The 72,089-nt window shown below is 39.8% G+C and overlaps 4 protein-coding genes and 1 long non-coding RNA gene across 8 annotated transcripts; 4 read left to right on the forward strand and 1 right to left on the reverse strand.

The window, feature by feature from the left end:
* Nucleotides 1–10,573: 10,573 nt before the first annotated feature.
* Nucleotides 10,574–14,936, forward strand: LOC122645159. The gene is made up of 3 exons (XR_006330448.1): nucleotides 10,574–10,658; nucleotides 14,581–14,588; nucleotides 14,925–14,936. It is a non-coding gene; the product is annotated as an uncharacterized LOC122645159 (long non-coding RNA).
* On the reverse strand, nucleotides 12,806–50,429 carry LOC122645122 (mitochondrial carrier protein MTM1-like). Of its 2 annotated transcripts, XM_043838474.1 has the most exons (13): nucleotides 50,305–50,429; nucleotides 49,970–50,219; nucleotides 49,013–49,102; nucleotides 47,769–47,897; nucleotides 46,820–46,879; nucleotides 46,545–46,715; nucleotides 45,462–45,564; nucleotides 42,297–42,388; nucleotides 42,035–42,184; nucleotides 41,098–41,156; nucleotides 39,662–39,798; nucleotides 27,855–27,861; nucleotides 12,806–12,817 (listed from the first exon to the last, which is right to left on the reverse strand). In XM_043838474.1, the coding sequence occupies exons 2-11, from the start codon at nucleotides 50,213–50,215 to the stop codon at nucleotides 39,666–39,668; spliced, it is 1,233 nt and encodes a 410-aa protein (XP_043694409.1). In that variant the 5' UTR covers nucleotides 50,216–50,219; nucleotides 50,305–50,429; the 3' UTR covers nucleotides 12,806–12,817; nucleotides 27,855–27,861; nucleotides 39,662–39,665. The 2 variants fall into 2 exon arrangements, with proteins under 2 accessions (XP_043694409.1, XP_043694402.1); XM_043838467.1 differs by lacking the exons at nucleotides 12,806–12,817; nucleotides 27,855–27,861; nucleotides 50,305–50,429 and having other exon boundaries at nucleotides 39,444–39,798; nucleotides 49,970–50,221.
* On the forward strand, nucleotides 16,245–38,456 carry LOC122645138 (arabinogalactan protein 41-like). Of its 3 annotated transcripts, none has more exons than XM_043838484.1 (3): nucleotides 16,245–16,266; nucleotides 34,331–34,497; nucleotides 34,986–35,128. In XM_043838484.1, the coding sequence occupies exons 2-3, from the start codon at nucleotides 34,380–34,382 to the stop codon at nucleotides 35,087–35,089; spliced, it is 222 nt and encodes a 73-aa protein (XP_043694419.1). In that variant the 5' UTR covers nucleotides 16,245–16,266; nucleotides 34,331–34,379; the 3' UTR covers nucleotides 35,090–35,128. The 3 variants fall into 3 exon arrangements, with proteins under 3 accessions (XP_043694419.1, XP_043694424.1, XP_043694417.1); XM_043838489.1 differs by lacking the exon at nucleotides 16,245–16,266 and adding an exon at nucleotides 38,448–38,456 and having other exon boundaries at nucleotides 34,327–34,497; nucleotides 34,986–35,089; XM_043838482.1 differs by lacking the exon at nucleotides 16,245–16,266 and having other exon boundaries at nucleotides 34,327–34,497.
* An 8,562-nt stretch (nucleotides 50,430–58,991) lies between the features above and the next one.
* Nucleotides 58,992–59,791, forward strand: LOC122655873 (umecyanin-like). The gene is made up of 2 exons (XM_043850250.1): nucleotides 58,992–59,220; nucleotides 59,439–59,791. Exons 1-2 carry the CDS (start codon nucleotides 59,043–59,045, stop codon nucleotides 59,789–59,791), a joined length of 531 nt encoding a protein of 176 aa, XP_043706185.1. The 5' UTR covers nucleotides 58,992–59,042.
* Nucleotides 59,792–64,288: 4,497 nt separating this feature from the next.
* Nucleotides 64,289–66,767, forward strand: LOC122653743 (plastid division protein PDV1-like). Its single transcript, XM_043847683.1, has 2 exons — nucleotides 64,289–64,749; nucleotides 66,113–66,767. The coding sequence occupies exons 1-2, from the start codon at nucleotides 64,435–64,437 to the stop codon at nucleotides 66,623–66,625; spliced, it is 828 nt and encodes a 275-aa protein (XP_043703618.1). The 5' UTR covers nucleotides 64,289–64,434; the 3' UTR covers nucleotides 66,626–66,767.
* Nucleotides 66,768–72,089: the final 5,322 nt, after the last annotated feature.

Consider the following 72,089-nt stretch of genomic DNA (forward strand, 5'->3'; position numbering starts at 1 on the left):
TTTTAGAAGAGATTGAAAAAAAAGGTAGTTTGATCATTTTTTAACATTTAACACCTAGTGTGGATTTAAATGGTTTTAGGGGGTAAAGTAGGAAAAAAGAAACTTTTTCCCCACAAGCTGTTGTGGTTCTACAAAGAATAACAATGTAGATGTTCAACATTTTGATTCTCTAAAGAACAAATGAGAGGCATACCCATAGGTAGGGATGACATTGAGACATGTCAATTGAACAACTCTACTGATGATGCTCTTATTGAGGTGGATATGATGTGGATATGATGTAGTGTTTGACGACAAGTCTGGAGGTGGGCTGTTTGTTTAAATCTGATAGCCTATGAAGGGTTTGTGATGGACTTAGGTTCTATGTATTTAACACAGTGTGCCTCAGGAGAGACTAAAAACCTTCAGGAATTAAGCATTCTTTAATAATTTTCTCAGAGATATAATTAAGAATCTTTTCTGTTGGTGTTGAAAAAAGTGCGAAAATTCTTTTCCACCTGTATGTAAAGAAAATTAGAGAAATACGATAGTACATGAATAGTGTCACATGAATAGTAAACGTAAATAGTAAATATGAATAGTGACCATGTGTGGGATCTACGTTAACACAAAGTGAGAACGTATAAAGAGCGTATAAAAATGATAAAAGCAAACTCACAAATACAAGTATTTACGTGGTTCGATAATGCCTACTTCTACGGACGTAATTGAGACTTCTTCACTATGAGAGAACTTGAGAATAATAGTACAAGATACAATATGTCACACCCCTATCCCGACAAGGGATAAAATACAATATCAGGGTATGATTGGGGTGACACTCGTCATCCCACCTCACCGCCAGGATCTCGATGCAGTGGCCAACTCACAGTCATAAACCAATATTACAATACAATAATATCAGAGTGCGAAAGATAAAGGAATATTACATTTCCAACGATCATAAAATAAGCGGAAGCGTTTACAGTAGTTACCTCATGTTCACACGGCTAAGTGATACATAAATAGTTTGGATGGATATCCCGAATGACCATAGCATAACTACCCCAAAACAAGTATAATAATAAATATTTATACAAGGCACGTGGCCCCAAAAAAAAAAAAGAAGGAACAAGTCCAAGTATCAATACGCCCGTAGGCACAATCATCATGGGCAACCATCGCCATGATCCTCGCCACGTCTCGGCTCCACAAGAATCATCATCGCATCAAAATCTAAAAAGAATGTGTACACGGGAGTTAGCTCCACCGAGCTAGTGAGAGAGAAAAGGGGATGCACAATCACACAATCACAAATAGTCCATGGTGCATGCTATTATTAATTCATTTACCACCTAACACACAATGCTAAGTCAATGGGTATATGCCATCGCAATAACTCGGGAAGACATTGTGGATCCTTCCATTCTCACCACAATGCAACCTCAATTATTACTATGGAGCCCACGCCGGTCGTAGTCATCACCACCGTGAGGCGCACTCGATAACCATTACTACCCCGCCTGGCCTCTCTAAATCTCCACAGCAGCAGTGCTCGGCTACCCAATACCTAAACCCCGTTGGTAAGGGTCGTAGCATAGGAACCGAGCCAACCACGATATACTACATGAATCCTATCGTGTTGAGAGGTACATCCGGTGTGTCAACGTCCCATTCCATCTAACACCCGGTACCAAGACAACACGGCGCATACAGACAAGAATGAGATGCAATATACAATTCCACGTAATTCGGGGTTCCGGTACAGATTTCCAAGACCGTAACCCAACACAAATCCATATCATCCAAATCATCATCATCAAATAAGAATAAATGCAAATATGCAATCATGCTTGAATGATAATGTCACAATATAATTCATAAATGCATGAATAAGCAATAGTAAACAAGCTCAAACAATACCCAAACCCACTCACCAATTACTTCAAATGGAATTTGTATAAGCGCAACGATTCCGTCAAAATCACTCCATTGCACATATGTTGGCGCCTATGGAAGTGAATAAGAGTGTGAGAGAGTGTAGGGGAGGCCTCATAGAGAAACCCCACAGTTTACATAAGTTATAAGCCTTAAAATCGCATCGGAGGCAACGTCGGACTCAAAGGCTTGCCTCGACCTTGCCTCCGACCTTCCCTGCGCAGCTCGGGACACATCGGAGGCAAACATCGGACTCACACAGCCTTGCCTCCGATGCAACCTAAGTGTGATTTCAAGGTCTTTAAAAGCCCAGGGTTGTCCCATTTGGTTCTCTAAGCCTCAAGGGACAAGGGAGGGGTGTCTTGGAGTCTATTTGGGTCTTAGAAACACCCAACATTCAAAGATTTAAGGGGGTTTAAAGGATCAAAAGCTCAAAAATCCAGATTTGGGGTTTTCTTTGGTGGTTGAAGCTTTAGAATCAAATAGATTCAAGAAGAGGTCAAAATAGAGGTCTTTATAGGATTGTAATGAAAATAGGAAAGCATCCTACAAGGGGAAACTACACATGACTCGAGCTAACCCTTTGGGTTTCAAAAAGAAATCCCCATCTTGGGGCTGCAACCAACGAACCACCTAAGCTCAAACGAACAAGGGGGAAGAGAGAAAATGAGGGAAAAGGGCACTTGGCTTACCTAGTTTGAGGTACACACGATGTGCCCTCTTTAAAGCTCCAAACCCAAGAGCTGCTTTCCTTCTTCTTCTTCCCTTCCTTCTCCTTCTTCTCCTCCTTGCCGCCTCCTCTCTTCAAAGCTCTCCTCCTTTTCACGATTAGGTTAGGAAAGAAAAGAAAAGAAAGACTAAGGAATAGTCTTACCCCTCTCTCTCATATAGAAAATCACTTTTAATGGCCTGTTTGGATAAGGCCTCATAAGTGTAACCTAGGGTCTATTTGGGTAGGGTCAAACATGGCAGACACCCATAGCACCTTAGCCATAGGGTCTCACCCACAAGAGTCCTTGTCGCAGCATTGGATGCGGTGGTCGGAGGCCAAGAACCTTGCATCCGATGCGAGTAGGAAGGTGGTTCCCACCATAAGAGGTCGTGGCCTTTGGACCACACTTCGAGGGCTTTGAGAGGGCAGTAAGCACACAATAAAATTTGGTCAACTACTTACCCCGACACGTCAAGGGGCAACCTCCATGGTCCCGACTAGTTTCCACACAGCAACCTCGTACTAGGGTCAATATAGCTGGGTTTGACCACCAAGGAGAACAACTCACCGGCATACGTGGTAGTGATAACTACACGTCACAGGGAAGAATTAATAATTAATTATACTCCCGGGTGCGGGTATAACATTCTCCCCACCTTACAAGAAATTTCGTCCCGAAATTTGAGGACTAGGGTCTCAAGTGATAAGGGTTGTTGGATAACAACATCCCAAGTCACCCACATCTTAAACTAAGTCAAAGGTCGGGTCAAGATGAGGCAAAGGCCACATGTCACAGCAAGTTAGGTTCCACAATTCTCTTTTCCTTACAGGGTCAAATTACCACGGGGTGTGGTTCACAATAACCCTAGGAAAACGGGGTTCCAACTACTAAGTTAAGTCTCAAGGACCAAAGGTTCCCTAGATCTTCCAGATCGTGTGATACCACTCTAGCCTTCACTACTCTGGTCATTCTTGGGTTACAGGATTTAACCTGCCCATGACCCAACATAGGGTTTACATTTCAAGGCTTTCACATCCGGTTGTCTCATTACCTAACCCAACTTTAGAATGATTTAGAATATTGATGGAATCTCCTATTGTTCACTCCCAAGACGGAGGGAACGCATTTGGTGATCCATTACCCCATTCATATCTGTCGTTGGAGAAGGTCTTGTTACATCCTTCGCTTCAACTTTCACAACCTTTAAACCTACTACACGCTTATCCCACAAGGAAGAGTCCACATCAGTCCTCTTTCGAGAACCAATAACCCTTTAATAGTTTTGGTCCAAGTCAACTCTTCAGCAGTGTCTCAATAAATTAACCTACTCGGTCATTAAATTCATTATTCATTACCCTAAGGTTTGGTCAACCAAGGTCGGGCTCCAACTAGTTTCACAAAGAAGGTCGAGGTAAGTCATACTTATAGTACCAGAGAATCACTCTAGTCACACAAGTCCAAGGTTCTAAGGGATAACTATATATATATATATATATCACACCAATATGTAGGCATAGATTCAATAATTACATTCAAATTCCTATGGACATATCTCTCATCTAGGTCAATCCACCAGAACAAGAAGTTCTCAGGTACGGTTCGCTAAGTCCTTTCTTTGGAAAGTCGAATCACGGTGTAGGACTTTCTCTATGAGTCTAAACAAGGTTTGGATGGACCAAGTAAAGTCCAAATAGAGTCATCACTAGCTTGAGGTGTTATGAGTGACTTCCAAATACACGTGACCTTCATGGCTTACTCAAATAAACAGCCCAAACCAGCCTATTACTTTCCTTTCCTAGTACCTACCCACAGGTTTAGATTCTACGCACCCCATTAAGGGTCTCTACCCGCATAGATTTAGGTTTTTCTATCCATAAGGTTTGAGTCCTTACATTCATAGGGTCTATGGATCTTCATCCTCAAGGTAACTTTTATCCTTTCATGTAAGAGAGGAGTCACAGCGATTACCAATGCCTGCTAGTTCTTATTAGCGGGCCCAGTCGGGTACAAGTCGTAACCTCTTTCAATTTAAAGGTATTTACTAGACTTAAGTGGTCCCCACAAATGGGTCACACAACAGGGGTGGTCGATCTAGGGTATAGGCACATGATCATCACATATAGGTGTGGTCAAAAGATCTCCAAAATAGGCTCAAAATCTTAAAAGAAATCGGGTGGACTCACAAGCGACGCAAGATTCCGGGTGCGTTCGTGACTCCTCTGTGAAAATAGGTAGAGCGGATTAACGGGCGGATGTGGAATGCAAACCGCTCATTCGTCGGTCTCGTAAGTCTCAAAGGCGAGAGAGTTGAAGTCAAACGGATCTACGGATGGACGCATGAGTGTGGATCCGTTCGTTGATCCGCTACGCTTTAAAATGATAATTTCAAGTTTTGTGCAGAGCGGATTCACGATAAGTGGATCCGCTCGCTCGCTCTGTTCGTAGAATTTTAACAAAACAGAGCCACGAGTTTTAAAACTCATTTTTTTTTTTTTGCTCCAAAGAAAAGGACATAACCGCAGGAGAAAAAGCTCTACAGGGACTTCCGTTTAAGCTCCCCTTAGGTGGTTTTCTTGTAATCCTAAGCCTCAAGGTTCAACTCTCGCTTGTTCAAGATATGGCTTTCTTCCCATTCCTACTTTCTCTTTCTTGGATTTGGGATGAATCATCTCAAGTTATGATCATGTCTTGATTTTGCTTGTAATCCCATGGCCATGTACACCAAATTCATACCAAACCGATTGGCCGAAACTAGGGTTTTTAGGTGTAAATCAAGTCCTATTTGATCGATGACACTAAGTTGTTGGATCTTTGTTTGATTATTGCATCTTTTATAAATTTTCAAGTCTTTGCAAGCATTTTAGAGATTTGCTATGTTTGTCAAGTCTAGTTGAATTTTACTAGGATTATGTTCGAGTTTTGATTGTGGTAAAGTTATCAATTCACAATATTTTGGAAAACTCTCCAAGTTCAAATCTAATTCTTTTACATGCCATAAAATCTCATAGAAAATTATCACATTGTCTTATCTTCAAACATATTTTCTTGTATACATGATTGTTGATAAAATCCTTAGAATCTTTCCTCTTCTCTTTTGCCATATTTGATTCGGTTTTACTAGATAGGGCTTAGCTTACATTCTCTGAGTTGTCACAAATCATATTTACTTGTTTCCCAAGATTCAAACCTTCAACCACAAAATCTGAAAATTTTCTTTGAAGTTCAAGGCATGCTCCATGATTGAATAAACCCATTTCTTGCTTGAACCCACTATTTTGTATAAAATATTACTTTTTAGGCATATTATGACCATGAATCTTCATTATTTATCATGTCATTCACATAATGGCCATGCCTTTCCTTTTCTCCAACTTCTTAGATCACAAATTGATAAAAAAATCAGAATTTTCTAGCCTAAGCATCCTGCTGTAACTTAATTGCCTTGAAAAAAAGAATCGAAGGCTAGGTTTTAAACCCCATAACCTTACATTGATCATCTACTTAGGCCTTAACATTCAAGGTATTACTTTGCTATCTACTTGGCTTTTGGCTGCAGTGTTAAAACAATCAATGACTCCAAGAACACGACGTACATGCGTAGAACAAATTGCACCAACCTGCCCTAGATCCACTATGGTTCCAAAAGATAGAGGACCAAGAGCTTTACCGAGACTACTTCCGCTTGTAAATATAATGGAAGGGCGGGATGTAGTGTTGGATGATCTCAAGCTTACAAGGTGGGGCAGAGATTTGAGGCATTGGGGTGGACCAACATTCTCAACCTTCCGAACCATACTACTTGAAACTCATTCGCCATTTCTATACAAATCTGGACACCGAGAACCGGCATACAAAATTATCAGTTGTCTCATATGTCAAGGGGGTTCCTATTGCCTTCACCGCGACGCTTGGTCGGCGTTATCAACATGTCCATTGGAGGAGCAAAGACCTATTGTTCACCTAGAAGGAATCCCTATACCTTCATCGGTGGGAGGTATTGACATTCGACGACCATCAAAGCGGCTGAACCTGCGAGTGGTGGAAGGCTTCGATGAGGTCATGAAGCAACTCTTCGACCAGACTCGGCGCCTAGAGGGTATCGAGAGAGGGGTAGATGACATCAACACCTTTCTTGGTCGCGATGGTGGCGGTGGTGGAAATGACTATCCCAACTTTCTCTCAACAAATTGAAGTTATCTCGGATCAGTTCTTCTAGTTCTTGTCTTAGGATGAACAATTGGAAACTTTTAGAAATGGTAGACTTGTATATTTAATCTGAAATGAACCGAATCAAATGTTTTGAGTTGGAACAGATGAGATCTTGCATTTTGAGTTGGGAAAGACACAGTTATGCCGAAGCAGAGAATCTGGAACAATTATGGTGTTTAGATTAGTATCTCTTGATTGAGCAGGATGGAGTCATATGTTTTTGTTGGAAAAGATGAAATCATGAATGTTAAAATGGGAAGGATATGATTGCCTCCCAAGAAGATTTGGAACAATTGGATATTTGTAATTAATCTTATATGTATCTCTATGTATTTGATTAATTCTCTCTTGTTTAAATCATTGCTGATATTTGTGCTTGGTTATGATTGATTCATTAGTGTTTATGAATTATAGCATATAATTGTCCATCTATGACCTACTTAAGACTCAACCAAGCAATTACATAGTTGTAGCTTAACAGCCTAAGGTTCAAGTCCTAAGTTCCATGTCACCTATTATCTTCTAAGTCCTTGTTTCACCACAATCGTCTTCTCCTATGTCCGCACACAATCATTTATGTTTTTGAAGATTTTTAGTTTAGAACCTAATTGTGGAGAGTAAATCAAGAGTCCGCAAGATCGTGGCGGTGCAGAGCATCATTGCTCGATACCATGTTGTCACACCCTATCCCGACAAGGATAAAATACAATATCGTGGTATGATTGGGGTGACACGCGTCATCCCACCTCACCGCCAGATCTCGTGCGATGGCCAACTCACGACCATAAACCAATATTACAATACAATAATATCGAGTGCGAAAGATAAAGGAATATTACATTTCCAACGATCATAAAATAAGCGGAAGCGTTTATGAGTTACCTCATGTTCACACGGCTAAGTGATACATAAATAGTTTGGATGGATATCCCGAATGACCATAGCATAACTACCCCAAAACAAGTATAATAATAAATATTTATACAAGGCACGTGGCCCCAAAAAAAAAAAAAGAAGGAAACAAGTCCCAAGTATCAATACAGCCCGTAGGCACAATCATCATGGGCAACCATCGCCATGATCCTCGCCACGGTCTCGGCTCCACAAGAATCATCCGCATCAAAATCTAAAAAGAATGTGTACACGGAGTTAGCTCCACCGAGCTAGTGAGAGAGAAAAGGGGATGCACAATCACATAATCACAAATAGTCCATGGTGCATGCTATTATTAATTCATTTACCACCTAACACACAATGCTAAGTCAATGGGTATATGCTATCGCAATAACTCGGGAAGACATTGTGGATCCTTCCATTCTCACCACAATGCAACCTCAATTATTACTATGGAGCCCGCGCCGGTCGTAGTCATCACCACCCTGCAGGCGACTCCGATAACCATTACTACCCTGGCCTGGCCTCTCTAAATCTCCACAGCAAAGCAGTGCTCTGCTACCCAATACCTAAACCCTCGTTGGTAAGGGTCGAGCATAGGAACCGAGCCTAACCACGATATACTACATGAATCCTATCGTGTTGAGAGGTACATCCGGTGTGTCAACGCCCCATTCCATCTAACACCCGGTACCAAGACAACACGGCGCATACAGACAAGAATGAGATGCAATATACAATTCCACGATCGGGGTTCGGTGCAGATTTCCCAAGACCGTAACCCAACACAAATCCATATCATCCAAATCATCATCATCAAATAAGAATAAATGCAAATATGCAATCATGCTTGAATGATAATATCACAATATAATTCATAAATGCATGAATAAGCAATAGTAAACAAGCTCAAACAGTCACCCAAACCCACTCACCAATTACTTCAAATGGAATTTGTATAAGCGCAACGATTCCGCTCAAAATCACTCCATTGCACATATGTTGGCGCCTATGGAAGTGAATAAGAGTGTGAGAGAGTGTAGGGGAGGCCTCATAGAGAAACCCCACGTTTACATAAGTTATAAGCCTTAAAATCGCATCGGAGGCAACGTCGGACTCGCAGAGCTTGCCTCGACCTTGCCTCCGACCTTCCCTGCAGGCTCGGGACACATCGGAGGCAAACATCGGACTCACACGCCTTGCCTCCGATGCAACCCAAGTGTGATTTCAAGGTCTTTAAAAGCCCAGTGGTTGTCCCATTTGGTTCTCTAAGCCTCAAGGGACAAGGGAGGGGTGTCTTGGAGTCTATTTGGGTCTTAGAAACACCCAACATTCAAAGATTTAAGGGGGTTTAAAGGATCAAAAGCTCAAAAATCCAGATTTGGGGTTTTCTTTGGTGGTTGAAGCTTTAGAATCAAATAGATTCAAGAAGAGGTCAAAATAGAGGTCTTTATAGGATTGTAATGAAAATAGGAAAGCATCCTACAAGGGGAAACTACACATGACTCGAGCTAACCCTTTGGGTTTCAAAAGAAATCCCCATCTTGGGGCCGCAACCAACGAACCACCTAAGCTCAAACGAACAAGGGGGAAGAGAGAAAAATGAGGGAAAAGGGCACTTGGCTTACCTAGTTTGAGGTACACACGATGTGCCCTCTTTAAAGCTCCAAACCCAGAAGCTTTCCTTCTTCTTCTTCCCTTCCTTCTCCTTCTTCTCCTCCTTGCCGCCTCCTCTCTTCAAAGCTCTCCTCCTTTTCACGATTAGGTTAGGAAAGAAAAGAAAAAGAAAGACTAAGGAATAGTCTTACCCCTCTCTCTCATATAGAAAATCACTTTTAATGGCCTGTTTGGATAAGGCCTCATAAGTGTAACCTAGGGTCTATTTGGGTAGGGTCAAACATGGCAGACACCCATAGCACCTTAGCCATAGGGTCTCACCCACAAGAGTCCTTGTCGGCACATTGGATGCAGTGGTCGGAGGCGCCAGAACCTTGCATCCGATGCGAGTAGGAAGGTGGTTCCCACCATAAGAGGTCGGGCCTTTGGACCACACTCGAGGGCTTTGAGAGGGCAAGAAGCACACAATAAAATTTGGTCAACTACTTACCCCGACATGTCAAGGGGCAACCTCCATGGTCCCGACTAGTTTCCACAGGCAACCTCGTACTAGGGTCAATATAGCTGGGTTTGACCACCAGTGAGAACAACTCACCGGCATACGTGGTAGTGATAACTACACGTCACAGGGAAGAATTAATAATTAATTATACTCCCGGGGTGCGGGTATAACACAATACCTTGGATTTAAGTCAAATCCAACCCTGTATCCAAAACCGGATATCCGTTGTACACTCTCTCTCAACTCACACTCTCAAACCCCTTAAGAGATTGAACTAAACCCAGTAACTCCAAAAAAACATTCACCAATAGTAATTGTGAGTAGTGTCATGTGAATAGTGATATGTGAATAGTAAACATGAATAGTGACCACTTGTGAGACCCATGTTAACACAAAGTGAGAGCGTACAAAAAGCGTATAAAAATGATAAAAGTAAACTCACAGATACAAGTATTTATGTGGTTCGGCAATACCTACATCCACGGTCATAATTAAGACTTCTTCACTATAAGAGAACTTGAGAATAATAGTACAAGATACAATACCTTGGATTTAAGCCAAATCCAACCTTGTATCCAAAATCGGATACCGCTTGTACACTCTCTCTCAACTCACACTCTCAAACCCTTGAAGAGATTGTACTAAACCCAATAACTCCAAAAAAACACTCTCACCTTCACAGTTCTTGAACTTGTGTGTTCAATCTGTTCAAGAGTTTGAGAATGTGAGTTGAGAGAGGGTGTACAAGGGGTATCCAGTTTTGGATACATGGTTAGGTTTGGCTTAAATCCAAAGTATTGTATCTTGTACTATTATTCTCAAGTTCTCTCATAGTGAAGAAGTCCAAATTATACCCGTGGATGTAGATATTATCAAACCACGTAAATACTTGTGTCTGTGAGTTTGTTTATATCATTTTTATACGTTCTTTAGACGCTCTCACTTTGTGTTAACGTGGATCCACACGTTGTCATTATTCATGTTTACTATTTACATATCACTATTCACAATTATTATTCATGTACTGTTGTATTTCTCTAATTTTCTTTACACACAGGTATAAAAAGATTTTCACACATTTCCCAACAGCTGGTGCTCTTTCTAATTTGTGTTAGGCACAGAAATGAAATGTTCTATTCTTTATTGCTTCACCCTATTCCCCCCCGGATAAAACACACCCTACCAGGGTGGAAACAGGTTCTATGTTAAGTAATTTAAGTAAATAGATTTTTTTTTCATCGGTTAACGTTGAGTTCTTAATTGATTGTTAATTTTGTATTTTTTTTTATAAATCGAGAGGTGTAGAAGTTGATTTTTGGAAACCTCGGGTTTATGCTTATTTTAGGCAAAGTACAGGGTTATCTTTTGATTTTTTGAGACAACACCTTCCCTTCTTATTATTGGGGGAATGTTTTTTACGTGGCAGCACAGTCTGTGTCTAAACACATGAAGATGAGTGCAATGACCATCTTACCGCTGCACAGGTTACCCATGCGTCTGAATGCAAGCTGCGCTGCGGCATAAAAAACAGCACCCCATATGTATTATTATCGGTTATAATTGATCCCAATCTTCGAAGACTGCTGGTGAGTTGTGGGCCTCAAATGCTGGTGTGGGTTGGCCTCTGATACTACTGATAGTTGACCAGTCAAACCGCAATGTGTGGCGTATAACATCCTAGATACTTTCATACTTTCCCTCTCTGCCGCCTTCTCTTTGATGGGTAATTACTTGGAGACTATCTCCTGCCCCTAAAGTTAGAAACTGTAGAGAGTAGTATTGGACAGAAATGCAATAATGGCATCCTCCACTGACCCACTCCAATATAATTCATTAGTCCTTTTGATTGTGTGGGTATGCTTATGCCACTTGTCATTCTTAATGTGGAAGAAAGGATTTCCAAGAACTTACTAGAAGGAAGGAGACACATTTATTATCGCATTGAGTAGACATGACCTAGTGGCCCGGTATTCATTTTACCCCCCAAACTAGGTCTTGTGTTGTTGATCACCAAACTTGGTTGCCAATCTTTATCATTCACCAACGCGTTACTTGGCAATTTATTGATATGAGATGTGTACAATTACATATCATTCACTTTATTTCCATACTAACACATACATAAATATTGGTTGCTTGGATTTCATTTTCTTCATAAAATGAAAAAAAAAAAAAAAAAACAGTTTCATGAACGGCCTGCTTAGGAAGACATTGATCACTCGTTAAGTGTCATGGAAAATTTTACCCACAAATCTAAGGTCATCATTACTCTCTTGTCTTACACATTGAAGCTAGGTCTGAAATACCCTTCTTGTTATTCGTTATCAATTCATCCAAGCACAATTATGATCATTGGTGATGAAATTTCTTGTTTAGTGTCCGTGGATCAAGGAGAATTTGGTCCTTTAACAAATAAAAATCTTTGTGTATGAAATAGATTTCCCATATTGCATACCTCCAACTATACTTTGTAACTATCATCTTTGAAGACCCTTTCTCATTTTTTTAGAGGTTATTATAGGTAAGGATTTCAAAACCAAACTAAACCAATTATTGAAATTGAACCAATATGTTTACATTGAAATTGTGAAATTGTTTAATACATGGTTTGGTTTTAATTTTAAAATAATTAAATAGTTCAAAATCGAATTGAACCATTTAAAAACCGATGTTAAATCGTCTAAAACCAATTGATATATACATAGTAAGTTAAGTTATTCATGGTTGAAATAAACACTTATTGTACAAATAAATAAATCCCACTAAAAATTAAGAGACATTCAAACTTTTTGAAAAAAAAAATGAAAATATATAAACAATTATAATTTTACAATTATTAAAAGAAAACTGAAAAACAACAATTCAATGTTAAATTTACATCTATTTCAATAAATAAAAAATCCTTTGAATAAAGAATTAAAAAAAAATCATTTAAAACTATTTAGAACCGTTTAAAATATTGAAACTGAAACAGTTTGAAATTGAAACCGTTGAAACCAATACCGGTTAACACCCTTAATTATAGGTATAGTGTATGAGATTTTTAGTATTAATTCCAATTCCCCTCCCCCCAAGACAACAAATTTTTGGTGCGTTGAATTCATTAACCACCGGAGAATTAGGAAATGTCAAGATCCATATAGCCTTTTTATGGGGGAAAATTTTTTTGCTGCAACACTTGTATTACGAATGTTCCTGATATGCTTACGTGTTAATAGTCAAGAAAATGAGATCTTAAAGAGTATTTTAAAAAATACTAAAACCTATGAAAGTATTTATGAAAAAAAATAATAATAAATTATTCCATTTTCTTGATTCCCGGGAGTGTAGGAGTAAAAATTTCGTCTTACTTGCTATTTTATCCATACTGCAAGATTATTGAAATCAATTTAAATAAAAAAAAAGAGGATAATTTTGAATTTAAGAATTAAGACCGACTCTTGGTTGTGGTAGACAAAGAAATAATAAATACCCATAATCATCGTCCATCCCATCAGTAGTCATTGCACCTCCTCTCTCTTAATCTATAAAAGGCCACCGTTCTATAATCAGAGTACCCATATCATCAGATATCGGTAGGAGGTTGCACAGAGAGAGATAATAAGGAATGGAATCAGTACGACCTGCCCCGACTCCGGCCGGTGTAGGCAGTGGTGGAGTGAACGGAGGAGAGAAGATGAGCGGAGGAGAGCGGTGGTGCGGAGGATACTTTCAGATGCCACTACACTATCCAAGGTACACCAGAGCCGAGTACGAGACCATGCCTGAGTGGAAGCTCGATTGCCTTCTCACACAGTATGGACTCCCTCTTGTTGGTGATGTCGACCAGAAGAGGAAGTTTGCCATGGGAGCTTTCCTCTGGCCTTGCTGATTTTAATTAATGTAGCTGAAAGATGATCCAAGGTCCTTTTAACTTGTAGGGAACATGATTTAATTGCAGAATATGAAAGATCCTTTATTTTTGTGCTTAATTTTACTTCTCATAGTTAATTTATATATGGATTTTGACCTGACCCTCTTTTTCTCTCTTTTCCTCCCTTGTGGGCTTCGTTAGTTTGAGATTCCTGTTGGAAACCATGCCATGGATCAGATAACACTCTAATTATTGCAATTTAAAACTAGGCTGTGTGTCCTACAATCCAATATCATTAATTAATTGTTATTAGTGTCGTCGAAAAACCTCCTGGTGATTTGTGCAACCTGGAAAAGGAGAAAACAGGACAAAAAAGAGGCCCAAAGCAGACTTCGAAAGGGGGAGAGAGATTATCTGATGTCAAAATCAGTCTGCTGCAGAGATAAGTTGATCAGAAGGGTATCACTAAGTAGAAAATTGTCAGAATCCTTTTACTTGGAACTTATCTCTCTGAGTTTTTATACCTAGAATGGTTATCGAGGTGATTGGGAATCTTCTGCCTTCTATCCTCTTATCCTGTTGTGGCGAGAGCTAAAACGTTCAATCTAGCTAAATCACAACAAAAACAGGGATAAGGTGATCTTTTCACAGGTAGGTCTCACTTAAATCCCACACATGAAATGACCACTGCATCCCCTATTTTTAGGTGGTTTTCATGTGTCTCCAGCTCCCGCCGCTATAGGACAAGAGCCGACTCCACGATTAATACCCCCAATGGAGGGTAACTTCTCCTAGTGGAGAGCGGAATCTTCCCCTGTGCTATGTTGATTCCAACTGCCTCCTCAGTGGTCGTGCCTATTGCTTACCACCCAAAGCAAGTCTTGTCGCCACATGTCACTGTGTCTTTGCAAATGTTTGTCTATTTAGATCTTACCACGTGTCCATCGCTCACTAGCTGGTTATTTGGGCCTATCAGTAACAATTAATTAAAAGTTGTGCAAAGGATTAACAAACCGCCAATCTGTATATCTCAGACTACAATCAACCATTGAGGTTGGTTTGTTGGTTAGTGAGTCGTGTCTGGGATATAATTGTCAAAGACACCATTATTCCATGGACAACAACGGAAAATCTTTTGCTCCTAATAGGGTTGGAGGACCTTTCTTGCTATGAAATGTAGTAATTCACTTTTTCTTTGGGTTCACAAGTACCATCTTAGGTTTTTGTATTTTCTAAAATACCTTTTGAGATTTCATTTCTTTGATTGCGAGCTTGGTTGCAAGAAGTAGTAAGATTTTTGCAACCGTTTCATTTCCAAGGACTAAACTATAAGATCATGGCTAGCTAAAGTTCCTTTCCAAAGGATGAACGTTCTAACTTACTAAGTGGGTACACAAGCCGAGGCGGGTCAAGTAGCGGTTGCATCAGATATCGATCCTGGCCAATGTGTGTAGCTAGTGGGTTTGGACCGGCTGAGAAAATTTCCATGCCTAGCCCCTCCATATGGGCTATGTATGCATGCATTATTGAAAGGTTGGGAAATATAGAGTTATGGGAAAAGGTTGTGCATGCCGCCAGGTGTTCAACATATGTCATTTTCTCTCTTCCCCCCCCCCCCCCCCTTCTTTTTTGAAAAAGACCTTATCGTCCTCCTATGTCTAGCCTGTGATTGGTGCAAGCCACTAACTTACCAAAAGATGGCAGCTTGCCCAACCCTTTCTCTAGAATTATGTATATAGTCACCTATTGGTTTGTTCGATCAGGTCCTTATCCTTGGTGCCTTTATATATTTGAAGAGCTCTCTCCATGTAATGTTCTTCGTCTCTCTTTTCCACTTCTTTTGTGTGGAGATCTCGAGGGGGTAAACGAGGGAGGGAGCGAGGGAGAGAGAGAGGGAGGGAGGCTAGAAGTAGGAATTCCGCACAATAAGGCTTTGTGCTTTCTTTCCTCATAGGAGATAACATCTCTAAGACCAAAAAATTAATCAAAGCCAATATCATAACAACCATCATGGTACATAATTACATATAAATTAAGCATGGTAAGTGAAAGCCTAATGGATTAAACCAATAACAGCTGCTACAACTACTTAATTGTGTCTTTGCCATCTATATATCTCCTCATGAAATGAAAATGGATTAGAAGCTCTCTCTCTCTGTATACATGCTCAAAAATATTTATTTCATTCAGTTTCAGAGGGCCAGAGGAAAGCTCCCATGGCAAACGTTCTCTTATAAGCAAGATCTCCTGTCACGACGGGCAGCCCATACTCTGAAAGAAGGCAATCCAGTTGCCACTCGGGCATGGTCTCGTAGTCAGACTTCTTGAACCTTGGATAGTGCAGTGGCATCTTGAAGCACCAGTTCTTGTTGCTCCCTTGTTGCCCTTTTGTTCTGAACACTGTTGCCGGCGGCGGCTTATAATTAGCACAATTACCGTTGAGGTGACCAGCAGCTCCACTCATCTTCTTATTATTCTTCTCAGTTTCTCTCATTCTTTCTCCTTAAAACAAAGTGAATGCTCTAGCCGGCCCCTTTATAGATTTGAGAGAGAGAGAGAGAATATGTACTAGAAAAAGAATTTCATGGAAGAATAGAGCATTAATAACAGAAAGCGAAACCACTTCCAATCTTCTTGGTTCTCATCTTTTCTAGAATGATAGTATTTTTGAAACTTTTAATACAAGGTAGTAGTAAGGAATTTTTATCCTCTCAATTACACTGTCCGTACTTGACGTCAAGGACATCTAATAGAGGAGGTAGAAATGACTATCCTACCCACTCCTCTGTTAGATGTACTTGACGTCAAGTACGGGTAGTGTAATTGCGAGGATAAAGATACCCTTTTTGTTCTTTTTTACATGAAGATATATATAAAAGGGGCGATGTTCTCTATTGGGAGTGCACGGAGCTGCGCTTAAACATGTAGGATAGAATGTGGAGGTCATTTTGCTCATTCAGGAGTACGATGGGGTGGTCATTCTGCCCCCTACCAATGGGAAAAATTTTTGCTGCTACACTTGTAGCAGGAATGTTCCTCATGCTACAAGGCTAGTAGCCAAGGAAATGGAATAATTCACTTCCCCTTTGGGTTCATTAATACCCTCCTAGGGTTTAGTATTTTCTAAAATACCCTTTTAAGAGGATCATTATCAGCTCCATTTCCCCAAGCTCCTCAAATAAAGGGGGGGGGGACCTCCCTATCCCTGTCCGGCTAGGGTCCACCCCCTCCTATTAGAGGCACTTGGGGAAATGGAGCTAGCAGGAAATGGAGCAGATAATTTTCTCCTTTAAGATCCCATTTCCTTGGCTGCCAGACTTGTAGTAGGAACATTCCTGCTACAAGCGTAGCATCAAAATTTTGCCCCTCCCAATGTGTCTGGGCGCATCCTAGGCCCCCAGTGCAATGCAGAGAACATTTCCCCTATATAAAAATATTTTAACCCTTCTCTCTTCGCCAGTGAAGTAAGAGAGTTGATCCTATGACTTCCTTTCTAGGTCTAAGGTATCGGTATTGGTATTCCTATTGGTCTGTGCCGATACTAATACTGATATCGATACAGATCAGTCTTTAATTTCGGGCTAAATTGAGCCGTTTTGCCCTTCAAAAAATCAATACTTTTGATTTTTTAGACCAGTTTACCCTTCACAGTACCGATACTATCACTACGGTATTAATATCGATATCAGATTAGCATTGGGTACTAGCGATACTGATACATATCGACTGATACGGCCAATATGATATCGATGCCAATAGCTTGAACCGTGCTTCCTAGGACTCCTACAACCTTGCTAATACCTACTGGCAAGGGTACCACCAAGTGTGCAATTGTCTTCCTCTTCCCTTCCATTTTGTTTTCCTTCCTTTCTTCGATCTATGCTTCTTCTTTTTTTTGATGAAAGTGTAATCACACAAACCACACACCAATCCCAAAAGGTTAACCGATTTTTAGAACCGTGAAATGGCGGATATACACAACACACACCACACTCACACACCTGATTCTATTTGACGACATAAGGCTGGATACATGTAAATATAAAAGCATCTGCCCTAGCTATCACTTAAGAGAAAAGGAATGATACTTGATACCTTGAGAAAATGACATTCATGTTAATGCATCGATCGCATATTTTTTTTGGTTAATTGGGAGTTTTACATATATAGTTTGATAGAAGGGGGTGGGATCGCATCGATCGCATATTACTTAGCTTTAGTGGGAGAAAGGTAGAGAGGTCTCAATTGTTGGAATCTTTTTGCGGTTGCTTGCCCTTGTAGATATTTGTGGTAAAGCTCACATTAATATCTTAATTTGGTTCTCGGTGGTTGTTCCATTGCTAGATGCTTCCTTAGTTCTTGCCTTGCCTTGCAAATTGTGGGGAATTGTATTGTACCATTACCAACTTCATAGAGGAGAGATCCTTGGGAAGGATATCTCGAGCTTTAATAATAGATTTCCACCCCCAAGATGCAGGGTAATGAAGTTAGGCATGAATGAAGTTTGTCAGGGGTAAAGATTTAGATTTCATGAGTCTACTACTATCCGTTAGTAATATTGATATGCATAAAAATATACATACACAGGTTTCAGTACAACTAAAAAATCTTCTGACATTGTACGACCAAGTGGGTCCCCGTCATTAATACATCTACGACATCTTGCCTTCTTTTCTCTTCCAAGGCGGTTGAGGAAGACTGACCTAGCTCTGACGATTGTTACAGCTCACCATCCACTCAGTCGGATCGTAGGACGAACCGACCCGAACTATATAAGGAACAGTGTCTGACAGAGGTAGATAGAAAACATTTATTATACTGCATTCCCTTCATCTTTACAGTTGCCCGGATCTAACTTAACCATCGGAGTTACCATGAGTTAACCTCTGGATCCTCCGACCATTCTCAATCTTTCCTATAGGACAGTCAACTCAGCTCGGTCAGAATCCAGCGGCAACAAGTATTATCCACCTTTTAATGTAGAGAAAATCTTAATTATTATAATCAAAGTGGTGAATTAAGAAGTTGCAATTTTATTTTTTTTGCCCTTTTAAGGTAACAACACACTTGTTTTTCAATGAGGGTAAATCATGTCATTTCACATAAATATTGCACTTGATAACTTCAACTTTTAAAACCCCTTTTTACCCTTTGCATATCAAATATTGTATTACTACCCCCAAAAAAAAAAAAACAAATATTGCATTAAATAAATTTCATCCTTTTTTTTTATAAATCCTTTAATACTTTTCTCACTCTTTCCCTTTTTATGTCAAAGGGTGCAAGTTTGGCCCGTCGAAACCGAGACCAAGCCCACTCAGCAAAATCAGAGCCTGGGCCGGGCTTTTCAGCATGAGAATTTCAGGACTGAACAAAACGCCCCCTTGGGAGACATGGTGGCAATTGAATGAAAACAAAGCTTCGAAATTGTTTTGCTTAACTGGGTAGATGAGGCCTCTGCTCCCTGGGTAGATACCTAGGCGTGCTCACCCATTGTCCCAAACGCTTGTGTAGAGACCATGTGACCAAGTAGAGATCTCTTGCCCTAAGTATATATAATAAAGTAATATAATTCAGAAATAGTATAATTTGATTAAAATTTATTATTAATGTTTACTTTCTTAAGGTTGTTCTATTATTGTTCACTGCATATTACTGTCATACTCTTTCTAAATGTTTGGTTTTGGTCTCAAAATATATCAGTTAATGTGAAAGTCGGTTTCTTCTTTCTTTTTCTTCTGCTTTATAGAGATTTCAATGATAAGGGTCCATCAGGCTAGCCCGGCCCAACCTCGGGCTTTCAGGAATCAGGACCAGTCTGAAATATCCCAATCCAATATCGGGTTAAGTCAGGGATGGGCTTAGTTGGGTTGGGCTAATGTAACCCAAGATTGGACTGGGTATTAGAAAAGCCAGATGATCCCAAACACCAACCCAACCTCCTTCCCAGTTCCACCATCACCACCACCCAAATAAAAACCTTTTCATAGTTATTTCATACGGTTGAGAATATAGGCAATGTAGATCAACAACAATATACTAGTTTGATGATTACAATGGCTAATTTTAAGCTGTGTTTGGTATGCATTCTTGGAATGCATTTTAGGTCGATAAAAATATTATTTATTTTTATTGGTCAAGAATACAATATCGACCTAGAATGTATTCCAAAAAATGCATACCAAACACACCTTTAATTTCCGAACATTATTCTGGTTAGTATAAAGGGGGGATGATCGATATGATATGCTCCTCTTGTACATTGGCATCTCACACGCCAACCAATTGGCACACGAGAGAGTACATTATGGTTAGGGCTTAAAACATGGAATTTGAATCTGAATCGGTCTCGTCTGATTCCGATTTACAGCAGATTGGATTAAAAATCAGTGAAGACTGGTCTAGATCGACCCCAAAATTGATGTTTCAATGCCTTTACCTAGTTTTGGAGTAAGGAGCGGACAAGCCAGATCGGCTGGAACTGGGATCAGCCTTGGTCGATTCCATTCTAGATTGATCAATCCAATCCTGATTCTTAAAACCTCGGATTACAGTTTGTGCGTATAAGAGGTCCACATGGTTAGGAAGGAAAGAGAGTATCAGAGTGTCAAAGAGTGTGAGAGGATATGATCGTCGTTTTTCCATTATGAATTTATAGTGGTATACTAGCTATAAATCCTTTCCAGCGCGCACCATGATATGGTCATTGTTTTACTGCACGGTATCAGACCGGGACATCGGTCGTTCTAAAACAAATATCGATATCAATACGTATCGGCTGTATTAAATCAGATCATACCATTTTTACCCCTCAAAAAATTGATACTTATGATTTTTTGACTGTTTTACCCTCCCTGGTTCCTATACCACTGATATGGTATCAGTCAGGTATTAATATTGCTCTCGATCCAAACTGATACCACTGATCCTTTACTGATGCCTAAAACCCTGGTTAGACAATAAGAAGAACAACCTCACGGAAAGAAGGTTCCCAAAGGCCCGGATCTGGCTCTCCTCCAATCGTGGCAAGAGCTGGAGGGTCCGGCCCAGCAAAAAACAGGGGGGGTATGCTTGGGCCCACCCCATGAAATGACCATACCCCCCTGTTTTTGCTAGGCTGAACCCTCCAAGTGGGCTACTCCAACTTAATAGCACGCCTATTGGGCTAAAAGACAATAAAGAAGTCCATCCGCCACCATTTCCTATATCCTTCCTTGCCCTCAACATGACCGGCCGGGCACATATCTAACTAAACAATGTGCCTCTCCTTTAGATTTATCACCACATCAATAGCCCCTAAATAAGATTTCCACAGAAAAGATTTCACCTTTGGTGGAATTTTTTAATTCCGTAGTATCTTGTAAACAACTTTTGGCTTTGTCAGCCGAACGAGAAGTGCAAGGGGAGATCTGAGCACCAAGTCTATATGCAGATTTGACAGAGAACAAAGCTTTTCGGGTGTGACCCCTATCTCAACTGGTTCATTTAGCCCATAGAACTAATGAGAATTTTCAGAATACCCTAACTCCACTTCAACCAGTGAGAGAAGATATCTCAATTTAGAGAGATCCCATTTGAGAGTTTGGTCCAATAAGGTCCCCCACCATCTGGTAGGGGCAATTCAGAAGCCTATAAGAGTGAAGCTTTTATGGATATCCAATTAAGCATGAGAATCCAAGGGTCCTCCAGGATATAAATTGATAATCCATTTCCTACAATCTACAAAAGGCCTTTCAAGATACTTCGGCAAGGACCCTCCCTATCTGGATCCTCTACTTCCAAGCTGCCCCTACTGCCATGCACCCTAGACACAGCAAGGCGGTAAAGACCGCCTGACCCCCCACTCAGGCAAGGCGCTCAAGCAGGGGTAGGGCGGTTTTTTTGCTGCCCTGCTGTGTCTAGGGCTCACACGGCAGTAGGGGCAGCTCGGCAATAGAGGACCCCGATGCCAAGCCCCCTATCATCGAATTCACAACCCAAAAAAGTGGGTAGCTAGCGAAAGGTGCAAGACAGGCCTAGCCATATGGGTTTTAAAGAACCCGGCCCTCTTCACCCCTACTTGAAGCCTCTCTATTTTGTTACAGTTTGTCACGGATGTTATTCAACAACATACGGTGGGAAAGCCAATTTCCTCTCTTTTGCTGGACGAAAAATTCTTATCCAGTCTGTGTTGGCATCAACACCATCCTACCTTATGTCATGTTTCTTGTTCCCCTTAAAAACTTGTTTGGAATTGGACTCTATCTATAATCGTTTTTGGGACAATGACCCTAGTGATAAGAAAAAATTCATCAAATTGGCTGGAATAAAATTTGTCAACCTAGGTCTCATGGAGGTATTGGCCTCGGAAAGTCTAAGACCCATAATAAAGCCTTGATTCTTAAGTTAGGCTGGAGACATCTGTCTGAACCATCTTCCATTTGGGCACAAGTGCTTAAGGCAAAATACTTTTCATTTTTCACCCAAAAATAGGATCCAAGAAGGGATTGTGGACTTGGCATAGCATTGCTAAAACTCTCCCAATTCTCAAGCACATGATCTCAAGACAAATTGGGAATGGTAAGACAACTTCTTGTTGGTATGATCCTTGGATACCAGATGATACAGGTAATCACTTACCACAAATCCTTTCTCAAAAATTCCAATTTAAATTTTGTAACTGAGTTCATGCTTAACACAAATTGGAATAGACCCCTCTTACAATCTTGCTTCGCTTATCTATCTATTACAAATATTCTTCGAATTAATATTTCCAATCATGATGATCTGTGGAACTGTTCTGCTTCAAAAAATGGCAAATTCTCTACCAAATTAGCAGCAAAACAAATGACAGAAGCTAATTTGACTAACCCAATGATTATCCAATGGTGGAGATTTTTTTGGAAACTCAATTTACGTTCTCGATTTAAAATCTTTTTTTGGCGTATTTTAAATGCAGGCTTTCCTGTCAGAGAGTCTATTTCGAAATGGATGCCGGTCGAGCCTTCATGTGTTTTGTGTGGCTCTAACAACGAATCAATTTGGTATATTTTTCTATCTTGTGAATGGACTAAGCGAATCTGGGCTTCTGGCCCGCTTGGATTAAGATCTGAGCACCTTGCTTGTTAAATCCGTGCCCAAAACCCGGTTTGAAACGCGATCTGACCACCGGTCTGGTTTAAACCTTTTGTGTAGAACCAAGAGTGGAGTACGCTCGTGAACTGTGGGTCATAATACTCAAGCCATCACACGAGATTGTCGACCGCGAAACAGGGGAAGTCCTCGAGGAAAGATCCACCGTCAGAGAAAGGGGAAAAATCGTCCACGAAAGCATATTCTTGGAATTCCCTTATGATAGGGATCCGCGGGGCCCGCACCTGAATCGCCCTTATCCATTTAGCGATGATTGGGAGTAAGTCACTATCCGAATAATTCATGCCTATGCATGACCATTAATAAGCATAAGAACTAGAATGGGCTTGGGCTTAGGAGCTTAGTCTCTTTCTAATTGTAACTAGAACTTAGGACATGGGCCATGGGCCATGGGCCCAAGTGGATCCAATGGCCCAATGACTTAAACTAGACCTTGGGCTTATACCTAACCAAACAAGCTCCTAAACAAATGGACCTAAGGACTTGACACTAACCAAACAAGACCTAATGCCTAGATGGGTTATTAAAGACCCAAAACTACTATTCACCTCACATTTCAATCCTAAATCGTGGAGAGGAGAGGAGAAAAAGAAAGAAGAAGAAAGAGAAGAAGAAAGAAGAAGAAGAAAGAAGAAGAAAGAAGAAGAGGAAGAAGGAAGGAGAAGGGAGAAGTATGGTGGAGCACAAGCTATCATCATCAACCCTTGGTGAGTCTCTTTCTCTCTCTCTCTCTCTCTCTCTCTCTCTCTCTCTCTCTCTCATCTCTCTTTCCCTAATTCTATTACCTAGGGTTTGAATTGGTTGAGCACACCTTGAGTGCTCCATCTACTCAATTAGAAGAGCCATTAATGGCAAATCCTTGATGTTTAGCTATGAAGCACCTAACCCTACCTTAAACCCATTCACCCTTCTCCATTTATGAACCCTAAGTTGGGGATTTACCTCCATTTATGGGTTTTACCAACCCTCATGGAAGACCGTAGATGTGTGGGTTTGAGGGGTGTTAAATAACATTGATTAAAGACCCTTTCAAAACCCCAATACCCAAACCCATGAGTTTTCTTTCCATATGTATTTTAATGGAGGAAAACCTAATCGATCATGGGGTTTACAAACCCATGTTGGGTGTGTGCTATGGCACCTTGGTTGGAGTTGTTCTCATGGCCAAAGAGACCCCTAAAAAACCCCAAAGAATACCCCATTTTAGCCCAAGACTTTGGGGCTGCAAAACCATTCTCGAAATGGCATGAACAGCAAGACTGGCACGTGGACAGGCACATGCAAGTGCCAGTCCCTGAGAAACTAGATCTGCCGGTGGGAAGTCTGAGAGGGACAGGCACATGGACAGGCACATGCAAGTGTCAGTCCCTGAGAAAGATCTGCCGGTGGGAGGTCCGAGAGGGACAGGCACATGGACAGGCACATGCAAGTGCCAGTCCCTGAGAGAGGGACAGGCACATGGACAGGCACATGGACAGGCACATGATATAGCCTTGTTGTATGTGTCGGTCCCCTATTTTAGCCTTGTTTGATAACTTATGGGGCCCAACTCTTCTAGCCCTAAGGCACTAATCTCTCCCCACGTTGTACACTCTCTTTAGGTTGACTGACCCGGCTCGGGGGCGTATTAGTACGTGGGACAGTGTACTTGGCATCAAACGCCGATTTGAAGAGCTCCGTACTGACGATTGACTGAGAATCAGGTGAGTGAGTTAAGCAAACGTCTTAATTTATGGAATGTTTATGTGTCGTGTCTTGCGAATGTCATTCATGCATGTGTGCTATAATATATAATTATTAGTAAGATATAGGACGATATAAATGTTTAGATGTTGATAGGACTTTACATTCTTGTCTTGCGATATTATTTATTTTTCTTGCACTATGGTGCGAATGGTGTTGGATTTAGTTATGGGACTCGGGTCGGTTGGTCTTGGACCGAGGATTCCATAATATGGACTCACTCATGGCATGTAGATCTAGGGCTTCGGAGCGGGATCCAAGTGCCGGTGGGTGCTGGGCTTGAGATTGCCGTACTTGAAATTACATTAGAGTTGTCCATTGCATTAGGTGGAAACGGGATGGTGACCGACCGACTGCCTTCGGTATTCACATCTCGTACTTGTATACGTACGTATGGGCTAGAGGGGCGAGAGGATAGCCGGCCGACCATATTTCGGTATCTATGGACTCGGCCTCGGCCTATGCACATGCGTACCTCACTCATACAATAGGTGAATCTTGGCTAGGATAAATGTTTACCCAGTACTATGACCCTTACCGGGGGTTAGGTGTCGGTCAAATCCGTGGGTTCCGACCGTTATTCGGGTATACCCACCGGGAAGTTCGGGCACCAACCGTATTTTGGGTCGAACTCCGGGACGGGATTTGACTCGGGGTTTGCGTATATCTCTTGGTGGAGACCAGTGCAGCGAGGCTTCAGAGCGACTCGGGTTTGTCATTGCCGTGATACCATCTGTTTATGGTACCGATGTCGGGGATACTACCTAAGGTGTTGCTATAGTACTATACCTGACTTAGTTGTGTGTTAGGTGGATAACAATAAAACTATACATCATCATTCATTCATGTAGCATGATTGTAAATTGTATGTGATGTACGGTCTACCTTGGTGGTATGGGACACCTTGGTATCCGTCCATCATGTATGGTTTGCAGTCAACCCCATTCATTATTATTATTGTGTATGCTTGTGTGGCTTAGCCACTCATTGGGCTCAGTTGGAGCTCACTCCTCGGGGAAACATATTTTTAGTTAATGCGGTACATTCGAGTGCTACTCTGTGAGATGTGTTCCACGAGGAGCAGTGATTCTTGGTGGTGGCCATCTTTTGTTACACTTTGATAAACTATTTTCTGATTCAAAGGTGTATTCTTTTATTCCTTTCTTGATAAGTGTATTTATTATACAGTGATAATACATAGATCCTGATTAGAACCCATTGATATGAAGGGGTAAATTTGAATAGACAATATTTTATATGCTATCACCTAGCTTCTGCTAACTCTGATGTTATTAATATTAATCCTTTCCTTTTACCTATTATTTGTCGTTGTGAATGAGTTAGTCTTGGGTACTGCATCAGTGATTCTGGTGGTTAGAGAGCGTATTGATACGCTCCAGTTGCATTCCCCGTGGTTCAGGGATGGGGGTGTGACAGCTTGGTATCAGAGCGTGATGCTCTACCTCATGGACTAACTCAGTGTTCACACGACCCGATTTACTCTAAATTAGGGTTAAATATTAAAAGCCTTAACCATAAACAAGAATCGAGTACAACAAGGAGGATATATAAATTTTCTTGATAGAACAATGCTTTGATAATACAAATAAAGGTAGGAGACTTCTATAGAACATAAACCAGTTTAGAAATGAAGAAAAGATGAGAAACTACATACTAAACCCTAGGAGTTACAAAAAAAGAAAAAAAGAAAAAGGATATATACTAAGGTTTATGAGGGTAAAGTCATGGACAATGATGTAAAATATAATGATAACTGGGATTAGCCTAACCATAAAGAGCTATTGTATATATTAGGAAAATTTATACATTATAGGATTGCTGTTGCATAAGCCCAACGACTTCAAGATACACCAATACCAATAAAAAATTGGGGCCCTTGGTCTATAAAAATAAATAAATAAATAAATAAAAAATAAAAAAATAAAAAAAAAAAGAAGAAAAATTGTGGTTAGGAACATTACGAATAACATTTTGAATAGTGAATCATACCATAAGCAGGTATAGGAACGGGAAGAAGCTTACACATTGAGATGGATTAGCAAATAGCTAATTTATACAAAAGAAAAGCTCACCTGAGCCTTTTCACAAACACCTCAAACTCATCACCTGGGCATTCGTTGCTACGACCGCAACAAGCGGGGCATATGTCCAAGACTTGCTCGTCGATGAAGCCCGTGTATTTGCCAAACCTGCAGGCCATCGGTCCCATGCAACCCGGGAGTGTATTCAACATGCTGCAGATGAGGCAGAGTCATCATCGGCGCGATGTGGTACCTTATGTCTATACCTATCACCTGTGCACGCATTATTGATTTTAGAGTTTACGACTCAATTTAGTCACCCACGGTCGTTAGTTGTAATTCCAACTTGCGTAAGCTAGTCATCGGTGAGAGACTTTCCGAGGACTTGTTACGTAGGCTAATGATTAGGGGAAATTATCTTTCATTTTTCTCGTGGCCTTAGTGACTGGCCCGGGCTTTCTTTGGGAACCACCTAGAAATTTTGAGTATTGGTCCTAAGTACCCTTAGGTAAGCCTATGGCCCCACATGTCTCTCAGGAGAGCCATTTTTAGGACTTGGTGGTAAATCTACCGGGAATCTTTGGGATTGGCTTGGTGTATGGGCCTGATACGTTCAGGGACCTTGTCCAGTAGAAAACCCGAGATTTGTGTCTAGATTCTGAAGGGACGGTGAAAAAATATATATATATATATAGGCACGTAGTTGAATCTCGATATGTCTATACACCCACGAACCGATGGATATCTAGAAAGGATAATTTAGGACGGATGCTAGGAGGTATGGATTATATCATGTAGTTGGAAGAGAATGATAGATCTAGCAATTTAAGTTGATGAACGATATTATATCGGGTGTTAGTGTAGCCAAGTGCGATCAAGAACTAAAAGGAACTGGGCTGAAGGATTCGACAAAACTTTGCTCAACAATAGATATGAGTGGAGTAATGGGTCCCTGAATGTCCCCTCCGTTATTGGGAGTGAATAGTAGGGATTCCATCAATATTCCAATTCATTCTAAAGTCGAGTTAGGTAGTGGAGGATCGGAAGTGAAAGTCCTCATAGGAACGACTAGGTAAGCAAAGTAGTACGACCTTGTGTCATTCAACCCAAAATTTTTGGAGTACGAATCTTGGGCGAAGTATATGGAAATAGTTGCATCTCTCTATTTCTAGAAGTATAAGCTCGAGTTTGATTTTCACTGGGTCCTTATATACACTGGACTTTATATTAACTAAATCGGAATTGATTTATACCATTGTGTAAGGTGGACACTATTAGAGGACAAATCAATACAACTTAGTTTAAGCTAAATAACTAAGCGATCCTGGAGCGAGAAGTTGAGCACGTTTTAACCCCTCTATCCGGCACTATCCAATACCATTTAAGCAAAGCCAATGTGGTGGCAGATGCACTTAGTAGGAAATCACAAACCCTTCCTTGCCAGCTTTAACAGCCAATGAGCAGCTTATAGAGGAAGCCAGAAGAATGGGGTTGGAAGTGTTAATTGATGATGCTACTATGTTATTTTTCGCCCTGGCAGTACAACCCTCATTGGCAGAGAAGATTAAGGAAGTCCAACCTACCGATGCAGAGTAATCTCATTGATTAAAGGGGCATCTTGTTAATGAGAAGGCGAAGTGCGGTCGAAGTATCCTCACCTATGAAGATACCTAGGTACGTCTCAATTTCGAGGACAAAATTCTTATAAGGTGGGGAGGATGTTAAATCCGTGCCCAAAACCCGGTTTGAAACGCGATCTGACCACCGGTCTGGTTTAAACCTTTTGTGTAGAACCAAGAGTGGAGTACGCTCGTGAACTGTGGGTCATAATACTCAAGCCATCACACGAGATTGTCGACCGCGAAACAGGGGAAGTTCTCGAGGAAAGATCCACCGTCAGAGAAAGGGGAAAAATCATCCATGAAAGCATATTCTTGGAATTCCCTTATGATAGGGATCCGCGGGGCCCGCACCTGAATCGCCCTTATCCATTTAGCGATGATTGGGAGTAAGTCACTATCCGAATAATTCATGCCTATGCATGACCATTAATAAGCATAAGAACTAGAATGGGCTTGGGCTTAGGAGCTTAGTCTCTTTCTAATTGTAACTAGAACTTAGGACATGGGCCATGGGCCATGGGCCCAAGTGGATCCAATGGCCCAATGACTTAAACTAGACCTTGGGCTTATACCTAACTAAACAAGCTCCTAAACAAATGGACCTAAGGACTTGACACTAACCAAACAAGACCTAATGCCTAGATGGGTTATTAAAGACCCAAAACTACTATTCACCTCACATTTCAATCCTAAATCGTGGAGAGGAGAGGAGAAAAAGAAAGAAGAAGAAAGAGAAGAAGAAAGAAGAAGAAGAAAGAAGAAGAAAGAAGAAGAGGAAGAAGGAAGGAGAAGGGAGAAGTATGGTGGAGCACAAGCTATCATCATCAACCCTTGGTGAGTCTCTTTCTCTCTCTCTCTCTCTCTCTCTCTCTCTCTCTCTCTCTCTCTCTCTCTCTCCATCTCTCTTTCCCTAATTCTATTACCTAGGGTTTGAATTGGTTGAGCACACCTTGAGTGCTCCATCTACTCAATTAGAAGAGCCATTAATGGCAAATCCTTGATGTTTAGCTATGAAGCACCTAACTCTACCTTAAACCCATTCACCCTTCTCCATTTATGAACCCTAAGTTGGGGATTTACCTCCATTTATGGGTTTTACCAACCCTCATGGAAGACCGTAGATGTGTGGGTTTGAGGGGTGTTAAATAACATTGATTAAAGACCCTTTCAAAACCCCAATACCCAAACCCATGAGTTTTCTTTCCATATGTATTTTAATGGAGGAAAACCTAATCGATCATGGGGTTTACAAACCCATGTTGGGTGTGTGCTATGGCACCTTGGTTGGAGTTGTTCTCATGGCCAAAGAGACCCCTAAAAAACCCCAAAGAATACCCCATTTTAGCCCAAGACTTTGGGGCTGCAAAACCATTCTTTAATGGCATGAACAAAGAAGAGCGCACGTGGACAGCACATGCAAGTGCCACCCCGAGAAACTAGATCTCCGGTGGGAAGTCGAGAGGGACAGGCACATGGACAGGCACATGCAAGTGCGTCCCCGAGAAAGATCTGCCGGTGGGAGGTCCGAGAGGGACAGGCACATGGACAGGCACATGCAAGTGCCAGTCCCTGAGAGAGGGACAGGTACATGGACAGGCACATGATATAGCCTTGTTGTATGTGTCGGTCCCCTATTTTAGCCTTGTTTGATAACTTATGGGGCCCAACTCTTCTAGCCCTAAGGCACTAATCTCTCCCCACGTTGTACACTCTCTTTAGGTTGACTGACCCGGCTCGGGGGCGTATTAGTACGTGGGACAGTGTACTTGGCATCGAACGCCGATTTGAAGAGCTCCGTACTGACGATTGACTGAGAATCAGGTGAGTGAGTTAAACAAACGTCTTAATTTATGGAATGTTTATGTGTCATGTCTTGCGAATGTCATTCATGCATGTGTGCTATAATATATAATTATTAGTAAGATATAGGACGATATAAATGTTTAGATGTTGATAGGACTTTACATTCTTGTCTTGCGATATTATTTATTTTTCTTGCACTATGGTGCGAATGGTGTTGGATTTAGTTATGGGACTCGGGTGCCGGTTGGTCTGGACCGAGGATTCCATAATATGGACTCACTCATGGCATGTAGATCTAGGGCGGAGCGGGATCCAAGTGCCGGTGGGTCTTGGGCTTGAGATTGCCGTACTTAAAATTACATTAGAGTTGTCCATTGCATTAGGTGGAAACGGGATGGTGACCGACCGATCGCCTTCGGTATTCACATCTCGTACTTGTATACGCACGTATGGGCTAGAGGGGCGAGAGGATAGCCGGCCGACCGTATTTCGGTATCTATGGACTCGGCCTCGGCCTATGCACATGCGTACCTCACTCATACAATAGGTGAATGCTGGCTAGGATAAATGTTTACCCAGTACTATGACCCTTACCGACGGGGGTTAGGTGTCGGTCAAATCCGTGGGTTCCGACCGTTATTGGGTATACCCACCCGGAAGTTCGGGCGCCAACCGTATTTTGGACCGAACGCCGGACGGGATTTGACTCGGGGTTTGCGTATATCTCTTGGTGGAGACCGTACAGAGGCTTCAGTGCGACTCGGGTTTGTCATTGCCGGTATACCATCCGTTTATGGTACCGATGTCGGGGATGCTACCTAAGGTGTTGCTATAGTACTATACGACTTAGTTGTGTGTTAGGTGGATAACAATAAAACTATACATCATCATTCATTCATGTAGCATGATTGTAAATTGTATGTGATGTACGGTCTACCTTGGTGGTATGGGACACCTTGGTATCCGTCCATCATGTATGGTTTCGATCAACCCCATTCATTATTATTATTGTGTATGCTTGTGTGGCTTAGCCACTCATTGGGCTCGATTGGAGCTCACTCCTCGGGAAACATATTTTTAGTTGATGCGGTACATTCGAGCATGACGGCACGGAGTTCAAGACTCTGATGAAGGTCATGAAGAGTGGTGGACTTTGAGTATGAGGATCATGGACCGGAGTGCTATTGTGAGATGTGTTCCACGAGGAGCAGTGATTCTTGGCTGGTGGCCATCTTTTGTTACACTTTGATAAACTATTTTCTGATTCAAAGGTGTATTCTTTTATTCCTTTCTTGATAAGTGTATTTATTATACAGTGATAATACATAGATCCTGATTAGAACCCATTGATAAGAAGGGGTAAATTTGAATAGACAATATTTTATATGCTATCACCTAGCTTCTGCTAACTCTGATGTTATTAATATTAATCCTTTCCTTTTACCTATTATTTGTCGTTGTGAATGAGTTAGTCTTGGGTACTGCATCAATGATTCTGGTGGTTAGAGAGCGTATTGATACGCTCCAGTTGCATTCCCCGTGGTTCGGGGATGGGGGTGTGACATTGCTGCTCTTTCGCTCACCTGTCTGTGTGCATCCTTCATTGGCTTGAATTCCATGAACAAACAATCTCTATGTTGGCTTTTCTCAATTTTTATAATTACATGTTATTATATTTGATATGTAAGAAACAAAGTTATCATGTGTGATTTTCAGGTTGACCCATTACTGATCATCCATAATGTGATTAGATGGATTTCTGACATGCATTTAACACCACCATCATCTTATTCATCAATGCTTTCACCACAAAACACACATTTTCCACCTCTTGTTTCAATCTTAACTAACATCAACATAGAATTACCTGGTTTACTGGTAGCCAGATGGACATTTTACATTTTGATAACTGGACAAAGAATTATAACAGATGCAGGTCGGCTGACAACTCAAGATGACATGGAAGCGGAGATGTGTGATATCATTCAAGGTTGAAGGAGAGCAAAGGAAGAAAATATAATCTTAAAAGAAATCTGGTGCTGCAACAAAAAACTATATGAGATGTTTAGCCCTACTCTTCTAAACTCAGTCCCATGGAATATACCAATTAAGTAGTGTGACACTTCCACTCATATGTACAAAATATATCCTTTAGTTTTGATTAATATATGCAGTATTTTGTCCAAAAAAAAAACATACAGTGGGTATTAACGTAAAAAGATAATCGATATTTTTTTATTTTTTTTTTAAATTTTGGGTTTTTTACAATTACCACCTCAAAATCTTTATTATCTACTATTACCTCCCTCAAAAAAACTTTCAAACAATTGTTACCCCCCTCTGATGCATACTAACCACTAACTAACCCCCACCGTCCCCACCGTTACATTTCCGTAACGGTGGGGGTTAGTCGTGACAGTGTGCCATTGTCATGAATTTTCTAAGACCAAAATGCTCTTTTGGGGTGGTAATTGTTTAAAAAAACAAAAAAAAACCCATCACCCTCCTTCTCCTCCTCCTCCTTCTTCCCCCTCTGCACCCCCAAAATGTGGCTGCCATCAAACCAAAATCAAAAACCTTGGATGGAATGAAACCACGCCGCGAGGAGGAATTGAAGAGAATTCTAGAGAATAAAACCTAACATGAGTACCACTAACATAATTATTACTCCCACCAACAACACCAGCACCACCTGCAACACAGATGATCGACCTGCAAAGCCAGCAATGGGAGCAAAGCTACCGGCGACTGGTCAGGAACAAAGGGAAGAACAAATCGAACAAAGGGGATGGGGGATTTAATTACAAACCATTACATGAAGAATAAATGAAAAGAATAATAAAATAAAAATAAAACCAGATACAAGTTCTCCAACGTAATCTGCAGCAGCACCAATGTTGATTTTTCTGACTGTGCTATGTGTGATCGAAGATGGAGCATCTGCAGAATCCTTCACCAAAAATCACAATCGAGCGTGATGAACCAAGACTAGGATTCGGTTATAGACGATGGGAGCTGGGATTTCGGTTGGGAAAAAGAAGAAAAGAAATAGAAGAGGAATAAGGAAATAGGTTATTCCGAAGAAGAAGTTTACAAATGGGGTAGGAACGGTGGTTTCAGATGGGTTTTGGAAGATGGTTTTTTGAAGAGGAAGTGGGTTGTGGTGAATGGGTTTCAGGTGATTGAAAGGAGAATCAAAAAAAAAAAAACGAAGTGGAAGAAAGAGGGGTTTTAGGGATTGATGGGAAATGGAAAGAAGAAATGGAGCTCGCAATAGGGAAGAATCAGAGAAAGAAAACAACAGGGGATGGTGTGATGCTGCTGCTGGTTAGTCATGGCTGGAGTGAAGCAAAATAAATTAAAAGTAAAGTGGAAAAGAAGAAGAAGAAGACGAGGGAAGAAGCTGGTTATCTCCCAAGGGAATATAATCAGGTTTGGGGTTGCAGAGGAGGAGGAAGAAGAAGCAGAAGGAGGAGGAGGACGGTGATCGGGGTTCTTTTTTTTTTTTTACAATTACCACCCCAAAAGGGTATTTTGGTCCTAAAAAATTCGTGACAACGGCACACTGTCACGACTAACCCCCACCGTTACAAAAATGTAACAGTGGGATCAATTAGTGATTAGTATGCATCAGAGGCGATAACAGTTGTTTGAAAATTTTTGGGGGAGGTAATAATAGATAGTAAAGATTTTAAGATGATAATTGTAAAATACCCTAAAATTTGTTACGAGCATCGATAGTTACGAAGAAAAGATCAAACATGACGGGGACAGGGGCTTATTCGTCAATTTGACAGAAGGACACTTTGGGCTTTCCAGGGAAAGGAAACAAAAAGCATTTTTGTCCTTTAAAAAACAGACAAATATAATGACGCCACGTATACATAAAAGGCCGTAACGTAAAGCTGACGACAGCAGAGCAAACAGTCTGGCATATGGAGGGTACTGAGCGGTCACATGGGGGTTAAATAGCGATCCGGGTAGGATTGTGACACGTGGATTCGGTCCCACTTAATGTGGATGAAATCCTCTCCTCTCCTATTCCGCCGCGCTTAGTGGCACAGCGGTTTTGTCTCGTAGAAACTGAAAAGGTTAGTAAGAGAGAGAGATGGTAATGAACGGCAGGTCTCCACTCCCGGAACATTATAACGTGCGTCCCATCTGCACAGATCTTTCCACTCTCTTGTCTCTCTCTCTCTCTCTGCGGCTCTCCGGAGCTAATCCCTCCTTGGCTCTATTAAGTTCATTATTTTTCTTGAAGGGGGAGGAGAAAGCCGCAGAGGGAGAGATTGATCGAGAGATCTAGGGTTTGAAGAAATTTGAAAGAAAGAAATGGCGGTTCTTAGGGTTTCCTTTGGAGTTTTGGCCATCATTGCTCTTATCTTCAGCATTGTTTTGCCTGCTGTTCGGGCTGAATCAATGGCTCCTGCTCCTGCCCCAACTAGTGATGGTATGTATGCCTTCTCTTTCTTCTTCTCACTTTCCTTCTCCAGATCTGGTTTCGCATTTAAAAAAAAAATAAAAAATCATCTATCTTCGAAGCTCCATTTCGGATTCTTCAATTTTTGGACAAATGTCTCGATATGCAATTTCTGGCCAACCATCCCTACTGCAAATGTCTCAAGATCCTCTATACAGCACAAGTCTCTGCTTTTCGCTGGATTCTGGATCTAGACTTGTTGCGATTTTGAATGTTGGTGCATTTCCCCTGTTCCGCAAAGTATTTGTTTTCCTTTTCCTTAGAGAACTCTTCTTTCATGATCGAATCGCTCTGTATTTCTCTTTTTTGGCAGACTTTTCGTTTTGGAATTAATTTTATACCATCAAGCACATCAACGTCATTATCATCTTTAACTCTTCTACATTGTTTTTTTTTTTTTTGGTTGGGGGTTTCTTTTTAATTCTCGCTCCTAAATTTTCTATGTTGTGGAGTTGCAGGAACATCGATAGACCAAGGAATTGCATATGTGCTGATGCTGGTGGCTCTAGTGCTCACATACCTCATCCACCCCCTTGATGCTTCATCCTACAGTTTGTTCTGAGTTATATTATCAAAAGGACGTGATAGGCGATGGAGATTAGAGACTTCCTTTTTATAAATACTTGAGGGGAGGGCGGAAGAATTGGATTGTTAGGTGGTGTTTGTGGTGGTGGTGGTGGTGGTGGCGGTGGCGGGTATGATGTATCGTAGTATATATATAATGGAACCTTAGTGGTGGTGGTGGTGTGAATGATGATGAGGATGGTATATGATTTGGTTGTTAGACACACACCATTGTTGGATTTAAGAGTCAGGTTGTCCCTGTTGTGATAGTTTTCTTCTTTGTGTGGGACAAGGGTTTTCTTTTCTTCGGTTCTTTCATTTCATCCTTTTTTAACCTTTGTTTCATGGTGTTATCTGGGATTAATTGTTACATTCTCTTTAGCAGTTTGAGATATTCTTTTTTCTTATCTTAAATTTCTTATTTTCATCCACTTTTCAGATATTTGTCTGCCGTTGTGAGTTTGTATTGAAAACGAATCCTAACACGATGCATAAAAGAATGAAAATCACAAACATCAATCACTCAATGAACACAAAGATTTGCATGATTCAGTAAGATTGCTTTTGTCCATGATGAGATGAGATCTGTTTCACCATGAATGGACAATAGGATTACAGTCGCTCGTCTTACCCACAGTTCTTAGATATTGTTACAGAGAAAGAACCATCGTTACATATTTATAGCAAAAACTTACATAGGAAGTTTACCAAATAAATCTGAGGCTGTTAAGAGGTTGGGCCTTGATGCCTACGGCCTCTTAATGGCCCTTTGAAATCAACCCACAAAGTCACAAACCAAGCAATGGAATACAAGACATTGTACACCCAACAATTTGAATTTGCGTTTCTTTAGCATTTACGGTTGTGGTTTACTTGGTACCCAAAAATTTTTAGGCGGTGTCAGGAAGGAAATCCCATACGAAAAATCCTACTAGATTGTTGACCTTGCAAACTGGGACTGAGGTTGCACACATTATGATTTATGACCCTCTTCAGACCTTGCAATGGCAGGAGTCTCATGCATGGGATACATCTTTTTGTGAGAAAAAAGCTCTAATTATAAGGGTAAAACTTATCAAAATTCTACATATTTATAGATTGCATGCCATGAGGGTATTTGATTGAATTAAACTCTTCTGAATTTTGATAACGTAATCTAAAGTATGTGCTAGCTATCCAATTGTCAAAATTTTGGACAAGGAACCTGTTCAAGAAGTTTTGGACCCAATCCAATCTACCACATGGTAGACATTTTGGCCATCTTTTTTCCTTCTTTTTTTTTTTTTTTTTTGTTGATGAAAGTGTAATCACACAAACCACACATCAATCCCAGAAGGTTAATCGACTTTTAGGACCGTAGAATGTTGGATATATACAACACACACCACACGCACACATTCGATGTGGGACTAAACCCACGCACCCAACGCACTCGACGTACAACTTTTTTTGATAAAAATGTAATCACACAAACCACATACGAATCCCAAAAGGGTAACCCACTTTTAGAACCTTAGAATGACAGATATACACAACACACAACATTTTGACCACCTTGAAAAACTTATCAAGGAGAGAGATTTTGGGGTGTGCTCAAGAGGGGGATGTCTTGTGGAAGAAATGTGTGCATTCTACAAAAATTATTATTAGTTTTCTGTTTCTTTAATTTTACCAGAATATGTTCTTCAATTGATTTAGCACTTTCAAGGGTCATTATCTAGTGCTGATCCTTGCCTCTGCAGAATCCTAAGAGGAGGTGAATTTGAAAACGGTATGCCCTCAAGACTGGAACTAGAGCATTTGCTTTACTAGCAATTCGAATCTTTTACCATTGTTCCAAATAATGACCCCTTGATTTAGCAATTTTGATCCTTAGGGTATCTAATGAATGGTTTGGATTGGCCACCTGTCGAATTTCAATCACAAAAACTATAATTTAACCTTCTCTTATGGAGTATTCTTGGAATGTGTTGTATAGCTAGGTTGAAAATGCATGCCGGCCAAGAAATCATACCAAATACAACCTTAATTTATGAAAGTCCACTATACGATTCCAAATTCTTTCAAAGTGTAAGTAGTTGTATAGTTCAGTTTCTTTAACCACGATTTAGAGTTAAAATCTTCAGGCAGGGGATAGAATACCCACCCAAGACCCACAAAATGACAAAATGATGAGGTTGAAAAGATGAGATGACAAATAAACATTAAATAAATAATGGGTCATAGGCTGTGTTTGGTATGATTTTTTAGATTGCATTATTGATAAGGCTGATGGAGATGAAAGTCAAAAGGCAGTTGATCCTAGCGTTGCCAAGAGAGAAAGGCAGGGTTCTCAACGATCAACTGCAGATGGAGATGAGTTTGCATCGGTGGAGCTTCCATCGGAGAGGATATATAGTAGCAGGAAGACAAGCTGTTGTTGTTCCATCAAGATAATCCATTAATTAAATTGTGACCACGAATGATGGGAAGAAGCTGTGAACGCCAAACAAAGAAGTTCGTGTGTTCTAATTTGATTGAGATTTGATGATTAAGGTTAGTTACGTTGATAAGGGAGAAGCGGATGAAGCAGTGAGTGATAGAGTCGATGATGATGTTTGGGAGGTTTGGGAACTGGGAAGTCATATTTGCGTAAGTCGGGATTGCTTTGATACCAAAGCTAGGATTTGAGATAATTTTTGTCACTTACTTTCGAGTTATCAGTGTTCTGTTGTTTATATAAGTCCTTGGATTACAGGTAGAGAGAGAGTTTACAGGAGTTAACAGAATTTAGCTCGTCTCCAAGGACACATCCCTAGGCATGCGCCGAGATGTGTGTGGCACAGCTCAGTTGTTGGATGCCTCATGGCATCAGCACCCTGGGCGCACACCCCCTAGAGACGATCCTGATCAAAGCATGAGATTCTACACATGTGATAGAGATTATCACTTAGCCATCGTCAGCCTTGGCAATTATTAACCTAGAATGCATTCCAAGGATGCATACCAAACGCAACCTATGGCTCTTCGACAAAAAAGAAGTTGGCCCGAGAGCTATCATCATGTTAAACTATCAATTTGTTGCAGTTTTCATGGTTTAGGGTTTATGCAAAAAAAGAAAAAAAAAAAAAAACCCACAAGAAGTAGAGGCAAGGGACTGCAACAAGGAGCCAGTGGCGCATTGCAGATGGGAACTGAGTCCATAGAGGTCTGAACAGATTCAGAGGAGCTGGTTAATTTGATGACTGAAACCTGAAGACAGCCTTTGGAGTTATTTTCCTTATTAAAAATAATCGTACTATTTTAAAACAATTTCAGCTTTAGATAATCGTAAAAAAATATTGTTCATTCAGCCTTTAGGTTGTACATACACCAAGTTGTTTTATGTGGCCATATGCAAAAAGCTTTCTGCTACATTTACCCTCTTCGATTTTGAGAGAGCTACCCTCAAGTGCAAGATTTTAAAACTCGGAATCGGAACAGAATCAGTTAGAGAGGATTCCGATTCAAGAAGCAACGATTAAGAGCTATGGAAATTGGTGCCAACCGATTCCGATCCAGATCTGATTCTCGATTTTAAAACAATGCTCATGCGGCTGCTTCACTTGCAGTGATAAAGACTCTTTCCTGTCACACCATATACGCAGGCATGGAGGAATCATTTTCTACTATAGGCTTAGCAGGAAACCGAACAATTCTCTCGTTTCAAAATTCCACGCTCTTGAGACAATAGTATTGCACATTGACCAACCATATCGTAGAAATAACCGAAGATTTACAGGATGAGTTTCTACAGAGCATTCGGTAACATTAACTGTCCCTGGAGTTACAGAGGATCAATGTCCATCAAACCGCCGAGCTTCATGCACAGAGACATTTGATTTCAGTTTAAGGGAAAATTAAGAGGTCACGGGGTGCCTTGAAGAGAATCTAGATTGCTCTTGGAGGCTTTGCCTGATATAGTTTTAGACTGTTCCTTTTTTTCTTTCCCTCAAAAAATTCATTTAAGACAAAAAAAGATCCTGCAGCTGATGCCCATATTAATAGATGATTTGGAGACGACAGTATATCAGTGAAAATTCAATACCAGTTTCACTTCCAATCCCCTCAGAAAAACATACTGCCCAACTACTTATCATCTACCCTTCTATTGCCTTTGGCTTGAATCCAGAAGGCACTAGAGGCAGTAAAAAAAAAAAGTAAAAACAGGAAAATCAATCCATTTTGCTCCTGGTATCGAGAAAATTTTGTTTGCGTAATGAACAATTATTACAAAGATTGTATTCTGCTGGAAAAAAAATAAAAAAACTTTCCTATAATTACAAATACCATATATGTAAGGTCAAAAATTGGGTTAAGAGAAATGGTCTGTCAAAATTGGGTTAAAGGAATGGTCTGTCAAAAATTGGGTTAGAGAATGGTCTCCACCAGTGTAGTTCCTTGAAGCATGGTTCCACAATGGTGCCAACGTTTTCATCTTTGAGGTGAATCATCTCCATAAAAGATTGCAGTGGTTTATTATTAATCCCTGTCATGCCACCTTAACCAGCAGGTATGGGGAAAGATTAAATCTTCCCTTGCTCAACCTGTATGTATCATGAGGTTGCACTTCTCTGGTGTAGGAAATATTTCACAACTTCATAGAAGGAAACAACAATTCCAACTGATGGGCCAGCTCGACCAACGCGTGGACCAAGACCTGTATAGAGCCCTTTCATCCCTCCATTCCTGTTCCAGCAAAGAGTTTTAACACCATTAATTTAGTAGAAAACACACACACAGTTGTCTGCTGAACCGAAAAATTAATAAGCTTGAGTGCTTGACCAAGACGGCTGAAAATAGAATTGGAAAGAGCAACAAATCAAGTTGCATCTTCATCTGCACGTTCATTCCTTTTTACCCTTTTCTTTGGGGGTTTTTTTGGGTGGGGGGGGGGTTTGGGGGGAATGAATCTGGCTAGGGTGTGTGGAGGTAAAAGTGAAGGGAGGAAGCACCAGATATTGGAAAGAATTAACCTCAACCACTATAGCTGTAATAAAAGTGTGCCTTTCTCAATTTCCATTATTGTTAACAATTTTACAAGTCATATATAATATCACAGTTAAGGGTGTACCCAGTGCACGAGGCTCTCGCCACTGCAGGGTCTGGGGAGAGTCATAACGCATACAGTCTTACACCTGCTTTTGCAGAGAGGCTGTTTCCATACTCGAACCCGTGACCACTTGGTCACAATGGAGCAACCTTACCGTTGCACCAAGGCCCACCCTCATGTAATATCACAGTTATCTAAGATTAAAAAAAAAAATTATTGGGGGGAGGGTGTCATTATCGCATGTTCAATGAAGTCTGATGAACAAGAGGTAATGAGAAACTATTTCTCAAAATTTTCTGCAATTTTCAATATCAAACGACAGCGCCCCAACTACTTTCAAATTTTCTCACCTATTTCAAACATAGCCAGTCCTAGTCAAAACCGTACCCAACAGCCCATCCCCGAACAGACCCAATTTTACATCTACATTAAAATTTCATTAAAATCTTAAATTTACTAATCATTCAATTGCGTTCAGCGCTTACCTAAAATCAATTTAGGCTATTGGACAGAACATTCAAAATCCTAAATTTCTCGATTTCAAGCCCTAAAACCTTGACCTGCTCTAAAATCCAGATTTGGCTCATTATAAAATGCACTAAACCTCAACCACCTGTAAAATTTAAATCATAACCACCTTTCATTTTGGCCTCTAAAAGACTAAACTTCCCCCCGCCCCACCTTCCAAAAAAAAAAAAAAAACTCCAAGAAAGAGGAAAAGAAAATACATTGTCTGGCAGTATGTTGGCAGCTAAAACATGTATCCTGTGTTACATGGTTAAACCCTGAAAACCCCAACATAATTAAGACATGATACAAACCATACCATGTTTCCATGGAATTTTCCAAGCAGCTTCCTTTTGTGAATCCATACCATACAGGCCCAAATGTTAAAAAAGAGGGAGAAAGGGGGAAGAAAAGCAGAAGAGACATACCTCCAGACCTCCATTAGTGTTTGTTTGGTTGTCATATTTAATGCCCTCTTTGGATCCTTCTGAAATCAGAAACATCAATTTCACTAGTTAGTAGTCTAGCAAAGATTAGTCCATACAATATATAAAGCAATTTGATCGGAAACCCTCCGGTAGATAGCAAATTTGAAATAAAACTGGTGCGTGTGTGTCAATCTATGCATGCAATAACACAAGTACAGAGCATCCAGTCTATTTTTCCCTCTATGCAGGAAGTTTCAGCAGATGCTTCCAATCGATCATGCCACTATCACAAGGCAGTAGAAGCCTTCCGTTCTGGAATTCCTTTTCCCCCCAACTTGATACTTGGAAATTATAAAAACTAGTCATTATACAGGAAGCGTCCACAGCCCAATAGAACATAAAACTGAAGTGAAGGGTTTAAAACTTGTTATCGGCAATGGAATCAGGATGATAAGGGTCATCCAATCTGGTCCAATCTGAAGATGGGATCAAGCTAATAAGGGACGGCCAATCTAGCCCAATCCAAAGACAACTGCTAGAGAGCAGTTGGTTGGAGGGGTCCCAGGGAGCCAAGAGATCAACTCTCCTGTGTTCACCGTGCGCGTTAAAGCTGCCCCTTCTCCCTCCTCTCTCTCCCCTCTTATCCCACCTTCCCCTAGTAAACATAATGTAATGATATTGATTTCGGGCCCAATAAAGTGCAGTATCAGAGTATATGTATTGGCTGGATCAATGTTGGGTCTTAGCAATCCCGAAACTTCAATCATTTATTTAAGTGAATAGGATGCTGTGAAAAGTAAACCAATCCAAACTCCCCAACTCCAGATGGTCTCCATCTAATGAATGAACCATGTGATCTCCAAAGGGGCTGAGGGGCCTATCCTATGTAGTTAACAAGAACCCAGATAAAATATCAAGTTTGGCTTTGAGAAATGACCTCTATTTGCCTTCGGGTTTTTGCAACATCTAGAGGACATGTCGCAGCAGCAGCAAGGCTACCAGCAACAAAACCCGCAGCAAAATTTGCACCAAAGACACTTGCTGCATTGGCTTCTTCACCCACCAGACCAAGAAGAGTTCTCCTAATCTGTAAATAAATAAAAAGAAAAAGAAAAAATCATAAAAAAAATTTATGTAAAAGAAAATCACAATGAACCATAAATACGTCCATGGCACTGCTTTTAAGAATGAAATATTACAGGCTCTAATGTTGACCAGCAAATTGCAGAGAAAGGAACATCACGGGCAAGTTGTGCTCCAACCCCAGTCCACAAGACACGGTAACTTTGCACTGCTTCAAATAAAATAGGTCAATCAGAACATGCAATCAAATGGTATCGTGCTGAAATAAGAAGATATGCTTATAGCAAGAAAGGAAGATCAGGGAAAAAATAACCAAATGAAACCAAATAAGACATTCAACATAGCGACTTTTAATGAGTAAACATATGCCCAGATCATATCCATCAAAACATTCGTAAAACCCTCATAAATCTTGGTTACTGTTGTCAGAAATCTGATTTTTACCGAAATTCCCTTTGGTGAGGTTCACCAAATTATAAATAGATACATAAGCACAACATGATGTCCATAGTCTCCCCCCAAAACCAAAAGGCCAACAACAACTCAGCCTTATCCCAACAAAATGGGGTCGGCAGCATAGATCCAAGTAAAGAAAAAGTAAGCAAAAAAGTAGAACAGCAATACCCACCTAATCGATGCTCCTTACTACTACTACCAGGTCATTATAAGCCTGCCCCTATCTCTTCCTTGTACTGGTGCATCTCAAGGCCTCCGTCCGACATGACCAAACCGCCTCAAACGACTCCCTCAAAGCTTCTCATGAACAGGGCTACTCCCAACTTGTGCCACATCCATCACAGCTCTAAACCGTTCAATCCTATCTATATCTATCCTAGTCTAAGAATTTACCACAACAGCCACTTCTTAAAGGGCTACTCCCAACATGTCCAACATCCATTACTCTCCGCCACACTTAGTTTAACTACAAGCGACTTCTTAACAGCCCAATACTCTGCATCATTCATCATGTTTTGGGGAGCATTACTCAACAACAACAACAACAATATCATACCCCAGCTAAATAGGGTCCGCCACATAGATCCATGCTCTCCAATCCACTCTATTTGAAGTCATACCTGGTACGAGGCTTAAGCTAACCATGTCTTTCCACACCACTTCTCCTATGGTTATTTTGGGTCTGCCTCTGGCTCTTCTAGTTCCCTCAATCCAAATCAAGTCACTCCTCTGTACTAGGGCCATGGAAAGAGAACTCAGTCGAAACCACTGAGATATCTAGGTTTTTTGAGATGTGGGTGGAGTTAAAAAAGTAACTAGTTTCAACCTGTTTCGACCGAAACAACCCATATTTTGCAAGTTTCGACACTCATGCCCATCGAAACTTGAGGAAACCTGGCTCGAAACTAAGACAAACAGTTATTTATGCCAGAAACCAAGACAGACACTTATTTATGCCTAATATCATTTAAGTAAATGTATTTGTATTTCATTTACTTAAGATATTATTCATAGATAAGCAAATACTCCCTATTTGAATCCGATAAAAATACTTTAAAAAAAACACAAATTCCAAACGGGTAAAAAGTCAACCTCCCTCCCAGTTCAAGAACAAAAACTGGATTTTCGACGGTAGGTGAAATATTCAACTTTCTAATGCTGGGGTTTTTCTCAAATCTATAAATTCCATAAATCTTAATATGGTAGAACATTGCTAAAACCCAAAAGAGCGGTAAAATATTTATGTTTTGATGTCTAAAAAATTATTTTCATTCAGAGCCATTTTGACAGCATTCGCGCACACCAAATTAACTTTGACCAGAACATAACTTTTTCAATATAAATTAGATTTAAACAATCTTAGATTTCCAACAACAAATCCAAGATTGCTTAAATCTGATTTATATTGAAGTGGTTATGTTCCGGTCAATGTTAATTTGGTGTGTGCGAATGCAGTCAAAATGGATCTAATTGAAAATAAATTTTTAGACATCAAAACAAATGAATATCTTACCACACTTTTGGAATTATTTCATTTACTTAAATGGTATTTGGCATAAATAAGTGTCTGTCTAAACAACTATGATTTTCCGTACACTATACGTACACTAGTAAACTTAGGTAAAAATCCACAAGTACAATTTGAGTTTTTTTTTTGTAAAAATAGTTCATGCATTGTGTTTAAAAAGTAAAAAATAGGCTGTATACAAAAAATCAAATTAAAAAAAAAAAACATTTCTGGGCCTCGAAACTACCAGGTCGAGTTGGCTGGGAAAAAATCACAAGTTTCGACCGAGATGAAACCCGAGTTTTAGAACCTTGACTGGGGCATCCGAAGGCCTCTGCTTAACATGGTCATGCCTATATAATATTTTGTTCATGTAAGAGTGTGCAAGGTAGATCTATACCAATTATTACTCAGGAAAGAAGAAAGGTCCACACTAGCAAACTCCTTGATACATATAAGATTAGCCCTCCAATGGACGTACACCACGAGGTAAAGACTCCAGCCCAAAGCCACGCAAGAAAGTCCGCACATGATCGGTTTAAGGCCACAAAGAGATCATTAAGGCCAAGATTCCTCACACCAAACTGATGACCAGAACTTTCCACATGGCCAACCAACTTCAAACTCCCCACGATGCCAACTGTGAATCGGTACAATGGTTCCTGCTCAGATCTCCCAACTCAAGACATTCCTTGTCCTATAAATAGAACAAGGAATGATCAACGTACCCAGGTGAAATGATAATATCTTAAGCCTACTGCTCTTCCTATTCTAGCTCCACTATTGTTTCTCTGAGATCTAACTTATCAAAGAGTCCCCCCCCCCCCAAGAGCTCAATCCGGTTAGCTCTTCCATCACGTTTCTTGACTTTTCGTACGCAGATTCACCTCATGCGGATTTCAGCTGCAACAGTCTTTATTATGTAGCTGTTTGTGGGATGTTCACTAATCTAATTTGTTTTGTTAAGTTGTACTTTTGTCATCCTATTAAGAGAATTTTTTGCTATTTTCCATTGTTGGTCCACTTTATATTAGAAGTAAAACAGTCTTGACTTTTAATGTAGACATTATCTTGGGTAATACTTTACATTGCTGACTTTAATTTAATATCCATGATTCATAACTCACAAGATATATCTGTCAAAAAAAATATTCATAAGAGGAACAAGATTTGCAAATTCTTCACTATACAATCACAAATAAATTAAGACGAGAATTTAAAAAACTAAATTAACAGTATTGTCAAACAGATCTGAATATTATGACAGTAATACTAAGACAACCAGATCCAATGCAAATATCCAAAAAAGAAAACTTACAGTTTTGAAAATTGTTACTTGAGCCCCTAACAGGGGAGAGGACCCCAAGGAGAGTCTCCCATACTCCTGGAGGCTTTGCACCAATTGTAATCTCTTTAAATGCCTAACATCATAAAGAGAAAAACAAATTAAGTGATCTTTCTAATAAAATCTATATAGCTGTAAATAGTATCCAATTTAAATGACAACAGATGTTTGAAAACTCAAGTGAATCAAAAAATAAATTCATAGAAATAAGCAAAACTTCTAACTAATACTTGATAAATCCAATATGAAATTACTCTCTACAGCAGAATCGAGGAAAGTCCCTCATAGATACTCATAAAGTCATAATACTGTTCTAGTTTCCAGTATGCTAGCTGCATCAAAAAATTTAGAGAGGAAAATAATGTATTTCCTTATACTAAGCATACCATTTATTGTTCATACTGCACACACTAATGAAGAGCATCAGTCTTCTAAACTGAAGATCCATAGTTTGATTCAAAATTTAATAAAGAAGGAAAAGGCGCATACTATTGGGAATGCTATTGAACGTCAAAGACAATTCTGCTCGACAAAACATAAGATGTAGAATATTCAAGTTCCCCATTCTCATTCAGGAACATGTTATTTTTTGTATATTTATATGGGTAAAGGTCTCCTACATGGTCACTCGGGAAACCTTACCTAAATGGCCCTAAAAATCAGCCACATGGCAGATCAGATGGGGTTCAAATCAGTGGAGAGGTAGACCGATATATCCCCTGCTCACATGTCAGATTTCAGCCCCATTGGATTTTACCATGTAGCAAAATAAATCTTTGAAAATTCAAATAATAGGAGAGTGCATAGCCATACATGGGAATGCAAGACGATAAATGGGAGGGCATTTAATTGAATTAGGCTCTGAATTAGATACATGGCTAATCGAGACCAAATCCTCCCTATCCAACAGTCAAAATCGCCACATCATCCGTTCACGTGGCCCAAAATGATAAGACTGTTAAAATGCACTTCCTACGTGTGTGAAGGAAATCTAACCTATTTATTATACAGAATATTGCATGATAAATGTAATTACTAATTTACAAAGTGTGATACCTGCATTCGAGTTCTCGCCAGTTCAATGGGATAGCAAGAAATGCAAGCTAATGATCGCGCTGCTGAGCCAGCAATTAAGGGGACATATGGTGTCAAGTTTGGAGCATTCTTGGACGTAAATTCCTCGATCCAGTTGCGGAAAAAGTCATAGCAAGGTAAGTATATCCCCACCTGGTCAAACATTTTAAAAAAACATTGACTAGATTATCAAGAAGACAATAAAGGGATCCAGTAAAGTACCAAAAAACAATTAACAAATGCACTAAGGAACTTACAGTTGGTATTGCCAATGCTAAACCTGCATTTGTGCCTCTCCACAGCCTTGTAAACCCCTCCTGTGCAAATTCTCTCAAGTTAAACATCTTATAACCAATTATATAAATAATGGTAAGAGGCAAAGATGGACAATTACATAAATCACAAATCCATGGATTATAAAACCTGCTCTAGAGCATGCACATCTAGAAAAGAGCTGCTTCAGTTGCTTATTTCTTATTATGTGGTATTCTCTTTAACATCTATAATATAACAGTTCTCTTATAGGATTTTCAATTTATGCTAGTAACTCCCATTAATCCCAAGCCAAGGTTGTTAAATGCCAGCCCCAGCAGAATCAAGGGTTGGGCTGGATCAATCAGGTATTGACTTGAGCCAGGGTGCTTTTCCTCCTTCAAGTGAGACATCAGAATCCTAATTTTGTAGTCGACAAAAGAAAAAACACCAAAAAAAATTGTAAGATCTGCTCAGGCTGTTGTTGTTTATTAAGAATTAAAAGTTAAAATTTTCCCATTTTCATTTTCAGTTACCTCCCATAAGGAATAGGTTATTTATTCATGTATAGATGTTGAACATGGACAGCATTATAAGATATTTATTTTGTTGTCCAATGGTTTATTTCTGCTAGTCTAATCAGTTATAAATTTTTCATTCCGATTTTAAAGTATTAAAAATTTGTTTGGATGACATCCAAGAATTCACTCAATTCTCTTTGCAATTATTTTATCCTTACTTTACAGCATTTGTCAGAATCTAGGCCAAACAGCTCACGAGAGTTCATAAACAAAAGAGACCAATAAGAAGAATTTCCCCAGCCTTCTTTCCGTGATGCTGTTTGGACCAGTCTGGATTTAATAACAACAATAAGTATAAATTTCTTTTATGCTAAACAAGATGCCTTTAAACACCTGTCTCCTCAAAACTAATGTAATTTTCTCCCTTACCAACCTGTTGTATTATTTTGTAGAAGACATCGAACGTTCCTTTATACTGAAAACAATCAGAAGGACAAACTGCTCCAGTACCAACCATTCCACCACGAGTGCAATATGGAGAACATCTCAGATCTGAAAAAAACTGTTCCAATGTATTCCAATCTATGATGAGTATCTAGCAACTTTCTTAGGAGCATGTCAGTTCCAAAATCAACGAATATTAATCATAGAAAAGAAAGTGTAGCTATTTTGAGTTAATCATTTGATTTCATGAAAAGTGTAACAAACGGTCAACTAGAAACAGTAAAAAAAAAAAGTAACAGAAGCAAAAAGGGTTCAATAAGATAAAAGAAATAAAAGGGCAATGATCATAATGATGTATTCCAAACTACAATTCTTAATTAAGTTTGGGGCTATTCTCAGCCCAAATAATCTCTCTCCCCGCCATCTGCCCACTAGAAGAACAGATTTCCCTAGTGGATATATCTTCAATCATAGTTGTCACAGCATCTAGGTGTCCCAAGGCGTTGGAGGGGCATGGAATCATTAGTTGTCAAGGCAGCCTCCTTGGCGACCCCTTGACAACTATGTCCTCAATCCTACAACACACCACTGAAATAATTCTACTACTTAGGGAACACCTTCAACATTTTACAAGTTCTACCTTCTGATGATTCTCATGCCATTCTTCCATTTTTTGGGGTAAGAGAAAGAAGCATCACTTGCCAACCCTAACAAAATGCACTTTAAGCAACCCTTGACATCATCATTCCATCAACATCACTAGTGGATCAACAGTAAAATCAAGGATCACTAAAAGGTAAGAGCAATTTTCATTAATAAGCAGTGGTATCCATGTACTTCACCACATGGATACATTGTTTTAACATAGGATGTAATAAGAGTCCGTAAATGGTACAAGACCCGAGACCATTGCCATGTATCCCACAAAATAATGATCTTCGATACTATTATTTCAGATTTTCACAATTTTTTTTAAGTGTAGATGGTTATAATCTTTTGACATTACCATAGTATTAGTAAACTAATTAATCTAAATCAAGTCAAATTGGAAAATCAGCCCCCATTTGTAAGAATGAAGTCATTGAAACAATGTACTACAAATCCCTTTCTCATGTAAAATATGTAAGAAGATATTAGACATAATAACTAAAATACTGAAATTCCGACTTCATCAAATATAGCTTCCACCCAAGAGATTCTGTAAAAATAAAAGAAAAATTGAACACTACGTACCGCATTTGGTCCAAGAGATGACATACGGCCACTAAAATTATGCTGCGTACTAGAATAAGGAACTCCAGCAGCCTGTGCTTGCAACCTAGTCTGGCAGAGGTAAAGCATTAGAAACATAAGGGACGCAAGAGTAAAAGTGCAAGAATCAGCGATGAACCATCACACGTTCTGAAAATTACAGTTTATTTTAATTTAATTAGTTTTTTTTTTTTTTTTTTTGGGGGGGGGAAGGGGGGTTGTTCAATATCTACACAAAAGAAACAAGTTTCAAATCAACGTAATAGGGAATATCAACAACCACTCTCAGAACTACATACTTCCCATCAACACCTTAGACAGAGAGAGAAAGGGTGATATAAATAATTTTTTTCGGGAAGAATCACACATCAAGCATCAAGATATATAGTTAAATTTGAAAATAATCATATGAAAACTAACTTTTAATCAATCTCCTACACCGGATCAAAAGGCAATGAAAACTGAACACAATTTTAAAAAATCAATGACAAGAACCAAAAATTCAATTCACCATGTCAAAGATGAAAGAGAAAAAAATATTGACTTTCTAAAGCTGACATGAAAAACCTAACAGAAACTAAGAAGAGGAAAAACACATTAAGAGAACTCAGAACTAGAAAATGTTGCCTTTCTAAGGTTGAAGTGAAAAACCTAACAGAAAATAAGAAAACGATTACATTTGAATAAATTGGGGGAAAAAAGTATATTGGCTGTGGAAAAACATTAGGGAAAAATAAGAAATTAAAGGGAAGAATGGAACAAAGAACCCGAAACATCACATACGAAGATCCCCACGGTAACATAACTAAAGATCGAATGCAATAAGCTCACGATATCCAACCAACAATCTCAACAGGAGGATGAAAATTTGCAATCACATTAAAGTTTAAACCACTAGAAGTATTAAATTCATAGGAGAAGAGATGAAACAATAAATACCTTCGCAACATCAAGGGGATTAACTAGGATTGCCGACAGAACGGCGGCACCTGAGGCAGAGACGGCCCTTTCTCCGAAACTCAAATTGACATTGGAAAGGGTGTTAGAGTGGTGGGGTTGAGGAGGAGAAGCTTCCCTCCCCTCTATAAACATCGCTTCCGACATGGAAGAAACATTACTGTCGAAATCAACTCTCGACGCCGCTGCACCAATCCATGATGGGAGGGTTTGCCTTGAACCTACCATCCCTTTCGACCCTCAAATGGTCAAAGCAGGGGAAAAACGAAGGCCAAAAACCAAGAAAGATGGATTCAAATGGGAAGGGAAAAAAAGGGTTGGATGAATCAGTGATCCGAGGGACAATAAAAATAATTATAGATGAGAACTACACACAAAACACCCTGTGAAAAAATGGAGGCAAAGTAACCCGAGAAAGTGGGAATCATCGCGAATGACTAAAGAGGCGAGCTTCATTCCTTACTTGGAATGACGAAAGAGAAATACGATTAGTACCTAAACCAAAAAAAAAAAACATGAAAAGGACAAACACAAAGCAGAAGGCCTTCTGCTTAATGGCTTCCGACGAAAGAGACCCTCCTCGGCTATTTAAGGTCGTGCCTCAAGAAAGTAGTGGTAGATTTCTTCCTCTGCAGTATCTAGAGACAATCTAGAGAGAGAGCGAGAGAATGAGGGAGTGAGGGAGGGAGATTTTCTAGGGTTCTGATCTGTGGATGGGAGTGGAGACTGGAGAGTAGAGGGAGGGGAACCGGTCTAGATTTGAGAGCCCCAAACAATGAGGGCGTTCAGCCGCTCAACCGTTCCCAAAGTCTAACCGGAGAATGAGACGTTTATATATACGAGAGAGACGGAGACCAGAAGTTTTTTTTTTTGCTTTTTTCCTCTTCTCTTCTCTAGTTCTCTTCATGTTCACAGTCGCTGTCTCGGTCTCAGGTTACATACTTTGCCCGATTTGGTTGGGTTGAGATTCGAGAACCTACACATGAGTCATGGGGCCCATGAGGCCCATGAGGCCCATGAGTCAAATGACTGACTATATTGTGGCCTTTCCTGCTGCCCACGGCATGACGGCATCTTGGTTTCCAACTGACGGGAGTGATTACGTCGTTGTCATTAACGTCGTCATTTCCCTTGTGGAACTGTGGAAGCAACCGTTTCAACCGTGGGATTTCCCATTTCCCATGGAATTATTTCCGGTCCTGTTCCTACCCGGTACAGTGGTTCAGTTCCTCTCATAGGGAGGTAGAAATGACGTTTTAACCTCTCTCAGGCAGTGTATTCGGATAGGGGATTAGGTCGTCATTTTTCACCCCTAATAAGAGGAACTGGACCACTGTACCGAACAGGGAACAAGAGACGATAATGATCCTTTCCCATGAGGGGAACAACGAGTGCCACATGTGAAGCAGAAAATTATCTCCTCCAGTTCCCTGCCCATCCCAGTTCCTCTAATAGGGGGGTGATGGACCTCACCTGGGGCAGAGTGTTTGGGTAGGGTTATGGTGGTCATTTCAGCCCCATTGTTAGAGGATTTGGGGAACTGGGCCAGGTAAGGAACTGGAGGAGATAAAGATCCATGTGAAGCTGTTGTCGCGACAGCAACTCATGTAGGGTTACTGGTGAGCAAGGAATGAGGTATTAGCATCGGATTGGCTGGATTGTATCGGATCAAGGATAAAATCATAAAAAAAAGATTTTAATGAAGATTAAGGATAAAATTGACCTATCCAGGCCTATACCGAAAAATCCTGATCGATATGAACGGAGATTGATACCATTCTCGATACAAATATCTCAATCTGTGTTGGTTAGAGCTCTAGTATTTGGTATATTTCAATCTAAAGTCCCTCCCAAGCAAGTAAGGTTTTATGAATTGGTGTCGGATCGGCCATGGCCCATATTGATATGCATCGGCTAATATGGTATGGACGTCTGGAATCACTACCAAAAAGGGTTTGATATGACCAATACATATCGATATCGATGGATACCGATACTATGAACCAATCATGTCCACAAAGCTTTTTTGTTTTTGGAAAAGATAAGTGTATCATGTGAGAGTACATATTCCATCATATGCTATCTAACATGATCAGTCATCGGTCTCTCTCTTCATCTCTTATGACCCGTGTGGGTTTCATGTGGATGACACTATTCTTTGCACTACCATTGGTGTGGCATATAGATTCTTCTACTAAGATAATATATTTTTGTGGAAATTTAGTTTAAATGTTTATAGATTTTTCACCAAACAATGTTCGTTTTGTCATAAAATTGTCTCTACCATTTACATTAAAATTTTCCTTACTTTTTCTTTTTTTTTTTTGATATGTTAAACAATAAAAACTTGTAGGAACATACCTAAACCAATATTTGGATTAGAAGATGATTCATTATAGTAAATGGAAGGTATAAAGTTCTCTGTATGGGACTCTAGCCTATGCCAGCACTCCCATGAGTCTATCTCTTTCCTCCTCAATTGAAAAGATACATTTACCCCCTTCTTTTGAGGAGGAGAGAGATAGACACATGGGAGTGCTGACATAGACTTCACTCCCGGACAGAAAACTACTTTCCTAGAAGGAAAGGTACATGTTCTAGCCTCTTTTGGTTCCAAATATAGGATCTCTGCTATCTGGAACAACACCCCTCCCTCTTTCTTAACCTTTTTCTTATTTCATGACCAGTGTACCAACTTTTTAGGGGCCTTGTTAATATAATGTTTTAATAAAAAAAAAAAGAAAAAGGAAAGGCACTTGCTTAATATGAATTTGAGACATGGACAAACCAAACCATCCACTTATCCCAAATATTGGAACTCATACAAGCTTCACCTATTCATATGTTGATTAATTTTTAGGCTAATCAAATTTGCATATTGATTAATTTTTAAGCTAATCAAATTTGCTATGCAGCAAATAAAGTGTTAAGATCCATTAAAAAAAAAAAGGAAAAAAGAAGCTTGAAAGGCATCATGGCCCTACATTCAAACACAAAGGAGAGTGAAACGATCATCATATCCCTCACGAAAGGCAGAATTCTGGCGTTGTTGATGCTTCATATTGCCCCGCACCAATGCGGGGGTCATGCTGCCTTACAGGAAAAGGGAGTGGTTATCCTTAGTGGGTTATTTTTAGTAGTTATTATCCATTATTTGTATTTCGCGTTAGTAGAAATGGTTATGAGTAATATATGCATTGGGGTTTAGTTACGTTGTAATGGATGTATGAAAGTAATGAGGAGTTACAACTACATATAAGAAGCATAAATACGAAATAATTGAAAAGGGAAGGACATATTTGAAATCCCAATATTTTCTTTGAAGTTTGTCTTGAGAAGAGGACCCAGCGGCCTCTTAATCGCGCCAAGACGTCCAGCGGCTTCATCAGTAAAGCTCTAAAACCCTATCCCCCCCCCCTCTCTCTCTCTCTCTTATCTTCCCCTATTTTCTCTCTCTCCCTCTTTTTCTTTTTATTATTTTTTTTATTTTTATAGAGTATCTTGCAACCCCCCTCCCAAAAAATTAATAATAATAATAAACTGTTAAGAAAATTTGAAAGAACAATATTTTTTGTCAACTATAAGAAGACTTTTGTTGGTTGGATTGTTTCTTACTCTCTATTTTCAAAGTTATTATAAGTGTTTTTTTTTAAGCATTACTTTAATATTTTTAGATTTGTCAACTAATGATTAAAACAAAACCTCAAATATAAAGTGAATAAGGGTGGGCACTTGGGCCGGTTTACTGGAACCCACTTGAGCTCAATTATAAGAAGGCTTTTGTTTGTTTTCTAGGCCTAGCGTATCTGGGCCTGCGGACCCCTCAGACTCTAAACCGAGCACCTAAGCATCTCTAGTTTGGCACAGCTTTGTGCTTCCCTCTTTCAATCAAAAGTCCTGGATAAACCGACTGGTTCATGGTTTTTTTCTATTGTTATAATAACATGTTACTTCACTTGGCATGTAAGAAACAAAGTAATTCGTGGTCTAGCTACGGCTGACCCCACCCTAGTCCTTTTAAATGTTTTTAGATGGATTCTGGACCTAAATTTAGTTCCACCACGTTTTAATAATCAATTGATTGATCCTCTCACTCGCACGCAAAATGATTTTCAACTTACTTCTCAAACTAACCTTGCAGTGAAATTATCTGTCTTATGTTGCGCAGGTCTTTCTGAACCTTCCATAGGCCTAAAAGGATGGGCCTATTGCTTTTTGCTTGATGGCCAGAGTGTTTTAACATCTGTAGGATTTTCTTGTTCAACCGACGAAATGAAGGCTGAGCTTCTTGGAATCTTGCAGGGGTGGAAATATGCTGTGACTGATCACATCCATCTCAGAGAAATATGGATCAATAACCGTGCTCTACATGGCATTTTGAAACCCCAATAGGACAAGTGTATCCCTTGGCATCGTATCCCCTCCTTTCTAGAAGTAGCTAAACTAACTTCAAACTTCTCAACTGTAAATTTTAAGCACAAAAACAATATATGATCTCGCACTCTACGCTCTTTAGCCCTTTTTTCTATTACCAATTGAACATCTATACCCCCCTTCCTATATGATGTACAAACCTTCTGTTCTCTTTAATCAATAAAAAGTTTTTCTCATAAAAAAAAAAAAAAAAGGTCTGATTAGGTTGGGGGCAATCCGAAATCTGCCCAAGGTCAAGATCAGAAAATAAGGAAAATGCTTAGTACTCATGGAAGAGTCATGGGGGGAAGGGCGGCATTTCTGAATTTCATGAAGGGCGCGGGCAGTCATTTCACCCCCATGTGTCTAGATATATGGTGCATGCTCCCCACTGAGTTCTTCCCCCCCCCCCCCCCAAAAAAAAATCAGAGCTTTTCAGGTAATTATTATTTATTCCGTGCCCAAAATCCACCTCGTTGGCGAAGTTTCACCCCAAACAAAGAGGGAAATTAAGTGCCTCAAAAGTTAGAGGAAGATGATGGCAAAAAAAATAAAATTACATACATGTCACTTTGAAATATTATCATTATGGGACCCATGGCCCCTGCACCTAGACTCAGGGTCGTGCAAAATGACTATCGCACCTTCCGGGATTTCCACCTGTCCATAGGGGTGTGGCAATCATTTCGTGCGCCACACGCGACCAGGTAGCATTCTTTCTCACTGTTGTAATTCAATAAAACTTTGAACAAACTATTGACCACTTTTTATATTTGTTTCGAGTTGAAATTAAAATGTGACATGGGTATAAGGTTCTCTATCATATGGATTTACTATCATCCATTAATTTGCAAATGTGACTAGTGACAAAACCTATACCATCCAATGCCCACCCTCAATTGTGCATATCAAGCTGTAAATAGTATGGTTTAAACTTGAGCAACATATCCAATTTTTTTCCTCATTCCCCCCCCCCCCCCCCACAAAAAATAAAAGTATCGAATGTTCAGAGTCCTCTCCTTACGGAAAAAAATTGGCTATTGCCCGGGTTCTAGAAGGTTATTTTGGAAAATACTAAACATAAGAGGGTATTTGTGAACCCAAAGGGGAAAGGGATTATTCCAAGTCGGGGCCTACGATTGGAGGCAACAGGGACATGGCTGCAACCCGGGTTGCAGCCAAATTTTATCCCTCTCCCTACAGCCACTCCATTATCGGCTCAAAACCTCCTGGATTCCTCCACCTCCTAGCATGATCAAAATCAATTGTGATGCTTCACTTCCTCGAGGACAGTTCATTGGAGAAATTAGAATCATCTTTCGAGATGATTTGGGGCTACCAAATTCAAGCTTCTTCTGAGCCTTTCACCTTTAATCTATGATCAAGGAGAAGCTATTACAATTAGGTGTGCCTTGTCCCAAACTCAAGAGGCTGGCTTCCCAAATGTTCAAGTCGAATTTGACAATCAAGAATTGATCAAGTGTCTCAAAGGACTAACTTCTACACCACCACTTTTGGCTGCAGCAGATCTTCAAGACATTAGACACTTATGCATTTCTTTTATCAGTGTCTCTTTCCATTTTATTCCACAGGTTATCAACAAGATAGTTGATACCTTGGCTCAGAAGGCTCTGTCATCTATGAGTATGATAGAATGGCCAAATTCCACTCCTTGACTTCATGATCTTTGTATCTCTAAAGCTATTGCATGTGCTCGTTCTATATTTCAATAAGATTCTACTCGTTCTATCTTTCAATAAGATTCTTACTTACCAAACAATAAATAAATAAACTCGAGCAACATCAGTATGGATCTGAAGATGGGAAATGGCAGGAGACCCTCGGTTGGACCTATCAAAAAATGAAGAGATGAAGGAACCACAGTTCTCATGATCAATTATCAAGATGAAACCCTAGAATGCCAATCAATTATACTTGAAGTGGAGATATTTTGTTGATTACTTCTTTTGTAAGGAGATCAGGTTAATCTTCCCTTTATATAATATGTATATGTATATTCCTAGTAAAATTAATATCTCACATTTAATAATCAAACGACAAGTATTAATATTTGCTTAAATTATAACAAGTTATGAGGTCTGTGCTTCGATCCATGGGCCTGAATCAACCCCGTAAATTTGAGGGACTTAACTGGGCTGATTTTGGCCCATCACTATCTTGAATAATACAAGCATGAGCCTGGATACAGAGTCCAAGGCAAGCTGGGCACACCCCTGATCTTCTTACCGAGTTTTAGATAATCACAATGAATCTTTCTTATCTACAATCCAAGGGTTTGCAGATGGAGAAAACCAAAGTACTTCCATAACAATACAAGTCATGATTTAGCAAACCCTTCACACTTTTGCAATCCAATTCCAATATCAGGTCACCTGACACAACAGAAAAACAGAAAATTGGAAAGGCTTATAACTGAAATCCTGGATAGTCTGGAATGCATAGTTCAAAATCTTTTTCGAAATTTCGGCGAGGCCGAAACAAGATGCTATGTCGAAATAAAGAAATGTAATATTTCGATAATTTTGGTCTAAAAATGAATTGTTTCGTTGAAATTTTGGTCATTTCGTTTTGGTATTTTGAAATGAAAAAATGTAATATTTCGGTATTTATGTCAAAATGAAAAAAAAAAAAATATATATATATATATATAATATTTCGGTCTAAAAAATATACCGTGTCATCGAAATTTCAGTCATTTGAATTCGATATTTCGGCATTTTACACCCAGAAATGGCCAAGCAAAACTCATAGAATGATACAATATTTTGGCGAAATTTTGGTATCTCGGTCTGACCAAAATGGCCTTCCAAAGTGAGATTTAATACTATGCTAGAATGTATATAAGAGAACCCTAACCCAGAAAAGTACAGAACTACCCCTAAAAGTCCAAGAGATCCACCCGGTCTAGTTCGGACCTGAACCCAACATATGTCGATATACACATCAAATCGAAGATCTCGACGAGCTCTACAGTGGTCAATGCCTATGGCATTGTTGTAAGCACTTTTAGGCCATTCTGATGTGTTTCAAAGGCAAAACGGCCTGTTGAAGAACCACCACAATACTTTATGGACTGAGATCATGCTTCACCAATAACATGTAGCTCCCCCCCACCCCATAACTCACACACAAACTTTTTTCTCTTCTTGCTTCTTTGAGCCTCTCTAAGGCTGGTCGTTCAGGGAGTTCCTCTTATTATTGTACTAAATTGTTGTTGAAATTTATTTTCTAGATTAATAAATCTTTCTAGTTATCTATCGCTTGGGGGGGGGGGGATTGTGCTTACACTGTTGTGGGACTTAATCTTTTCCTTTTTTGATAGATTTTTTGATAGATAGATTGTGTTGATGTTGAATGCCACTTCCCTCTACCTCTATATTTTTAATAGTGCCTTTTCTTGGATCCATATAGTCGACCCCATTTAAGTTGGGATAAGGCTGAGTTATTGTTGTTATAGATATTTTATGACCTTGTTTCTGTAACAGATCCCATTAACTTGATTTGCCATTAAAGTTGTTTCCTTTTTTATTTCATTTGATATGTATTGGTTCCTCTAGAATTTTTCTTGGTCCTGTTCTCATGTGACAAATTGGTGGTTTCTTCTCCCATACTGGCCCTAGCAACATACAAGGCCTTTGAATTATAGGTATCATTTTTAAGGATTATTTGATATATGGATTGCCAAAATCCATATTGGTAGCAGTCGTGAACAAATTGATTTTTGACGCTCTGTCTCCATCACTAATATTCTCTCTCCTTCCTGACCATGTGGCCCACATATATGTATATATATATATATGTTCATGCATGTATGTTTGTTAGTTGTGATTATAATGATCTAACTATAAAACTTTCTATCTTTACTGTATTACAGTTTTGTAAAGGAATTTTATTTGGGGGCCGGGTTGGGTGAGTTTGAATAAGTCAGAGCAGATAGTAATGGAGATTTTCAGATTGATTTCGGTGAGGCCCTCTAACATACTCTTTGATGTTCTGTCTAATCAGTAACATTCTCTCTCCTCCCTGACCATGTGGCCCGCTCTACATCGATGCCCTCCACTAGAAAATTTCAATTCATTGGTTTAGAATTTCAGTCTTTTTTGTCCTCACAAATAATTTTACTTATTTTATTTTCTTTTAATTAAATATATGGACAGCAAAGACTAATAACCAAAATCAAACTGAAAATATACATTTCTGTCAGTTGACTTATTCAAACTCACCCAAACCTCCAAATAAATTTCAATTACAAAACTGTAATACAGTAATAAAAAAATAACAAGTTTTATAGTTAGATCATCATAATCATAATTAACAATCATACATGCATGAATCATTCTACCCCATGTGGATGATACCATTCTCTCCACGGCCATTTGTGTGTGGTATGCTGATTCCTTCTCACACTTGCATATAACCATTGGTTCAACATCTTATATGCATAAGATGATGACGATGATGATGATGATGATGATGATAAACATACTAATAATAGTAATGAGGATGAATAGCAATATATATATTTGATTAAAAGCCATGGATTTACTCTACCCATCTCCCAGTCTGTGTTGAAGGTAAATAATCTCTCCTTCAACACAACAACCCAAGAGGGAAAAAAAAAATGGGAAAATTCATATGCTCTCTGCTCCTCTTAGCCGGAATGGGCTGTGTTCTAATGGCACAGACCAACGCGATGAGCCACATCATCGGAGGAAGCTTCGGCTGGAGAATTCCCGATAACACCACCTTCTATCAAGAATGGGCTAAACCAAGAACCTTTGGTGTAGGTGACAAACTGGGTAAGTCTAGATCTGAATCTTTGTTAGGTTATGTTTGGATGTCACGAAAAAGAAAAAAGAAAAGAAATTGTATTTGAGAAGAGAGATTGACACATAAATCAATCATTTCATTATCATAATTTTTTGTCTTATTATATATATATATATATATATTTTTTTTTTTTTTTTTCTTCTTTTCTTGACATCCAAACATAATCTTAATTTATTTTTTCTTACAGTGTTCTTGTACAGGACGGGTGTCCACAATGTGCTTGAGGTAGATGAGAAGGAATTCAAAGCATGCACTCAAGACAAGCCCATTGATATGCTATACAGGGGGCCAACCATTTTGGAGCTGAACAAGAAAGGGGACTATTATTACTACTGTGGCGTTGGGACACATTGTGAGGCCGGCCAGAAGCTCAGCATCACTGTTGTCGACGGACCAGGATCGTCGGGGGCTGTATTCAACACTGAAACAGCTCCTGCACCTGCCCCTGCCCCCGAAGTACACTCGTCCTCGGCTAATTCTATTCACAACTTGGGCTTGGCTTCTGGTTTGGTGTATTTCTTGGTTTCAATGTTCATATAAAAACCGGGATGGGACTTGGGAGAGGTTGAAATTGTGGAATTATCGAAGAATTTATGTTGTGTTTACTATTTATTTTCAAAGATCAACAATTCAACATACATGATACATCCAACTTTAGCGAATAAATAATTTTTCTACATATTTCCATTAATACATTTAAGCTGTGTTTGGAATGCACCTATAGAAAATAAATGGATATAAAATTAGGGGAAAAGAACACTATCTGATCGAGTGCAGCGTGCAACCATTGCGTCTTGATACAGGGTCGTGCGAAATGATCGCAATGCCCCCATAGAAAGATAGAAATCCACGAAGACGTGGTGATCATTTCACCCTACCCATAAAATTTTATAGATTCTGTAAGGTTTTCTTGGCTTAATCAGTTTCCCAGTATTTGGAAGGTTTCTTATAGGAGAGAAGATTCCACTTTTCAAAGTTAAAAGTGGCCTCTAAATTGCACCGTAGGGAAAGAAAAAAAAAAACTCGCATGAAGGTTTCTTGTTGCTCCGCTTGTGGCCACTCCGCACAGAATTTTTATCCTCTCAAAGTGCACTGCACTTGTGTATTTGACGGTGAGCAAGAACATGTGCTTAGATTTTTAACCTCTCAAGTGCCATGGCCACCGTCGGATGTACAAGTGAGGTGCACCCGAGAGGATGAAAATCCCTCTGCACACTTTGGCCTCTATTCATATGTTGCTTGTACCTCTGTGTTTTGATCCATTTATTGTGAAGACCACCGTTGTTCGGTGTTAAATAAAACCTCTATCTCTCTCCTCTCTTGGTTTTCTTATTTTTTCTCCTTTTTCTTTACGATTGGCCAGGATCCTTTGTTGCCGCTTGCCTGTGTGGCTGCGGGCAGCCTCACACAGGCAAGGTGTGGTCCCCACCTAGGCAGGGTGCTCTACAATGGGTAGGGCGGTCATTTCACCCTTCCCTGTGTGAGGCTGCATGTCGGCCGCATGGATAGTGGCATCTTTTTATCAAAAAAGTGTTGGGTGGACGGTTGGATTCTCAAATTGTCCAGTGCACCACACTTGAGAGGATAAATTTTTGATTAATTAATTCTGCTATCTGAGTGTAAGTAGCATCTCGAGGGGAGTATGAGATACGACCACCCGTTATAGATGAATTTTTCTCCTCTCAAGTTCCCTGCCCGGTCAGGTTCGTAGGTTCCACTCATAGGGAGGGTGGAAATGACGACCTCACCCCACCTGGGTAGTATGTTCTGGTTGGGGATGAGGTCATCATTTTCGATCCCCTATGAGAGGAACCTATGAACCTGACCGGGCAGGAAACCTGAGAGGAGTTAAGTCCATTATAGATGGAGTCCGAGCATCAGAAAAAAATATTGATACTACGCCCACCCCCCACCCCCCACCCCTGACAAAAAAGAGAGGCTGGGAAATGTCTCGTTAAAAAACAAAAAGAGAAACAAAACAAAGAAAGAGGAAGAAGAGCATGTCAAAATCGAAATATAGAATACTTTTGGAAATTGATATGCTAACTTCATTTTATGCTTTATTTAAGAATAAGTCAATTCATTGATGTATATATTCACCAACAGAAATAAATGTATATTTCTTTCATTAATATTAGGAAAAATTTTACGTATTTCCCCTGAATTTTTTCTTAATTACATTTTCACCTATGAGGTTTGAAAAATTTTACATACCTCCCACTTTGAGGAGCAGAGGGTTAAGGGTTTATAACTTATAAGAGTTATGGGCCTTATGGCAGTCGTACAAGAGACGACAACAGTGAGGAATTTGACTACGCTGAGAGCCAGCATCAATTGGAATTGGAGCACAAGTCCAGCCATTGAACAAATGGGTAAGCCCACAGAGGACAATGAATGCGATGAACTGAAAGAGTACCCATTTGAAGGGGAAGTTGGAGCAGCTAACGAAGTAAAGGAGCTCAATGGGGATGGAAAACTAAGCTATAACAATTAGGAAATCTCTAACTGTCTGGCATTCTAGGATGTTCTCCACGCTTCAGAAGCCTTCTTCATCGCAGTTACAGTGGTCGTATCCATTGTCAATGACAGAAACAAAGAGGACAAAAGAAGAAATCAACAGCCCACGAGCTACCGCTTTTAGCATTGCATCTAAGGATGTTGCTTCAATTTATTTATGAATAAAGTCTGATCTTTCAAGAACTACACTAATACGGGAAACAGGATTAAAATGCTAAATGCTTAGAAACATACCAAAAATGCCACAAAAAACCGAAAAGCCATTAGAATACCTTATCTCTCGGCTTGATCTTTAGCAAATTGCAAGTGGAAGAGAGAGAGAGAGCAGCAAACCCTAAATGATTTAAACCCAAAAAAGTGAAAATTTTGATTTGCATGTTTTGGGGAAACGATTTGTGGAAGATGAGGGTATATTGGTCAACTAAAATACAATTTTAACATTTAACGTTCACGGGACTGGATTTTTTGTTATTTCGTTTGGAAAGCAGGGGAGGTATATGAAAATTTTCAAACCTCAAGGGAGGTACATGAAATTTTCCCTTTTTTTTGGATTAAATACACATACCCCTATAATGCATCTAATATTTCTCATACCTCCCTAAGGTTCTATTAAATCCACACGCATCCCTTAAAAATTCCACGTATCACCCTTACTTTACCCCTTAAAGTCATTTAAATCCAAACCGTTAATTTTAGGCGTTAAATGCTAAAATTTTTTTCTTATTGATTAATACCCTTTCTTCTAACCACTTCTAAAGGTATTTTCACTATTTGTTCATAATTTGAAAAGACCTTTTTGTCCTGCCTTCTTCTAACTTCTTCTCTGCTCCTTCTCTATTCCTTCTCTGCTCCTTCTTCTGCTAACGTGGACTTAAATGGTTGATCCCAACCATCAAGAGATGCTGGAGCTTCACAACCGTGTAAACAGCCAGGAGCCCTGAAAAGGTGAAGAAAGAAAAGTGTATACTAGTTTAGATGTAGTTAGCATGTTATCTCCATGTTATCTATAATCTTCTCTCCCACATGTAATCTATGTTTTGAAGGTTTTCATGTAATTTAATGGGGTTTTTTTTTTTTTTTTTTTTTTTTCCGCAGAAAAAATAATACCAAACAATGAAGTTATATCCTGGAGTTTAGTTGTGAATTTCCATATTTCGGACCCAAGGAACCTCTAATGCCCATAATGGCTGGAATATGTTCTTGTCTTCCTCGAGATAGAATCCTTCATCTGCTCCCGTAATTGCAATGTAGAAACTAATTGATAGCTTTATGGATTGGAATATTCTGAAATGTGAAACAGAACAACATGAACTGAACAAACAAGGTCGGTTTTGCCTGGGCGGCCACTGTTAAGATTTCAAAACCCAAATTAGGGTTTGAATTGGTGTTTGCATGGAGAAGAAAAGAGAATCAGAAATATTCGTTAGGCTCTTGGATTTAAAAATAAATAAATTTAAAAGGGCACCAACAGGGTCGGTTTTGGTGGTTTTGGCCGGGGAAAAGTAGGTTTTTCTGGCCACATCCTAGTCGGCAGGCGTCTTCAGAGTCCGGGGAGCACTCGTTGGGCGGTGGCCTGCCCGGCGATGGAATGTATCGCTGGCCACAGTCATCGTTTTGCCGTAGCTTTAACAAAAAAAATAAAAATTAAAAAAAGGCAAAACAGAGATTATTTTCTTTGAGATTTTGGCCGACGGGGGAGGTTTTCCAGCTGATAGTTGGGTGGTGACCGTCGCCTGAGACTGGAGAATATTTCCCGGCCGGTGGCATGGCGGATGATAGCTTTGTGTGCCGTCTTCAACAACCCAGTTTACGGTTTCACAAAACCATAAAATACTAAAATCGTGGGAAAGGTTTGGGATGAAGGAATATTCCAGATTCTTGATTTCATTAAAAAAGAAAAGGGCAATTTGGGTATTTTGCTTTTTCAACTTCAGACGTAGAATTTTTAAGGGATGCGTGAGGATTTTTCAAAACCTTAAGAGCATGAGAAATATTGAATACATTATAAAGATACGTGTATTTAACCTTTTTTTTTTTTTTGTCTTTGCCTTCTAACCAAAATATTGTCAAACCCCCTCCCCCAAAAAAATTATTGTCAAACCCCAACTAACACCTCGTGAAAATTTTGAACATATATTATAGGGCAAACGTCGTTTTCATTTTGGGTTACATTGAGAATTGAGATTGCCCGGTCCATCGAAATGTCCAAAATCCCAAATCCAAACCCGAATGGTTGTTGACTCTCCAATACTAAACACAGAAATAGTATCTAAGGGTATTGTGATTGTTACACATGCCCTTGACTCGCCAATACTAAACACAGAAATAGTATCTAAGGGTATTGTGATAATTAGACATGCCCATTGAGTCTATTTACGTAAATACCCTAGGTTGTATATTATACTTTTTCTCTCGGGCGGCCCAACCTCCACCGGCCACTCGGCCAGACTCTGCCGGTGTGGACTGTGGAGCTGGAAGATGCGCAGGACCTTTTACCTTTGTTTGTTGTCTAAGTTCTTAACGGTCTCGCGATTCTCGCCCTCTTCATCCTCCTTTTCCTCCTCTGGCTCTGCAATTCCGAGATCAAAGGAAACTACTCAGACCTAACCCTAATCAGAACTATACACTCTACAGTTTCGCGACTTTTCCCGCTCTTGTAATGGGAAATGGAGCTTGAAGAGATCGCAGCGGTTCTGGAGAAAATTTGGGACCTCCACGACAAGATTAGCGACGCCATTCACGCTATCTCAAGATCGCATTTCCTTGATTCCATTAAAGCTCAGAAGAAATCCGACGACGTTTTCTTTTCTTGCACCTTCGACAAGAGGAAGCCTCGTAACGATAGTGTTGATGATCGCAGCGGATTCGTTTTCGTGAAAGATATTAACGTTGACAATGATTCAGCACTTGCGGAGGCCAAAAGCTTCAATTCTATCAGAACTGCGCTCGAGAACCTCGAAGACCAGCTTGAGTTCTTTCATGTAAGTTTCTGGATTTCTTTTGTAGGAATTGGGTTTCTCATGTTGTCCTGCCAACGTTGGTTAAAATGCATTTCTAGTATTGATCAATTTGAATTTGTTTGCGAGCTTCCTAGATTTTGTTTCTCTATTTTATGTTAACGAAATTTTCCGAATTCTGGTTGAGTTCATTTGTGTGGTCAGGGACTTTGGTGCCTTCTTTCTCTGTCTGTTTGTTACCATAATAGCCTTTCCTTTTCTCTTCCTGTGCATAGGTAATATTGAGTTCCTGGATCTGAGTTGCTATTCATCATTCCCACACTGAAACCGACTAGACAAACACTAGTCTATATTGGGTGATCCCAAACTGATCCACCAATTCGAATTGGCTGGAATGGCCCCAGATCCCAATCGTTGAAACCTTGGTAATATCATTTCCCATCAATCTTATTCCAATTATTATTTCAAACCTGTTGTTTGTCACAACAAGCCCCAATTCTACTTGACTGGCTGTGTAAACCCTAATCTCCTCTTCTCATTCAATTGCCTTTGCTAATTTTTTATTCATCAACCATGTGTTAACCTGCAGACTGCAGCTCATATTGTTTCCTGGGCCCTTTTTGCATGCCCAATGCATGAGGCTCCCGCCACTGTGGGGTCTGGGGAGGTCATAATGTACACAGCTTTACCCCTGCTTTCGCAAAAAGGCTGTTTCCAGACTCGAACCCATGACCACTTGGTCACAATAGAGCAACCTTACCGTTGCACCAAGGTCTGCCCTCTTAAATGCCCTTCTCCATCAATTGTGCCAAAAACCCCATCTGCTGCAGGTATCTATTATTTGAGAAACCCCAAGAGTGTTGAAACAAACTTTCCTGATTCTCTCTTCCCCCCCCCCCCCTCTTTGTGGAGGGTTTTACTGCATTCTCTTTATAATCCTCCTGTCAGTTCCGTTCATCTGATTGTTCCATTAAATGTCTAGTGATTTGTTTTAGAACTTATGGTTGGACACTGGGACAGAAAATTTACATAATTTCATGTAAAATTTTCTAGTGATTTCTTTTTGTTTCTGTTGCATATTTTGGAAAGCAGCTTAGAATTTTATATTATATGTTTTTTTCTCTTTTTTGGGGGTGTGTGTGTGTGGGGGGGGGGGGGGAGGGTTTAATATAGCTTCTTGTCTTGATTGTGAATTATTATTACGTGACAGAGAAATAACTGAGATTTGTATTTGTTATCATGTCCATCTTATGGTTCCAGAGTTGCATGTCTTTGAATCGGGATGAAATTCAAATTTGAACAATCGCTGCATAGTGATGCACTGACTACTTCTAACAATATCTGTGGAGTAGATTTGGGGCTAAATTTGCTGGTTGTTGTTCTGCAGACTATACAATCACAACAGCAGACTGAAAGAGATGCTGCAATTGCACGGTTAGAGCAAAGCCGAATTATCCTTGCCATGAGACTGGCTGATCACCAAGGTCAGAAGTGTAAAGTCATTGAAGAAGTTCTAGCTTTTGTTGGTGATGTAGAAAATGCAGGCTGTTTTATCAACCCTGAAAATTTGTTTCAACCACCTAAGAGCCAATCTGGTGAAAACTTAGGAGGTCATGTAGGGAAAAGGCCAAATATTGTGATGCAAGTTCTGGCGTCAGGTTTTACCTTTGCCAAAAAATCTCTTAAATTGGAGAGGATGGGTGGGATATTGGGGAATGCTGCTTTGTTCACGGTTAGCATTCTTGCCTTCCTGCATGTCCATCAAGTAGCCTTCCAGAACAATATTATGGTGGAGGTTCCAGAAATGCGGGAGAATTCTTTTTATAGCAAGGGAAAAGAGAACTCTCCAGCTCTTAGTGGTCGTGTGAAGCATTTGGATGTTTTGTCAGCTAGGGGATAGGCTTGATTTTTGAGAGCTATACATGTTCATGGTTTTATGACCTTGTTAGAGCGGTTTGTTGTGATGAACAAATATCCATCTTGTAATTTTTCTTCCACGGAAATCCCAATTGGTGCTGGCAATTGTGAGTCACTGTTTTGATTTGTCTTCCTATTCTGTCTCTTTTCCCCCCTGGTTACCTATTTTGTCAATTTGTCTCCGTATTCTGTTATTCATTTACAATGAAATCTTCAACTACAATGGCATCAGGTTGTGTTCCTCGTACAACTAAAAATCTTTGTCTATAGTAAATTACAATTTGCTTCTTATGGTTCTCCCAACACTAATACAAGAGGTATTGTCTCAATTCCAGGCTACTCTGTTTACAAGTTTGTGCTCAAATGTGTAACCTCCTTCCACAAGATGCATCCATGGGACTGTTTGAAATGTGGTTGAAAATCCATTTTCACTGAAATATGATCTCTCCTCCTCCAAGTACCACTGATCAGTTGCATAGATAGACAGAACTGATCATAATCCCAGACATGGTTGCTGAAACGAAAGCATATCTTATTGCAGATATGGCGGTATTCTTCCACTGCCATGGACCAAAAAATATCTTAAAGCAAGAGATAAGAAAACTTCAACCACTATGCTAGTTCTCCAGTGTAGACAATAGATCTTTAACAGCAGATGGATCATGTGAATTCCCCATAATGACATAACTTCCATCTCCAAAAATTATAAGCATTTCTTGGATTACATTCAATACTCTTCCCTGGTGCTCTCTTACCCTCTTGATTATGAATAATCTTCTTTCTTCCAATCTTGTTAAGTACAGAATGGTGACTTTATCTGCTGGTGTGATTGTTATCTCTGCATTTTGCAAACTAGGATATTAAGTGTCAGTGTTACATAAACAATGTGTGCATGCATAATGGATAGTGAAGACCTCAGTTTACTGGAATCCAAAATGTATCTGTGGGATACAGGACTCACTCAGGCCTGTGGTAAGTAGATTACTTGAAGAGGGAACTTCATATGGTGTGCACAGAATGGTTAAGGTATTACTATGAAATAAATAGAAAAACCGGTAGAAGGTACTGTTCATAAATGAACTTCATTAAAATTTGTTGACAAATTGAGCTCTCAAATCAAATGTATGCAACTATATAAGTTGGATCTGATAAGAAAAAGAAATACTACATGAATAGAGATTAATTGCCATTAAGGATGCATTGGAAGTGCTATCATATAAAATTCTATTTTCTATCCACTAAAAAGAAGTAAAAACCAGCAAGAATGAAATGGAGGAGAAGAGAAAAATGGTAAAAGTGACATTCCATACCTGTAAAGACATAAGCATTTCCTTAACAACTTCCAATGCATCCCTAGTGGCTAGTGGCAATCAATAGGTCTCTCTCATTACTCGATTGGAAGGAAAAAAAAACTTGTGAGCTGACACGAGTGAAGTGTTTCTATCATTGTAAAGAGCTCACGCTCTCTAAAATGAGAGAACCTGCAGGATTTTGCTGCAATCCATTATGGCAACGACACAAACCAATCAAAGCCCATTTAAATTACAAGATTTCATTCCTTGCTTTGTCTCTTTGGACATCCTTTTTCAGCTTTATTCAGTGTTGGTAGTGTGTTTCCCCACACCTTTGAATTGGAATGGAATGTTCTTTCTCAGAGCTCTCCCCTTCCTTCTGAGGTTCTTTTACTTGTGTAGACCACAAACCCAACTAGATCTGATGGGTCTCTGTAGCTTCTTTGTGGATTTGTGTTAAGAGGATGATGGTTCGTCCCACTCCATAATGATCTTGACGTCTATTTGAGTCATTTGATTAATGAATCTAATCCTTGTTCATAAAAAAAAAATGATCTTATGGTTGAATGTTGAGCTCTGATGGATTGAAGCACCCCATGGTCCTCAGCTCCCATGTCTCTCAGCACACACCGAGCATAGCTGAGGACTGACTCCATTGTTTTACCCATTCTTGCACTGTTCTTTGCCATTAACCCAGACTTCAAGAAAACATTTAAAAACAAAACAGGGACTCAGTTAACACATAATAACAATTAATGGGAGACAGAAGGCTCCTTGGTTGCGTGGGTAGTGTATATTCCACACAACCAACCTCTAAATCTTTGGATTAGATTCATGCAATATTGACCCTTGATTTAATGAAGGTAATAAAAAATATTTAATTTAATTAAATTAGATTTTTATTCTTGTTTGAATACTTGTTGTGCAGGTTAACGATTTCGTTCCTTACCCCCCCCCCCCCAAAATTAAAAAAAAACCATTAATAGTTAAGGCAGATTCTCTCTCCTGTCTCCTTCGGAAAATTATCTCCTGTAATTCCCTGCCTGATCCAGTTACCTAGTGCCTGTAATAAGAGGGGGAGGACTCCACCTGAGCAGAGTGTTCGAGCAGGGGTGGAATGGTCATTGTGCCCCCCTTGTTAGAGGCACTAGGGAAATTGGACGGCTGGACCAGACAGGAAATTGTAGGGAATAAAAATCCGTCTCCTCTTTCCGATTCTCCACCTATGTCTCATAGCAGTCCCTATGAGATAATTCTTTTTTAAAATTGAACTCTCTCATTGGTAGATGTGATCAAAGGAAATTGATGATTCTAATCCATTACTTTATTTTTGGTAAACGTAATCCAATACTTCAATCATGCAAATCAGCATATGCAAGTAGGGTTGTAACAGGGTTGGGTTGAGCCGGGTTTTTTAAAAATCCAGCCCAACCCTAAGTCCTCTTAATTGGGCCCAAGCCCGACACAACCCGATCCATACTCAGAGCCTAAAAAATTGAACCCTAACCCGTCCTCAGGGCCGATCTGGGTTGACTCTGATTGGCCCTGACCATGAGGGCGCAAAAGGGAGAAGTAGAGGTTGTTCCAGGCTGACCCACAATGTGTTCAACTCTTCAACACAAGCAGGAAAAGTGCAATCCATTTTTTAACCAAGAAATACTCATGTTGCCAGAAAATCCCTACTTAACTTTGTGTTTTTTGGGTAAAAGAAGCTACTTAACCAACACATACAATCAATAACAATGTGAACCTGCATCATTTATATATGAGTAAACATCCAGTAGACCCCCTGAGGTTTGTTCACCTATCTTGTAGTCCCCCCATTAATTAAAACCTTACTTACAGACCCATATGATGGACGGAATACTCATTCTGTTATAGTCAACAGGTTAAGTGATGATGTTAGCAGATTAAAGGTTATACAAATGCCAAAAATACCCTTGTACATCTTTAATGAAAATAGCCAAAGCGAAAATTACAATTATATCCTTATTTCATCTCCAACCTAAGAATTAAGATTTGGAGATGCCGGCCATGAGGAAGAACCAGGAAATCTCACTCATAATCAAAGGTACCTGATGTAGATCCAAGTTCACGCAGGAAGAAGAAGAGCAGCCTTTTTTCGTTGGAGCCTTTACTTATTTGTTCTTTTTATGATAGGGTTAAAACAGTCTTTTATCATGTTTAAATTTCTTAGTTCCCCCTCCACGATTTTAGAGGGAGAGGTGTTTTATTTGTTTTGTGTGTTAAACTTATACTCCCATTAAGAGTATAAGTCTTTTATGTTTTATGTTTTGTGTTTAGGATTCAGATTAGGAATTCCCACTCCTAATCTGACTAGGACTGCTGTTAGATTGATTATTTGTGTAAGGACTTTTGGCCACTCATTTTTATTATAAATAGTTGAATCGTGGGAGGCTCCTCCACAACTTTCTACTTCAAAAATTTCTCTGATTTCAGATCTGGAACTGCTGCTTCAAGCTGCTGCCACTGCTCCTTCTACGAGCTTACATCCTTGTGGACTCAAGGTGGTTAAGGGTGGGTTCTCCTGCGACTCCTTGCACTGTGAAGGTCAGGAGGTCTCTTCAATATTCAATTTGCTGCTGCAGCTTCTGCACATTTAGACCTGCAACCGTAAGTTACTACTGTTCTCTCATTCCCTTTGTTTAACCCTAGCTTCCAGCCCTTTTCTCTTAAACCCTAAAAGCTCCTAAACACTGCCCAGCCCTAACCAGCCATCCAAATCACTCCACACTTCAACCGAAACCTCTCCCTCACCTCTGTGACACTCAGCCAGAAGCCCTTGGCCTGTCTCCCCTTAGAAACCCTAGATCCCTTTATTCCCCTCATTCCCAAAACCCAAAACCCTAACCCTCATAATTCTGAAATCCTATTTCCTATTCAAACCTAAGTAAAACCTACCCTAATAGACTCCTAAAAACCTGTAGACCATTAACCAATAAAGCCCTAACTCAATCTCCCATTCCTAACCCTGATTTTGCCCTAATTATCCTAATCTGCCCCATTCGGCCAACCCTAATACCCTACCTGGTCCTAAGTGAGACTTGTTCCACCTAGGCTATATTAAATTGGTATCAAAGCCATGACTGGACAAAGCAACCCTGTTGTTGATCCACCACTGCCACCCCCACCTGATCCAATGGCTGCAATTCTTGACATGCTTCATAAGATTAGTGATCGACTATAGATTGTTGAGCAAAGGCAAATTGTGCCTCTTGCGAGCAACCCTCTATATGTAGAGGAGGATAGACTCCAAGTACGTTCTGAAGTACATGGAACTCTGGGAAGGGATGAAAATCATAGAGATTATCCCAGACGTCACAGGGACCATAGAGACCATTCTAGACATGACAGAGACTACAGGGATCATCGTAGGTATGACAGAGATGACTATAGAGAAGATAGAGACAGAACTACTGAAGCGCCTCGAAGACCTAACTTTGAGAAGTACTTGAGGTCCTACTTCACTGGAGATGAAGCTACTAACAGGAGATTTGATACACAGAAGGTCAAAATAGAACTGAAAGAGTATGATGGGCATGGTGATCCACAGAAATTCTATGACTGGCTTGCTACCCTAGATGACTACTTTGACTGGTATGACTTGCCTGAAGACCGAAAGATGAGACTGGCGCGCACTAAATTAATTGGCTTTGCTCGAGAATGGTGACGCAAGGCAGAGAGGGACATGGAACGTGAAGGTAAAGCACCTACCAACTGGGAGGATATGAAGTATGATTTGAAAGAGAAGTACTTACCAAGACACTATACAGCTCAGATGCAAGATCAATTCAACTCTCTTCTATGAAGCAGGGTGTAAGGTTGCATACATTTGCCCCTCCCAGATTCAACAGTAATAGGAGACTCATGCACTGAGACACTTTTTTTATATTTATTTTTATCATGATATAACAAAAAAGCATAAGTGAGCTAGTGTCTACTTTTTCTTATTTTTTATTATGTTTACGTGTTTATAAGTTATGAGTTGATATTCTATTCCTATCTATGCAGTATAAAGGAAGAATGAGTGTTTCATCACCCAGTTTTTATGTTGCGTGACGAATGATTGGTGTATTTGCAAGAAGGTGAATGACGACATATATTTGAATGAAGTGAATGCGGTAGTCGATGAAA

This window comes from Telopea speciosissima, chromosome 1, assembly GCF_018873765.1.
Source record: "Telopea speciosissima isolate NSW1024214 ecotype Mountain lineage chromosome 1, Tspe_v1, whole genome shotgun sequence".
In the NCBI taxonomy this organism is placed as follows: Eukaryota; Viridiplantae; Streptophyta; class Magnoliopsida; order Proteales; family Proteaceae; genus Telopea; species Telopea speciosissima.

Coding starts and splice junctions, on each gene's coding strand:
- LOC122653743 (XM_043847683.1), top strand. CDS start 64,435: ATGGAGCTTGAAGAGATCGCAGCGGTTCTGGAGAAAATTTGGGACCTC. Junction 64,750..66,112: donor ACCAGCTTGAGTTCTTTCAT/GTAAGTTTCTGG, acceptor GTTGTTCTGCAG/ACTATACAATCACAACAGCA.
- LOC122645122 (XM_043838474.1), bottom strand. CDS start 50,215: ATGGTAGGTTCAAGGCAAACCCTCCCATCATGGATTGGTGCAGCGGCG. Junction 49,103..49,969: donor ATCCCCTTGATGTTGCGAAG/GTATTTATTGTT, acceptor TACCTCTGCCAG/ACTAGGTTGCAAGCACAGGC. Junction 42,185..42,296: donor GCTGGTCAACATTAGAGCCT/GTAATATTTCAT, acceptor ATTTATTTACAG/ATTAGGAGAACTCTTCTTGG.
- LOC122655873 (XM_043850250.1), top strand. CDS start 59,043: ATGGGAAAATTCATATGCTCTCTGCTCCTCTTAGCCGGAATGGGCTGT. Junction 59,221..59,438: donor TGGTGTAGGTGACAAACTGG/GTAAGTCTAGAT, acceptor TTTTTCTTACAG/TGTTCTTGTACAGGACGGGT.
- LOC122645138 (XM_043838484.1), top strand. CDS start 34,380: ATGGCGGTTCTTAGGGTTTCCTTTGGAGTTTTGGCCATCATTGCTCTT. Junction 34,498..34,985: donor TCCTGCCCCAACTAGTGATG/GTATGTATGCCT, acceptor GTGGAGTTGCAG/GAACATCGATAGACCAAGGA.